This window comes from Phyllobates terribilis, unplaced genomic scaffold (assembly GCF_046119375.1).
Source record: "Phyllobates terribilis strain yellow unplaced genomic scaffold, ASM4611937v1 Scaffold_9__5_contigs__length_417890890, whole genome shotgun sequence".
Lineage (NCBI taxonomy): Eukaryota > Metazoa > Chordata > Amphibia > Anura > Dendrobatidae > Phyllobates > Phyllobates terribilis.
The window spans coordinates 198333179-198404285 of record NW_027362769.1 but is presented as its reverse complement, the minus strand read 5'-3'; positions in this window follow the sequence as shown (position 1 = coordinate 198404285).

Here is a 71107-nt window from a genome sequence, read left to right as displayed (position 1 = left end):
CTGTATCCAGCGTACAGTGTGTGTCTGTATCCAGCGTACAGTGTGCGTCTGTATCCAGTGTACAGTGTGTGTCTGTATCCAGCGTACAGTGTGCGTCTGTATCCAGAGTACAGTGTGCGTCTGTATCCAGCGTACAGTGTGTTTCTGTATCCAGCGCACAGTGTGTGTCTGTATCCAGAGTACAGTGTGTGTCTGTATCCAGCGTACAGTGTGTGTCTGTATCCAGCGTACAGTGTGTCTGTATCCAGTGTACAGTGTGTGTCTGTATCCAGCGTACAGTGTGCGTCTGTATCCAGCGTACAGTGTGCGTCTGTATCCAGCGTACAGTGTGTGTCTGTATCCAGCGTACAGTGTGCGTCTGTATCCAGCGTACAGTGTGTGTCTGTATCCAGCGTACAGTGTGTGTCTGTATCCAGCGTACAGTGTGTGTCTGTATCCAGTGTACAGTGTGTGTCTGTATCCAGCGTACAGTGTGTGTCTGTATCCAGAGTACAGTGTGAGTCTGTATCCAGCGTACAGTGTGTGTCTGTATCCAGCGTACAGTGTGTGTCTGTATCCAGTGTACAGTGTGTGTCTGTATCCAGCGTACAGTGTGCGTCTGTATCCAGAGTACAGTGTGTGTCTGAATCCAGCGTACAGTGTGTTTCTGTATCCAGCGTACAGTGTGCGTCTGTATCCAGCGTACAGTGTGTGTCTGTATCCAGAGTACAGTGTGCGTCTGTATCCAGCGTACAGTGTGTGTCTGTATCCAGAGTACAGTGTGTGTCTGTATCCAGCGTACAGTGTGTGTCTGTATCCAGCGTACAGTGTGTGTCTGTATCCAGTGTACAGTGTGTGTCTGTATCCAGCGTACAGTGTGCGTCTGTATCCAGAGTACAGTGTGTGTCTGTATCCAGCGTACAGTGTGTGTCTGTATCCAGCGTACAGTGTGTGTCTGTATCCAGCGTACAGTGTGTGTCTGTATCCAGAGTACAGTGTGTGTCTGTATCCAGCGTACAGTGTGTGTCTGTATCCAGCGTACAGTGTGCGTCTGTATCCAGCGTACAGTGTGGGTCTGTATCCAGCGTACAGTGTGTGTCTGTATCCAGTGTACAGTGTGAGTCTGTATCCAGCGTACAGTGTGTGTCTGTATCCAGCGTACAGTGTGTGTCTGTATCCAGTGTACAGTGTGTGTCTGTATCCAGCATACAGTGTGCGTCTGTATCCAGAGTACAGTGTGTGTCTGTATCCAGAGTACAGTGTGTGTCTGTATCCAGCGTACAGTGTGTGTCTGTATCCAGAGTACAGTGTGTGTCTGTATCCAGCGTACAGTGTGCGTCTGTATCCAGCGTACATTGTGCGTCTGTATCCAGCGTACAGTGTGTGTCTGTATCCAGAGTACAGTGTGAGTCTGTATCCAGCGTACAGTGTGCGCCTGTATCCAGCGTACAGTGTGCGTCTGTATCCAGCGTACAGTGTGTCTGTATCCAGTGTACAGTGTGAGTCTGTATCCAGCGTACAGTGTGTGTCTGTATCCAGCGTACAGTGTGCGTCTGTATCCAGCGTACAGTGTGTGTCTGTATCCAGCGTACAGTGTGCGTCTGTATCCAGAGTACAGTGTGTGTCTGTATCCAGAGTAGCGTGAGTCTGTATCCAGCGTACAGTGTGTGTCTGTATCCAGAGTACAGTGTGAGTCTGTATCCAGCGTACAGTGTGCGCCTGTATCCAGCGTACAGTGTGCGTCTGTATCCAGCGTACAGTGTGTCTGTATCCAGTGTACAGTGTGAGTCTGTATCCAGCGTACAGTGTGTGTCTGTATCCAGCGTACAGTGTGCGTCTGTATCCAGCGTACAATGTGTGTCTGTATCCAGCGTACAGTGTGCGTCTGTATCCAGAGTACAGTGTGTGTCTGTATCCAGCGTACAGTGTGTGTCTGTATCCAGCGTACAGTGTGCGTCTGTATCCAGCGTACAGTGTGTGTCTGTATCCAGCGTACAGTGTGTGTCTGTATCCAGTGTACAGTGTGTGACTGTATACAGCGTACAGTGTGCGTCTGTATCCAGAGTACAGTGTGAGTCTGTATCCAGCGTACAGTGTGCGTCTGTATCCAGTGTACAGTGTGCGTCTGTATCCAGCGTACAGTGTGCATCTGTATCCAGCGTACAGTGTGTGTCTGTATCCAGAGTACAGTGTGCGTCTGTATCCAGCGTACAGTGTGTGTCTGTATCCAGAGTACAGTGTGTGTCTGTATCCAGCGTACAGTGTGTGTCTGTATCCAGCGTACAGTGTGTGTCTGTATCCAGTGTACAGTGTGTGTCTGTATCCAGCGTACAGTGTGCGTCTGTATCCAGAGTACAGTGTGCGTCTGTATCCAGAGTACAGTGTGTGTCTGTATCCAGCGTACAGTGTGTGTCTGTATCCAGCGTACAGTGTGTGTCTGTATCCAGCGTACAGTGTGTGTCTGTATCCAGAGTACAGTGTGTGTCTGTATCCAGCGTACAGTGTGTGTCTGTATCCAGCGTACAGTGTGCGTCTGTATCCAGCGTACAGTGTGGGTCTGTATCCAGCGTACAGTGTGTGTCTGTATCCAGTGTACAGTGTGAGTCTGTATCCAGCGTACAGTGTGTGTCTGTATCCAGCGTACAGTGTGTGTCTGTATCCAGCGTACAGTGTGTGTCTGTATCCAGTGTACAGTGTGTGTCTGTATCCAGCATACAGTGTGCGTCTGTATCCAGAGTACAGTGTGTGTCTGTATCCAGCGTACAGTGTGTGTCTGTATCCAGAGTACAGTGTGTGTCTGTATCCAGCGTACAGTGTGCGTCTGTATCCAGCGTACATTGTGCGTCTGTATCCAGCGTACAGTGTGTGTCTGTATCCAGAGTACAGTGTGAGTCTGTATCCAGCGTACAGTGTGCGCCTGTATCCAGCGTACAGTGTGCGTCTGTATCCAGCGTACAGTGTGTCTGTATCCAGTGTACAGTGTGAGTCTGTATCCAGCGTACAGTGTGTGTCTGTATCCAGCGTACAGTGTGCGTCTGTATCCAGCGTACAGTGTGTGTCTGTATCCAGCGTACAGTGTGCGTCTGTATCCAGAGTACAGTGTGTGTCTGTATCCAGAGTAGTGTGAGTCTGTATCCAGCGTACAGTGTGTGTCTGTATCCAGAGTACAGTGTGAGTCTGTATCCAGCGTACAGTGTGCGCCTGTATCCAGCGTACAGTGTGCGTCTGTATCCAGCGTACAGTGTGTCTGTATCCAGTGTACAGTGTGAGTCTGTATCCAGCGTACAGTGTGCGTCTGTATCCAGCGTACAGTGTGTGTCTGTATCCAGCGTACAGTGTGCGTCTGTATCCAGAGTACAGTGTGTGTCTGTATCCAGCGTACAGTGTGTGTCTGTATCCAGCGTACAGTGTGCGTCTGTATCCAGCGTACAGTGTGTGTCTGTATCCAGCGTACAGTGTGTGTCTGTATCCAGTGTACAGTGTGTGACTGTATACAGCGTACAGTGTGCGTCTGTATCCAGAGTACAGTGTGAGTCTGTATCCAGTGTACATTGTGCGTCTGTATCCAGCGTACAGTGTGCGTCCGTATCCAGCGTACAGTGTGTGTCTGTATCCAGAGTACAGTGTGCGTCTGTATCCAGAGTACAGTGTGAGTCTGTATCCAGCGTACAGTGTGTGTCTGTATCCAGAGTACAGTGTATGTCTGTATCCAGCGTACAGTGTGCGTCTGTATCCAGCGTACAGTGTGTGTCTGTATCCAGAGTACAGTGTGAGTCTGTATCCAGCGTACAGTGTGAGTCTGTATCCAGCGTACAGTGTGTGTCTGTATCCAGAGTACAGTGTGTGTCTGTATCCAGCGTACAGTGTGTGTCTGTATCCAGTGTACAGTGTGTGTCTGTATCCAGCGTACAGTGTGTGTCTGTATCCAGCGTACAGTGTGTGTCTGTATCCAGCGTACAGTGTGTGTCTGTATCCAGTGTACAGTGTGTGTCTGTATACAGCGTACAGTGTGAGTCTGTATCCAGCGTACAGTGTGCGTCTGTATCCAGCGTACATTGTGCGTCTGTATCCAGAGTACAGTGTGTGTCTGTATCCAGCGTACAGTGTGTGTCTGTATCCAGCGTACAGTGTGTGTCTGTATCCAGTGTACAGTGTGTGTCTGTATCCAGCGTACAGTGTGTGTCTGTATCCAGTGTACAGTGTGTGTCTGTATCCAGAGTACAGTGTGAGTCTGTATCCAGCGTACAGTGTGTGTCTGTATCCAGCGTACAGTGTGTGTCTGTATCCAGTGTACAGTGTGTGTCTGTATCCAGCGTACAGTGTGCGTCTGTATCCAGAGTACAGTGTGTGTCTGTATCCAGCGTACAGTGTGTGTCTGTATCCAGCGTACAGTGTGCATCTGTATCCAGCGTACAGTGTGCGTCTGTATCCAGAGTACAGTGTGCGTCTGTATCCAGCGTACAGTGTGTGTCTGTATCCAGAGTACAGTGTGTGTCTGTATCCAGCGTACAGTGTGTGTCTGTATCCAGCGTACAGTGTGTGTCTGTATCCAGTGTACAGTGTGTGTCTGTATCCAGCGTACAGTGTGCGTCTGTATCCAGAGTACAGTGTGCGTCTGTATCCAGAGTACAGTGTGTGTCTGTATCCAGCGTACAGTGTGTGTCTGTATCCAGCGTACAGTGTGTGTCTGTATCCAGCGTACAGTGTGTGTCTGTATCCAGCGTACAGTGTGTGTCTGTATCCAGAGTACAGTGTGAGTCTGTATCCAGCGTACAGTGTGCGCCTGTATCCAGCGTACAGTGTGCGTCTGTATCCAGCGTACAGTGTGTCTGTATCCAGTGTACAGTGTGAGTCTGTATCCAGCGTACAGTGTGTGTCTGTATCCAGCGTACAGTGTGCGTCTGTATCCAGCGTACAGTGTGTGTCTGTATCCAGCGTACAGTGTGCGTCTGTATCCAGAGTACAGTGTGTGTCTGTATCCAGAGTAGCGTGAGTCTGTATCCAGCGTACAGTGTGTGTCTGTATCCAGAGTACAGTGTGAGTCTGTATCCAGCGTACAGTGTGCGCCTGTATCCAGCGTACAGTGTGCGTCTGTATCCAGCGTACAGTGTGTCTGTATCCAGTGTACAGTGTGAGTCTGTATCCAGCGTACAGTGTGTGTCTGTATCCAGCGTACAGTGTGCGTCTGTATCCAGCGTACAATGTGTGTCTGTATCCAGCGTACAGTGTGCGTCTGTATCCAGAGTACAGTGTGTGTCTGTATCCAGCGTACAGTGTGTGTCTGTATCCAGCGTACAGTGTGCGTCTGTATCCAGCGTACAGTGTGTGTCTGTATCCAGCGTACAGTGTGTGTCTGTATCCAGTGTACAGTGTGTGACTGTATACAGCGTACAGTGTGCGTCTGTATCCAGAGTACAGTGTGAGTCTGTATCCAGCGTACAGTGTGCGTCTGTATCCAGTGTACAGTGTGCGTCTGTATCCAGCGTACAGTGTGCATCTGTATCCAGCGTACAGTGTGTGTCTGTATCCAGAGTACAGTGTGCGTCTGTATCCAGCGTACAGTGTGTGTCTGTATCCAGAGTACAGTGTGTGTCTGTATCCAGCGTACAGTGTGTGTCTGTATCCAGCGTACAGTGTGTGTCTGTATCCAGTGTACAGTGTGTGTCTGTATCCAGCGTACAGTGTGCGTCTGTATCCAGAGTACAGTGTGCGTCTGTATCCAGCGTACAGTGTGTGTCTGTATCCAGCGTACAGTGTGTGTCTGTATCCAGCGTACAGTGTGTGTCTGTATCCAGAGTACAGTGTGTGTCTGTATCCAGCGTACAGTGTGTGTCTGTATCCAGCGTACAGTGTGCGTCTGTATCCAGCGTACAGTGTGGGTCTGTATCCAGCGTACAGTGTGTGTCTGTATCCAGTGTACAGTGTGAGTCTGTATCCAGCGTACAGTGTGTGTCTGTATCCAGCGTACAGTGTGTGTCTGTATCCAGCGTACAGTGTGTGTCTGTATCCAGTGTACAGTGTGTGTCTGTATCCAGCATACAGTGTGCGTCTGTATCCAGAGTACAGTGTGTGTCTGTATCCAGCGTACAGTATGTGTCTGTATCCAGAGTACAGTGTGTGTCTGTATCCAGCGTACAGTGTGCGTCTGTATCCAGCGTACATTGTGCGTCTGTATCCAGCGTACAGTGTGTGTCTGTATCCAGAGTACAGTGTGAGTCTGTATCCAGCGTACAGTGTGCGCCTGTATCCAGCGTACAGTGTGCGTCTGTATCCAGCGTACAGTGTGTCTGTATCCAGTGTACAGTGTGAGTCTGTATCCAGCGTACAGTGTGTGTCTGTATCCAGCGTACAGTGTGCGTCTGTATCCAGCGTACAGTGTGTGTCTGTATCCAGCGTACAGTGTGCGTCTGTATCCAGAGTACAGTGTGTGTCTGTATCCAGAGTAGTGTGAGTCTGTATCCAGCGTACAGTGTGTGTCTGTATCCAGAGTACAGTGTGAGTCTGTATCCAGCGTACAGTGTGCGCCTGTATCCAGCGTACAGTGTGCGTCTGTATCCAGCGTACAGTGTGTCTGTATCCAGTGTACAGTGTGAGTCTGTATCCAGCGTACAGTGTGCGTCTGTATCCAGCGTACAGTGTGTGTCTGTATCCAGCGTACAGTGTGCGTCTGTATCCAGAGTACAGTGTGTGTCTGTATCCAGCGTACAGTGTGTGTCTGTATCCAGCGTACAGTGTGCGTCTGTATCCAGCGTACAGTGTGTGTCTGTATCCAGCGTACAGTGTGTGTCTGTATCCAGTGTACAGTGTGTGACTGTATACAGCGTACAGTGTGCGTCTGTATCCAGAGTACAGTGTGAGTCTGTATCCAGTGTACATTGTGCGTCTGTATCCAGCGTACAGTGTGCGTCCGTATCCAGCGTACAGTGTGTGTCTGTATCCAGAGTACAGTGTGTGTCTGTATCCAGCGTACAGTGTGCGTCCGTATCCAGCGTACAGTGTGTGTCTGTATCCAGAGTACAGTGTGCGTCTGTATCCAGAGTACAGTGTGAGTCTGTATCCAGCGTACAGTGTGTGTCTGTATCCAGAGTACAGTGTATGTCTGTATCCAGCGTACAGTGTGCGTCTGTATCCAGCGTACAGTGTGTGTCTGTATCCAGAGTACAGTGTGAGTCTGTATCCAGCGTACAGTGTGAGTCTGTATCCAGCGTACAGTGTGTGTCTGTATCCAGAGTACAGTGTGTGTCTGTATCCAGCGTACAGTGTGTGTCTGTATCCAGTGTACAGTGTGTGTCTGTATCCAGCGTACAGTGTGTGTCTGTATCCAGCGTACAGTGTGTGTCTGTATCCAGCGTACAGTGTGTGTCTGTATCCAGTGTACAGTGTGTGTCTGTATACAGCGTACAGTGTGAGTCTGTATCCAGCGTACAGTGTGCGTCTGTATCCAGCGTACATTGTGCGTCTGTATCCAGAGTACAGTGTGTGTCTGTATCCAGCGTACAGTGTGTGTCTGTATCCAGCGTACAGTGTGTGTCTGTATCCAGCGTACAGTGTGTGTCTGTATCCAGTGTACAGTGTGTGTCTGTATCCAGCGTACAGTGTGTGTCTGTATCCAGTGTACAGTGTGTGTCTGTATCCAGAGTACAGTGTGAGTCTGTATCCAGCGTACAGTGTGTGTCTGTATCCAGCGTACAGTGTGTGTCTGTATCCAGTGTACAGTGTGTGTCTGTATCCAGCGTACAGTGTGCGTCTGTATCCAGAGTACAGTGTGTGTCTGTATCCAGCGTACAGTGTGTGTCTGTATCCAGCGTACAGTGTGCATCTGTATCCAGCGTACAGTGTGCGTCTGTATCCAGAGTACAGTGTGCGTCTGTATCCAGCGTACAGTGTGTGTCTGTATCCAGAGTACAGTGTGTGTCTGTATCCAGCGTACAGTGTGTGTCTGTATCCAGCGTACAGTGTGTGTCTGTATCCAGTGTACAGTGTGTGTCTGTATCCAGCGTACAGTGTGCGTCTGTATCCAGAGTACAGTGTGCGTCTGTATCCAGAGTACAGTGTGTGTCTGTATCCAGCGTACAGTGTGTGTCTGTATCCAGCGTACAGTGTGTGTCTGTATCCAGCGTACAGTGTGTGTCTGTATCCAGCGTACAGTGTGTGTCTGTATCCAGAGTACAGTGTGTGTCTGTATCCAGCGTACAGTGTGTGTCTGTATCCAGCGTACAGTGTGCGTCTGTATCCAGCGTACAGTGTGGGTCTGTATCCAGCGTACAGTGTGTGTCTGTATCCAGTGTACAGTGTGAGTCTGTATCCAGCGTACAGTGTGAGTCTGTATCCAGCGTACAGTGTGTGTCTGTATCCAGTGTACAGTGTGTGTCTGTATCCAGAGTACAGTGTGTGTCTGTATCCAGCGTACAGTGTGTGTCTGTATCCAGTGTACAGTGTGTGTCTGTATCCAGAGTACAGTGTGTGTCTGTATCCAGCGTACAGTGTGTGTCTGTATCCAGCGTACAGTGTGTGTCTGTATCCAGCGTACAGTGTGAGTCTGTATCCAGCGTACAGTGTGTGTCTGTATCCAGTGTACAGTGTGTGTCTGTATCCAGCGTACAGTGTGTGTCTGTATCCAGTGTACAGTGTGTGTCTGTATCCAGCGTACAGTGTGTGACTGTATCCAGAGTACAGTGTGTGTCTGTATCCAGCGTACAGTGTGAGTCTGTATCCAGCGTACAGTGTGTGTCTGTATCCAGTGTACAGTGTGTGTCTGTATCCAGCATACAGTGTGCGTCTGTATCCAGAGTACAGTGTGTGTCTGTATCCAGCGTACAGTGTGTGTCTGTATCCAGAGTACAGTGTGTGTCTGTATCCAGCGTACAGTGTGTGTCTGTATCCAGCGTACAGTGTGCGTCTGTATCCAGCGTACAGTGTGTGTCTGTATCCAGCGTACAGTGTGTGTCTGTATCCAGCGTACAGTGTGTGTCTGTATCCAGCGTACAGTGTGTGTCTGTATCCAGCGTACAGTGTGTGTCTGTATCCAGCGTACAGTGTGTGTCTGTATCCAGCGTACAGTGTGTGTCTGTATCCAGACTAGTGTTGAGCCACCCCCGTAGTGTTCGAGTTCGGTTCGGTTCGTCGAACACCTTCGAACACCGTTAAAACCAATGGCAGGCAAACAAAAACACATAGAAACACATAGAAAACACCTTCAAAGGTGTCCAAAAGCTGACAAACTGCTCAGAAGACACAACTAACACATGGAAAAGTGACAAGTACATATAGTCATGCGAAAAGAAAAGAGGTGGAGGAGTAAAAGGAGGGGGAGACACAGATATAGGCATGTCATGCCCTTCTAAAATCCAAAAAGTGAGAAGCCGACACGTTCAGTCCGCTCCTGCCCGTGCCACCTCCGTGTCGCCGGGTTTGTGCCAGAGCCGCGGTGAACCCTGACGGCCAGCCCCCCTCTCCCAATACTGGTGCTTGTCCGCTGGTGGGTCGAGAGAGCCCCCCTGTGGTGGAGGCAGCTCTAAGCTTTTTAATTTAAATTGTCCCTCTAATTTGAATGAATACACTTTAAATCCATTTACAAGGATCTATTGGAGGGCAAGTCTCATGCCAGCAGCCGCGTAATTCCAGCTCCAGTAGCGTCCACTAAAGCTGCTGCAGTTAAAAAGCTTTTATAAGGATCGAGCTCGGCTGTCCACCGCAAGGCATCCTACTGCCAGTCCCAGCCCCTATGCCTTGGGGTGCCTCCTGATGCTCTTCACTGAGTATCCCATGGTCCCGAAGCATTTCCTTTGAAAAAATTAAGTGTTCAAATTACAGGTGGTGTAGCTTGCTTAACAGCCGGGATAATCCGCTGACTAGCAGACACTGCTACTAGGCACAAAGTATTTCCTGGGCTAGATGCAGTTAAAAATTTGTAATTAGATACTCTCGTTGGATGCTGAGAAAGCATTCCATAGAGTCTCCTGGCACGCCATATATGATTCTCTTAAAAAGCTTGGGGTAGGGGTCTAGGGGACCCTTTTATAGCCAAAATCACGGCCCTGTATCACAATACGTCACCTAGGCTGAAGATAAATGGAACTGTAGCACCCTGAGGGCTCGGTTGCTACAGAGGTATTGCACCTCACCCAGAGGTGTGATATCTCATTCTCAGATAAGGATGGAGTGTGGATCAGGACCCGACACCTGCATGCATTACACCACATTGCCGTGGGGCAGGGCGACCAATATGCCCCTGAGATGGGCACGACAGTCCCTGTCCCTGGCTGGAGTGGGGGGAGGGAACACTGAGGAAGGGGAACCCTGGTAGTGCAGGAGCAGGGAGGAAGCAGTTCCTGGGTGCATTGAGAAGGGAGTATAAAAGGTGGGCACCATCTTAGTTCAGTGCAGAGAAGTCTGAGCAGAAGTGGCAGGGAGCAGGGGCTCTGCATGAGCTCTGCTCCGGAGGCGGGCCTAGTAACAGAGGCCCAGGCCTGCAAGAGGGAGAAGGAAGGAAGAGGAGCGGAGAAGGCTCCAGGAACGAGGAATGAAGGGATCCCAGGGGTGCGGACGGGCGAGTCGCCACCGCACGCCCGAATCCACCTGCGTGGAGGGGTCAGGCCAAAGGGGGAGACCGGTCCCCGAACTAGTGGAGGCAGGAAACGACCCTCAGCTAGAAACCGGAGGCTCTGACATTTTATGTGGCGCAGCCCCTCGCTACACCCGCTAGGAAGGCACCACATAGGGTCAGGGAAACTGGCGCCAAGTTTACCAAGAGGAGGCCCGAGGCAGCCGGACAGAAGTGTTGGTAAGAAAGGCCAGACAAAGGACACACAAAGGGGGTCCTGTGAAGCGCTCCAAAGTTATCTGGGAGTTGTCTGAGCCCCTCACCTGGTGAGCACAGTACGACGTGGGCAGTCGTTACCTGCAGACGTGGTCTGGATAATAAGAACTGTGAGTAAAGGCCCTGAACTGCATCACTGACTCCGTGTCGTTACTGCTGCTGCCCTGCACCATCACCCCCATCCTCCGCATACACTGCCCTGAGGCTATACTCCTCCCGTGGGGAGTTATGCTACGCTCTGCTGCACCCACAACACCAGCCTTAGCGGTCTGCCCTGTAGCGGCGGTTCACTCTGACCGCAATCCACGGGTGGCGTAGTCGGACATTTAAACATCAAAACCACATAAATAGTTCCGCCACTGGTTTGACCGCCCTGAGCCACGGAACCGGGTCGCCGCCACGAAGACTACAACCACCAGCATCCACCAAAAAGGGTCCGGCTCCGGGTGTCCCAAGGCCCAGGGGGTGCATCAGAACATTTTCATCACCTTTCACAATCACCAATGGGACAAGGCAGGGATGTCCTCTGTCCCCTCTCTTATACATCCTAGTGACGGAGCACCTGCTCTCATCAATTCGCCATAACCCCAATATTAGGTGGATTGAGGTGGGAGGCACCGAGTACAAGTGCTCTCTATTTGCTGATGATGTCCTAGTATATATCACTCAATCACATATATCCATCCCTGCTGTTATGGCTGAAATAGATCACTTTGTTACATGGTAAAATTTTAAAATCAATGCAGCGAAGTCTGAGGCCCTCGATGTCTCCCTCCCCAAATCCATATAGGATTCCATCCAGTCCAACTTTCCCTTTGCCTGGCCCTCACAGGGTATCAAATACTTAGGAATTCCTATTCATAGAGACCTCTCCCATCTATGTTATCTTAATTTTGGGCCCTTTATTGAACAATTCCATACAGACCACGGTTGGCAAGTTAGAACTGTAAGATTCACTACGTGAACCACTGGTGTTTTGTGGAAAAGCACATGTACACCGCGTTCCAAATTATTATGCAAAAAGTGTTTAGGAGTGATAAGGGAAGAATTTGTTTGTTTGTCAGTTAAACTCATTGATGGTGATGTGTGTCAGGGCTCTTTATATCACTGTAAGCAATTGCAGACACCTGTGCTAATTAGTTTGGCAGGTGTGTCCAATGAAAGGCAAGACTACTTAAGAAGGCTCTCTCACATTATTAAGCAGCCTACATTTTCTGCCAAAATGGGAAAGAAAAAGGATGTGTCGGCTGCTGAGAAGCAACAAATTGTGGAGTGTTTAGGTCAAGGCATGACTACAATCAACATTGTGCGATGATCAGGATGAAGTGTCTTGGCAATCAAGAAGTATGTAGCTGATTCACAGTACACACGTGTGCGTGCTGATAAGGGCAAATTGAGGACTCTTTCCTACAGGCAATTACGTCAGGTTGAAAGAGCAGTGGCAAAAAAGCCTTGTCATAGCAGCAGACAAGTTTTTGAAGCTGCTTGTGCCTCCAACGTCCCCCGAACAACAAGATGCAGGGTCCTTCAGAGGTTTGCAGCTGTGCATACGCCATCCTGTCGACCTCCTCTATCCACTTCACACAAGCAGAAACGGCTCCAGTGGGCCAAACATTACATGAAGACTGATTTCAAAACTGTTTTGTTCACGGATGAGTGCCGTGCAGCGCGCGATGGTCCAGATGGATGGAGTGGAGGATGGCTGGTTGATGGACACCCCACGCAAACACGGCTACAGCGCCAACAAGGAGGAGGTGGAGTAATGTTTTGGCCTGGAATCATGGGGAGAGAGATTGTCGGCCCCTTTAGGATCCCTGAAGGCGCTAAAGATGAACTCCATAATGTATGTGGATTTTCTCAAACAGCACTTCCTGCTATGGTTCAAGAAGAAGAACCGTGTATTTCACAGCAAGATCATTTTTCTGCATGATAATGCACCATCTCATGCTGCACATAAAACATCTGCATCTCTGGCTGATATGGGCATAAAAGGGGACAAACTTATGGTGTGACCCCCATGCTCCCCTGACCTCTACCCCATTCAGAACCTTTGGAGCATCATTAAAAGGAGTGTCTATGATGGCGGGAGGCAGTTCACATCTAAGCAACAGCTCTGGGAGGGTATTCTGTCCTCATGCAAAACAATTGAAGCAGAAACCATCCAAAACCTGACAAATTCAATGGACGAGAGAGTTCAGAAGCTCCTTTCGAACAAGGGGTCCTATGTGAAAATGTAACATCACCTAGAATAAAGTTTTGAGTTGAAAACTGTTTGATTTCAGTTTCTAACAACCTGCTAATGCTTATAATTTCAAAAATGACCATTTTTTTGGTCTTTATTAAAATGAAAAGGTTGATCGAAAAGTTTGGGGGATCTAAGAGTGTGGCAACCCAGTAGTCATGATTACTTCGAATTCTGACAATATGAGGGTCATGCTGCAGGTAGTGCAGCAAGAAGGCACTTATGTGTCTTGCGCATCTCGGAGCCCCAAAATTATTTTCCGGGCTAGATGCAGCTAAAAATTATTTTTAATTTTAAATCTGGTGAAGCTTATTATAGATGGCCTAATAGGATCAGTGCTGCACACTGCTACAAAGCCCAAATTATTTTCCAGTCAAGATACAGATAAACATGATTAGTAATTTGAAAGCTTAAAACGGTTGGTAGGGTGATTTTAACCAATCATCAAGCTTTTACTCTCCCCAGGATGACACAGGGGTAGAAAAGTCGTTTCGGATCCATGATTTGTTCATCTTTATGAACGTGAGTCTGTCTACATTATCAGTGGAGAGCCGCGTGCGCTTATCTGTCAGCACACCACCAGCAGCGCTGAACACACGTTCAGACAGAACGCTGGCTGCGGGGCATGACAAGATCTCCAAGGCGTAAGTGGCTAGCTCCGGCCATTTATCCAGATTGGAAGCCCAAAAAGAGCAAGGGTCCAGTGACACAGTCGTGGCTTCAATGTTTACTTGGAGATACTCCTGTACCATCGTCTCTAGGCGTTGACTATGTGTCAGACTTCTTGTCTCCTGTGGCCTTGCAAAGGATGGGCTAAAAAAGTGGTGAAATGATTCCGCAAAATTGATGTTACCAGCAGATACTGTGGTTCTGTTACGGTTTGAGTGCTGAACACTTGACGGTCCCACGGTTGGCAAGTTGGAACTGTGAGATTCACTACGTGCACCACTGGTATTTTGTGGAAAAGCACATGTAAGATTCTGCAACAGTCTCTGCTGATACTCCTGCATGCGTGCATCCCTTTCTATGGCAGGAATAATTTCTGCAAATTTACTTTTGTACCGGGGATCTAACAGTGTGGCAACCCAGTAGTCAGGATTATTTCTAATTCTCACAATTCGAGGGTTATGTTGCAGGTAGTGCAGCAAGAAGGCACTCATGTGTGTTGCGCATCCAGGAGCACCAAGTCCCTGCTGTGTTGGTGGCGAGGTAACAATCATGCTTCCTTCCTCTGTCCTCTCCCCCCAACCTCGCACAACAGAAATGTGATCAAGGTCTCCCTCATCTGATGAGTCTTCCATCAGTTCGTCCTCCACTTCTTCCTGGGCTCCTCCACCTTCCTCACTAGTTTGGCTGCTACCATGCGCCCTGGTAAAATCATCTCCCCTACCCTCACATGCCTGCCGCCTTGGTGCTGCCGACCGTCTGGACCTTGCAGATGTTAGCCCTTCCGCATACAACTCCTCCTCCTCTACTTCCTCCACCTCCTCTTGTGCCACCACCTGACTCCGAATTCTGTTTAACATGTGCTCCAGCATGTAAATCACCGGAATAGTCATGCTGATAATGGCATCGTCAGCACTAAACATCTTCGTCGCCATTTCAAAACTGTGCAGAAGGGTGCATAGGTCCCTGATCTGAGACCACTCCTCCAGCGTGATTTGCCCCACCTCTGAATCTCATTGGCCCAGGCTATACGTCAGAACTTATTGCACCAGGGCTTGTCGGTGCTGCCACAGTCGCTGCAACATGTGCAGAGTTGAATTCCACCGGGTAGGCACATCGCATTTTAGCCGGTGAAGTGGCAGGCCCAACGACTTCTGTAGAGATGTAAGTCGCTGAGCTGCGGGATGTGAACGGCGGAAGTGAGCACACCGACCGTGCCCTCTGCAGAAGGCCATCGAGTCTGGGATAGTGGGCTAAAAATTGCTGGACAACCAGATTCAACACGTGAGCCATACAAGGCACGTGTGTGACATTGCCCCGGCGAAGGGCCGCACCCAGGTTTGCAGCATTGTCGCACACGGCCTTCCCTGGTTTCAGGTCCAGTGGAGACAACCATTCATGAAATTGGTTCTCCAGAGCTGACCACAACTCCTCAGCTGTGTGACTCACATTTCCCAGACATTTCAATGTAAAAACCGCCTGATGACGTTGAGCCCTACTGCCAGCATAGTAAGGAGGTGTGCAGGATCCCTTCTGCGCAGTTAGAAAGCTTGTGGCATGACCAGACAGGCTTTGGGTGCAGGTGGAAGACCGAGAGGAGGTTGAGGAGGCAGAAGCAGTGGAGGAACTTTGACATAAAGAGGATTGACGCACAACTCGTGGGGACGGCAAGACTTGGACAGCAGCCCCTTGTCCTGCTGTCACCATAGTTACCCAGTGCCCAGTCAGCGACATGTAACGCCCCTGTCCATGCCTACTCATCCAAGTGTCTGTGGTGAAATGCACCCTGTCACACACAGAGTTTCTCAAAGAAGCGGTGATGTTGTGTGCGACATGCTGGTGGAGCGCAGGCACACCTTTCTTTGAGAAGTAGTGCCGACTGGGCATCTGGTACTGGGGCACTGCGACGGACATAAGGTCTCGAAAATCCTCTGTGTCCACCAGGCGGAAAGGCAGCATTTCTGTAGCCAAGAGCTTGCAGATGGTGAAATTCAACCTCTTAGCTTTCTCATGGCTAGGAGGAAATGGTCTTTTACTTGTCCACATCTGAGGGACCGAGGGCTGGCTATTGTGCTTAGACGGGGTTGATAAGGGTGTCCCCGGCAAACTGCCGGTCTGTGAGGAAGATGCAGGCGGACATGTTAGGTTGCCTTCATCCAAAGGTGGTGCTATCGATGTCGGACAGCGCTCAACACCAGCTGGTGTTACCACCTCCAAAGAAAATGATGACCTGCCAATCACGCTGGCTGTTGCGGGTAAAGAGGTGGCAGGTCTGCGCCCCAAAACAGGTGTGACTGCTGTCCCCCCAGTCACAGAGGATGAAGAGGCCGCGGATGCACAAGATATGGCAGACGGTGGTTGGCCCGGCCGGCTAGGCCGCATTGTAGCACACTGAGCTTCCCACTGCAACTTATGCTTCATGTCCATGTGCCGGTTCATGCATGAAGTACTCAAACTATGTATTTTTTGGCCTCTACTTAGCTTTTGCTGACAAATGTTACAGATAACACGAGTTGGGTCATCCTTATCGATCTGAATAAATGCCCAGGCTATGCAAGGCTTAGCACCCATGCGACCTGAAGAGCCACCACGACTTGTGGTGAGAGGCAGAGTTGTGTTTGAGGATGCAGTTGTTGACGTGCTTCCAGTACTACGTCTCTGTCCAGGAAGGCGCAACCTGACCTCGTCGTCACTAGCATCTTCCTCCACCTCCTCTGCTGACCTCATCTCTTGGCTGACTGTGGGTTGAGAGTAAGTGGGAACTCCAACCTCATCATCATCACCCTGTGTGTTATCACACCCGTCGTCCTCAGAGCCAACCTGTTCCTGCCCTGACAAAAAACTAAAGTTGTCGCTCCAATCAGGTATTTGAGTCTCATCATCGTCTTCCTCATTGTCTCCACCAACAGGAGTTACAGTTTGGGAATGAGGGTCTACATTATGGTCAGAACCTTCTGCGTCTGGTCCTGGATCCGACTCATAAAGATTCTGGGCATCAGTGCAGATCATTTCCTCGTCTGGATTCACAGAAGCGCTGGAGTCGACCTCTGATTCCCAGGCTATAGTATGAGTAAACAGCTCTGCAGACTCAACCATCTGTTCTACCTCATACTCAGACGGGCAGCTGGAGATTTGGGAGCTGTGAGGAAGCAAGTGCGATTGGGGTGACACCTTTGAGGACTGGAGTATTTGTGATGTTGAAGTTGATGTGGAGGAGAGCCTACTTAAAGGAGCAGTTGATATCCGTTGAAGCACCTGCTGTTTTTGTGCCTCATCTGGAATTTGTAGCGATTGGCGTGGCCGTAAGAAAGGGATCTTATCACATTGTCCGCTAAAAGAAGTAGACATTTTAGTTTGGCTGGAAGATGGTCTTTCTTCTGCACCTACCCCACGGACACAACCTTTTTTCCCCTTCCCAACACGCCTATTCCCCTTTCCACCAGCAGCAGGCCTTTTTCCACTCATTTTGGTGGTTAACTAATTCACAACTCTGGAGTTGTTTGCACAAAAAAACAATGGATGGGAACCGAGCAGAGCTGAGTGGCCAAACTGTGGTATTAGGCCAAAACTATTGGCTGGGTTAGATGCAGAAAAAAATTATATTCAATTTGCAACCTGATGGAGGTCAGTATAGATGGACTAATAGAACAAGTCCCACACACTGCTAGAAGCCCAAATATTTTTTCAGAGGTACTGTAGATGCAGAAAAAAATTAGCTTTAATTTGCAACCTGATGGAGGTCAGTATAGATGGACTAATAGAATGATGCTATGCCCAAAAGATTTTACTTCACTAGGTGCAGTAAAAAAATTGGTATTCTATACACAGGTGGTATATCTTGCAACACAGATAGGCTACTCCACTGACTAACACACTCTGCAATAGGCCAAAAAGGATTAGCTTTGCTAGATTCAGCCAAATGCTGTGAAAAAAACTTGCACAGCACTGGCACAGACCTGCCTGGCAAAAACTGATAGGAACTGATGTAACCTAGTCCTGAAAAGGACTCCAATTACAATTAGTCTTTACTCCCACAACCGATCTATTTAAGAGCACAGACCTGCCTGATAAAAGTCGTAGGAAATGCTGTAACCTAGTCCTTAAAAGGACTGCAATCACAACTATTCCCTACTCCCAAGCTATCTGTAGATTTGTGCGAAAATTGGCTTGAAATTAACAAGGTATAGCGCACACAGCAACAGCGGTGCCGTCTAACACGCAGCTGCAGCAGTGAGAAAATGGTGGCGACGGGGAAAATGGCTGGGTCTTATAGGGCAAGGACATGTGACATACACTGCCAATCACACATGCCCTTGCTTGTGTGAAAAAAAGCACTTCGCTCCGAGTGTGCGCTGCTGATAGGCTGACAGATTGCACCTCCCCACTGCAAATGCGGGAAAGAGAAAAAAAATGGAGATCTTCATTGTTCCTGCAGAGATCCATCCCCTGCCCCTCCCCCCACCCCGCTGTACACTCAAACTGCGGATTAACATTAATTTTCATCATTACTGAGAAAAAATCCAGTTATGATTTTGGTGCACGAACAGTTATCGAACATAACCTCGAACAGCCGAATTTTTCTCAAATTGTTCGTGTTCGCCGACCGGCTCGAACACCGCCCAAAACAGCTCGAATTTGAGATTGGCGAACAGTTCGAGTAGAACAACGCTCATCTCTAGTCTGTATCCAGCGTACAGTGTGTGTCTGTATCCAGCGTACAGTGTGTGTCTGTATCCAGAGTACAGTGTGTGTCTGTATCCAGCGTACAGTGTGTGTCTGTATCCAGCGTACAGTGTGCGTCTGTATCCAGAGTACAGTGTGTGTCTGTATCCAGCGTACAGTGTGAGTCTGTATCCAGCGTACAGTGTGTGTCTGTATCCAGCGTACAGTGTGTGTCTGTATCCAGCGTACAGTGTGTGTCTGTATCCAGAGTACAGTGTGTGTCTGTATCCAGCGTACAGTGTGTGTCTGTATCCAGCGTACAGTGTGTGTCTGTATCCAGCGTACAGTGTGTGTCTGTATCCAGCGTACAGTGTGCGTCTGTATCCAGAGTACAGTGTGTGTCTGTATCCAGAGTACAGTGTGTGTCTGTATCCAGCGTACAGTGTGAGTCTGTATCCAGAGTACAGTGTGTGTCTGTATCCAGCGTACAGTGTGTGTCTGTATCCAGCGTACAGTGTGTGTCTGTATCCAGAGTACAGTGTGTGTCTGTATCCAGCGTACAGTGTGTGTCTGTATCCAGCGTACAGTGTGTGTCTGTATCCAGAGTACAGTGTGTGTCTGTATCCAGAGTACAGTGTGTGTCTGTATCCAGAGTACAGTGTGTGTCTGTATCCAGCGTACAGTGTGAGTCTGTATCCAGCGTACAGTGTGTGTCTGTATCCAGCGTACAGTGTGTGTCTGTATCCAGCGTACAGTGTGTGTCTGTATCCAGAGTACAGTGTGTGTCTGTATCCAGCGTACAGTGTGTGTCTGTATCCAGCGTACAGTGTGTGTCTGTATCCAGCGTACAGTGTGTGTCTGTATCCAGCGTACAGTGTGTGTCTGTATCCAGCGTACAGTGTGTGTCTGTATCCAGCGTACAGTGTGTGTCTGTATCCAGTGTACAGTGTGCGCCTGTATCCAGAGTACAGTGTGCGTCTGTATCCAGAGTACAGTGTGTGTCTGTATCCAGAGTACAGTGTGTGTCTGTATCCAGCGTACAGTGTGTGTCTGTATCCAGCGTACAGTGTGTGTCTGTATCCAGCGTACAGTGTGTGTCTGTATCCAGCGTACAGTGTGTGTCTGTATCCAGTGTACAGTGTGCGCCTGTATCCAGAGTACAGTGTGCGTCTGTATCCAGAGTACAGTGTGTGTCTGTATCCAGCGTACAGTGTGTGTCTGTATCCAGAGTACAGTGTGTGTCTGTATCCAGAGTACAGTGTGTGTCTGTATCCAGCGTACAGTGTGAGTCTGTATCCAGCGTACAGTGTGTGTCTGTATCCAGCGTACAGTGTGCGTCTGTATCCAGAGTACAGTGTGAGTCTGTATCCAGTGTACAGTGTGTGTCTGTATCCAGCGTACAGTGTGAGTGTGTATCCAGCGTACAGTGTGTGTCTGTATCCAGAGTACAGTGTGTGTCTGTATCCAGAGTACAGTGTGTGTCTGTATCCAGCGTACAGTGTGTGTCTGTATCCAGTGTACAGTGTGTGTCTGTATCCAGCGTACAGTGTGCGTCTGTATCCAGAGTACAGTGTGTGTCTGTATCCAGCGTACAGTGTGTGTCTGTATCCAGCGTACAGTGTATGTCTGTATCCAGCGTACAGTGTGTGTCTGTATCCAGCGTACAGTGTGTGTCTGTATCCAGAGTACAGTGTGTGTCTGTATCCAGCGTACAGTGTGCGTCTGTATCCAGAGTACAGTGTGTGTCTGTATCCAGCGTACAGTGTGAGTCTGTATCCAGCGTACAGTGTGTGTCTGTATCCAGCGTACAGTGTGTGTCTGTATCCAGCGTACAGTGTGTGTCTGTATCCAGAGTACAGTGTGTGTCTGTATCCAGCGTACAGTGTGTGTCTGTATCCAGCGTACAGTGTGTGTCTGTATCCAGCGTACAGTGTGTGTCTGTATCCAGAGTACAGTGTGTGTCTGTATCCAGCGTACAGTGTGTGTCTGTATCCAGCGTACAGTGTGTGTCTGTATCCAGCGTACAGTGTGTGTCTGTATCCAGTGTACAGTGTGCGCCTGTATCCAGAGTACAGTGTGCGTCTGTATCCAGAGTACAGTGTGTGTCTGTATCCAGAGTACAGTGTGTGTCTGTATCCAGCGTACAGTGTGTGTCTGTATCCAGCGTACAGTGTGTGTCTGTATCCAGCGTACAGTGTGTGTCTGTATCCAGCGTACAGTGTGTGTCTGTATCCAGTGTACAGTGTGCGCCTGTATCCAGAGTACAGTGTGCGTCTGTATCCAGAGTACAGTGTGTGTCTGTATCCAGCGTACAGTGTGTGTCTGTATCCAGAGTACAGTGTGTGTCTGTATCCAGAGTACAGTGTGTGTCTGTATCCAGCGTACAGTGTGAGTCTGTATCCAGCGTACAGTGTGTGTCTGTATCCAGCGTACAGTGTGCGTCTGTATCCAGAGTACAGTGTGAGTCTGTATCCAGTGTACAGTGTGTGTCTGTATCCAGCGTACAGTGTGAGTGTGTATCCAGCGTACAGTGTGTGTCTGTATCCAGAGTACAGTGTGTGTCTGTATCCAGAGTACAGTGTGTGTCTGTATCCAGCGTACAGTGTGTGTCTGTATCCAGTGTACAGTGTGTGTCTGTATCCAGCGTACAGTGTGCGTCTGTATCCAGAGTACAGTGTGTGTCTGTATCCAGCGTACAGTGTGTGTCTGTATCCAGCGTACAGTGTGTGTCTGTATCCAGAGTACAGTGTGAGTCTGTATCCAGCGTACAGTGTGTGTCTGTATCCAGAGTACAGTGTGTGTCTGTATCCAGCGTACAGTGTGTGTCTGTATCCAGCGTACAGTGTGTGTCTGTATCCAGCGTACAGTGTGTGTCTGTATCCAGAGTACAGTGTGTGTCTGTATCCAGCGTACAGTGTGAGCCTGTATCCAGCGTACAGTGTGTGTCTGTATCCAGCGTACAGTGTGTGTCTGTATCCAGAGTACAGTGTGTGTCTGTATCCAGCGTACAGTGTGTGTCTGTATCCAGTGTACAGTGTGCGTCTGTATCCAGCGTACAGTGTGTGTCTGTATCCAGCGTACAGTGTGAGTCTGTATCCAGCGTACAGTGTGTGTCTGTATCCAGCGTACAGTGTGTGTCTGTATCCAGCGTACAGTGTGTGTCTGTATCCAGTGTACAGTGTGCGTCTGTATCCAGCGTACAGTGTGTCTGTATCCAGAGTACAGTGTGAGTCTGTATCCAGCGTACAGTGTGTGTCTGTATCCAGCGTACAGTGTGTGTCTGTATCCAGTGTACAGTGTGTGTCTGTATCCAGCGTACAGTGTGTGTCTGTATCCAGAGTACAGTGTGTGTCTGTATCCAGCGTACAGTGTGTGTCTGTATCCAGTGTACAGTGTGTGTCTGTATCCAGCGTACAGTGTGAGTCTGTATCCAGCGTACAGTGTGTGTCTGTATCCAGAGTACAGTGTGTGTCTGTATCCAGCGTACAGTGTGTGTCTGTATCCAGCGTACAGTGTGTGTCTGTATCCAGTGTACAGTGTGTGTCTGTATCCAGAGTACAGTGTGTGTCTGTATCCAGCGTACAGTGTGTGTCTGTATCCAGCGTACAGTGTGTGTCTGTATCCAGCGTACAGTGTGTGTCTGTATCCAGTGTACAGTGTGTGTCTGTATCCAGTGTACAGTGTGTGTCTGTATCCAGAGTACAGTGTGTGTCTGTATCCAGCGTACAGTGTGCGTCTGTATCCAGAGTACAGTGTGTGTCTGTATCCAGAGTACAGTGTGTGTCTGTATCCAGCGTACAGTGTGTGTCTGTATCCAGCGTACAGTGTGTGTCTGTATCCAGCGTACAGTGTGAGTCTGTATCCAGCGTACAGTGTGTGTCTGTATCCAGAGTACAGTGTGTGTCTGTATCCAGCGTACAGTGTGTGTCTGTATCCAGCGTACAGTGTGTGTCTGTATCCAGCGTACAGTGTGTGTCTGTATCCAGTGTACAGTGTGCGTCTGTATCCAGAGTACAGTGCTCGTCTGTATCCAGAGTACAGTGTGTGTCTGTATCCAGAGTACAGTGTGTGTCTGTATCCAGAGTACAGTGTGTGTCTGTATCCAGCGTACAGTGTGAGTCTGTATCCAGCGTACAGTGTGTGTCTGTATCCAGAGTACAGTGTTTGTCTGTATCCAGAGTACAGTGTGTGTCTGTATCCAGAGTACAGTGTGTGTCTGTATCCAGTGTACAGTGTGCGTCTGTATCCAGCGTACAGTGTGTGTCTGTATCCAGAGTACAGTGTGTGTCTGTATCCAGAGTACAGTGTGTGTCTGTATCCAGAGTACAGTGTGTGTCTGTATCCAGCGTACAGTGTGTGTCTGTATCCAGCGTACAGTGTGTGTCTGTATCCAGAGTACAGTGCTCGTCTGTATCCAGCGTACAGTGTGTGTCTGTATCCAGTGTACATTGTGCGTCTGTATCCAGTGTACAGTGTGTGTCTGTATCCAGCGTACAGTATGTGTCTGTATCCAGTGTACAGTGTGAGTCTGTATCCAGCGTACAGTGTGTGTCTGTATCCAGCGTACAGTGTGTGTCTGTATCCAGAGTACAGTGTGTGTCTGTATCCAGCGTACAGTGTGAGTCTGTATCCAGAGTACAGTGTGTGTCTGTATCCAGCGTACAGTGTGTGTCTGTATCCAGCGTACAGTGTGTGTCTGTATCCAGAGTACAGTGTGTGTCTGTATCCAGCGTACAGTGTGTGTCTGTATCCAGCGTACAGTGTGTGTCTGTATCCAGCGTACAGTGTGTGTCTGTATCCAGCGTACAGTGTGTGTCTGTATCCAGTGTACAGTGTGCGCCTGTATCCAGAGTACAGTGTGCGTCTGTATCCAGAGTACAGTGTGTGTCTGTATCCAGAGTACAGTGTGTGTCTGTATCCAGAGTACAGTGTGTGTCTGTATCCAGCGTACAGTGTGTGTCTGTATCCAGCGTACAGTGTGTGTCTGTATCCAGCGTACAGTGTGTGTCTGTATCCAGTGTACAGTGTGCGCCTGTATCCAGAGTACAGTGTGCGTCTGTATCCAGAGTACAGTGTGTGTCTGTATCCAGCGTACAGTGTGTGTCTGTATCCAGAGTACAGTGTGTGTCTGTATCCAGCGTACAGTGTGTGTCTGTATCCAGTGTACAGTGTGTGTCTGTATCCAGCGTACAGTGTGAGTCTGTATCCAGCGTACAGTGTGTGTCTGTATCCAGAGTACAGTGTGTGTCTGTATCCAGCGTACAGTGTGTGTCTGTATCCAGCGTACAGTGTGTGTCTGTATCCAGTGTACAGTGTGTGTCTGTATCCAGAGTACAGTGTGTGTCTGTATCCAGCGTACAGTGTGTGTCTGTATCCAGCGTACAGTGTGTGTCTGTATCCAGCGTACAGTGTGTGTCTGTATCCAGTGTACAGTGTGTGTCTGTATCCAGTGTACAGTGTGTGTCTGTATCCAGAGTACAGTGTGTGTCTGTATCCAGCGTACAGTGTGCGTCTGTATCCAGAGTACAGTGTGTGTCTGTATCCAGAGTACAGTGTGTGTCTGTATCCAGCGTACAGTGTGTGTCTGTATCCAGCGTACAGTGTGTGTCTGTATCCAGCGTACAGTGTGAGTCTGTATCCAGCGTACAGTGTGTGTCTGTATCCAGAGTACAGTGTGTGTCTGTATCCAGCGTACAGTGTGTGTCTGTATCCAGCGTACAGTGTGTGTCTCTATCCAGCGTACAGTGTGTGTCTGTATCCAGTGTACAGTGTGTGTCTGTATCCAGCGTACAGTGTGAGTCTGTATCCAGCGTACAGTGTGTGTCTGCATCCAGAGTACAGTGTGTGTCTGTATCCAGCGTACAGTGTGTGTCTGTATCCAGCGTACAGTGTGTGTCTGTATCCAGTGTACAGTGTGCGTCTGTATCCAGAGTACAGTGCTCGTCTGTATCCAGCGTACAGTGTGTGTCTGTATCCAGAGTACAGTGTTTGTCTGTATCCAGAGTACAGTGTGTGTCTGTATCCAGAGTACAGTGTGTGTCTGTATCCAGTGTACAGTGTGCGTTTGTATCCAGCGTACAGTGTGTGTCTGTATCCAGAGTACAGTGTGTGTCTGTATCCAGAGTACAGTGTGTGTCTGTATCCAGAGTACAGTGTGTGTCTGTATCCAGCGTACAGTGTGTGTCTGTATCCAGCGTACAGTGTGTGTCTGTATCCAGAGTACAGTGCTCGTCTGTATCCAGCGTACAGTGTGTGTCTGTATCCAGTGTACATTGTGCGTCTGTATCCAGTGTACAGTGTGTGTCTGTATCCAGCGTACAGTATGTGTCTGTATCCAGTGTACAGTGTGAGTCTGTATCCAGCGTACAGTGTGTGTCTGTATCCAGCGTACAGTGTGTGTCTGTATCCAGAGCACAGTGTGTGTCTGTATCCAGCGTACAGTGTGAGTCTGTATCCAGAGTACAGTGTGTGTCTGTATCCAGCGTACAGTGTGTGTCTGTATCCAGCGTACAGTGTGTGTCTGTATCCAGAGTACAGTGTGTGTCTGTATCCAGCGTACAGTGTGTGTCTGTATCCAGCGTACAGTGTGTGTCTGTATCCAGCGTACAGTGTGTGTCTGTATCCAGCGTACAGTGTGTGTCTGTATCCAGTGTACAGTGTGCGCCTGTATCCAGAGTACAGTGTGTGTCTGTATCCAGAGTACAGTGTGTGTCTGTATCCAGAGCACAGTGTGTGTCTGTATCCAGAGCACAGTGTGTGTCTGTATCCAGCGTACAGTGTGAGTCTGTATCCAGCGTACAGTGTGTGTCTGTATCCAGAGCACAGTGTGTGTCTGTATCCAGAGTACAGTGTGTGTCTGTATCCAGAGTACAGTGTGTGTCTGTATCCAGTGTACAGTGTGTGTCTGTATCCAGAGTACAGTGTGTGTCTGTATCCAGAGCACAGTGTGTGTCTGTATCCAGAGTACAGTGTGTGTCTGTATCCAGAGCACAGTGTGTGTCTGTATCCAGCGTACAGTGTGTGTCTGTATCCAGAGCACAGTGTGTGTCTGTATCCAGCGTACAGTGTGAGTCTGTATCCAGCGTACAGTGTGTGTCTGTATCCAGAGTACAGTGGGCGTCTGTATCCAGAGTACAGTGTGTGTCTGTATCCAGAGTACAGTGTGTGTCTGTATCCAGCGTACAGTGTGAGTCTGTATCCAGCGTACAGTGTGCGTCTGTATCCAGAGTACAGTGTGAGTCTGTATCCAGTGTACAGTGTGTGTCTGTATCCAGCGTACAGTGTGAGTGTGTATCCAGCGTACAGTGTGTGTCTGTATCCAGAGTACAGTGTGTGTCTGTATCCAGAGTACAGTGTGTGTCTGTATCCAGCGTACAGTGTGTGTCTGTATCCAGTGTACAGTGTGTGTCTGTATCCAGCGTACAGTGTGCGTCTGTATCCAGAGTACAGTGTGTGTCTGTATCCAGCGTACAGTGTGTGTCTGTATCCAGCGTACAGTGTGTGTCTGTATCCAGAGTACAGTGTGAGTCTGTATCCAGCGTACAGTGTGTGTCTGTATCCAGAGTACAGTGTGTGTCTGTATCCAGCGTACAGTGTGTGTCTGTATCCAGAGTACAGTGTGTGTCTGTATCCAGCGTACAGTGTGTGTCTGTATCCAGTGTACAGTGTGCGTCTGTATCCAGCGTACAGTGTGTGTCTGTATCCAGCGTACAGTGTGCGTCTGTATCCAGCGTACAGTGTGTCTGTATCCAGAGTACAGTGTGAGTCTGTATCCAGCGTACAGTGTGTGTCTGTATCCAGCGTACAGTGTGTGTCTGTATCCAGCGTACAGTGTGTGTCTGTATCCAGTGTACAGTGTGTGTCTGTATCCAGCGTACAGTGTGTGTCTGTATCCAGAGTACAGTGTGTGTCTGTATCCAGCGTACAGTGTGTGTCTGTATCCAGTGTACAGTGTGTGTCTGTATCCAGCGTACAGTGTGAGTCTGTATCCAGCGTACAGTGTGTGTCCGTATCCAGAGTACAGTGTGTGTCTGTATCCAGCGTACAGTGTGTGTCTGTATCCAGCGTACAGTGTGTGTCTGTATCCAGTGTACAGTGTGTGTCTGTATCCAGAGTACAGTGTGTGTCTGTATCCAGCGTACAGTGTGTGTCTGTATCCAGCGTACAGTGTGTGTCTGTATCCAGCGTACAGTGTGTGTCTGTATCCAGTGTACAGTGTGTGTCTGTATCCAGTGTACAGTGTGTGTCTGTATCCAGAGTACAGTGTGTGTCTGTATCCAGCGTACAGTGTGCGTCTGTATCCAGAGTACAGTGTGTGTCTGTATCCAAAGTACAGTGTGTGTCTGTATCCAGCGTACAGTGTGTGTCTGTATCCAGCGTACAGTGTGTGTCTGTATCCAGTGAACAGTGTGCGTCTGTATCCAGCGTACAGTGTGTGTCTGTATCCAGCGTACAGTGTGTGTCTGTATCCAGCGTACAGTGTGTGTCTCTATCCAGCATACAGTGTGTGTCTGTATCCAGTGTACAGTGTGTGTCTGTATCCAGCGTACAGTGTGAGTCTGTATCCAGCGTACAGTGTGTGTCTGCATCCAGAGTACAGTGTGTGTCTGTATCCAGCGTACAGTGTGTGTCTGTATCCAGCGTACAGTGTGTGTCTGTATCCAGTGTACAGTGTGCGTCTGTATCCAGAGTACAGTGCTCGTCTGTATCCAGCGTACAGTGTGTGTCTGTATCCAGAGTACAGTGTTTGTCTGTATCCAGAGTACAGTGTGTGTCTGTATCCAGAGTACAGTGTGTGTCTGTATCCAGTGTACAGTGTGCGTCTGTATCCAGCGTACAGTGTGTGTCTGTATCCAGAGTACAGTGTGTGTCTGTATCCAGAGTACAGTGTGTGTCTGTATCCAGAGTACAGTGTGTGTCTGTATCCAGCGTACAGTGTGTGTCTGTATCCAGCGTACAGTGTGTGTCTGTATCCAGAGTACAGTGCTCGTCTGTATCCAGCGTACAGTGTGTGTCTGTATCCAGCGTACAGTGTGTGTCTGTATCCAGCGTACAGTGTGTGTCTGTATCCAGCGTACAGTGTGTGTCTGTATCCAGAGTACAGTGTGTGTCTGTATCCAGCGTACAGTGTGTGTCTGTATCCAGCGTACAGTGTGTGTCTGTATCCAGCGTACAGTGTGTGTCTGTATCCAGCGTACAGTGTGTGTCTGTATCCAGTGAACAGTGTGCGTCTGTATCCAGCGTACAGTGTGTGTCTGTATCCAGAGTACAGTGTGTGTCTGTATCCAGAGTACAGTGTGTGTCTGTATCCAGAGTACAGTGTGTGTCTGTATCCAGAGTACAGTGTGTGTCTGTATCCAGCGTACAGTGTGTGTCTGTATCCAGCGTACAGTGTGTGTCTGTATCCAGCGTACAGTGTGTGTCTGTATCCAGAGTACAGTGTTTGTCTGTATCCAGAGTACAGTGTGTGTCTGTATCCAGAGTACAGTGTGTGTCTGTATCCAGAGTACAGTGTGTGTCTGTATCCAGCGTACAGTGTGTGTCTGTATCCAGCGTACAGTGTGTGTCTGTATCCAGCGTACAGTGTGTGTCTGTATCCAGCGTACAGTGTGTGTCTGTATCCAGAGTACAGTGCTCGTCTGTATCCAGCGTACAGTGTGTGTCTGTATCCAGCGTACAGTGTGTGTCTGTATCCAGCGTACAGTGTGTGTCTGTATCCAGCGTACAGTGTGTGTCTGTATCCAGAGTACAGTGTGTGTCTGTATCCAGCGTACAGTGTGTGTCTGTATCCAGCGTACAGTGTGTGTCTGTATCCAGAGTACAGTGCTCGTCTGTATCCAGCGTACAGTGTGTGTCTGTATCCAGCGTACAGTGTGTGTCTGTATCCAGCGTACAGTGTGTGTCTGTATCCAGAGTACAGTGTGTGTCTGTATCCAACGTACAGTGTGTGTCTGTATCCAGCGTACAGTGTGCGTCTGTATCCAGAGTACAGTGCTCGTCTGTATCCAGCGTACAGTGTGTGTCTGTATCCAGCGTACAGTGTGTGTCTGTATACAGCGTACAGTGTGTGTCTGTATCCAGTGTACAGTGTGTGTCTGTATCCAGCGTACAGTGTGTGTCTGTATCCAGCGTACAGTGTGTGTCTGTATCCAGCGTACAGTGTGCGTCTGTATCCAGTGTACAGTGTGCGTCTGTATCCAGCGTACAGTGTGTGTCTGTATCCAGCGTACAGTGTGTGTCTGTATCCAGCGTACAGTGTGTGTCTGTATCCAGTTTACAGTGTGGGTCTGTATCCAGCGTACAGTGTGTGTCTGTATCCAGCGTACAGTGTGCATCTGTATCCAGCGTACAGTGTGTGTCTGTATCCAGCGTACAGTGTGCGTCTGTATCCAGAGTACAGTGTGTGTCTGTATCCAGAGTACAGTGTGTGTCTGTATCCAGCGTACAGTGTGTGTCTGTATCCAGCGTACAGTGTGCGTCTGTATCCAGTGTACAGTGTGTGTCTGTATCCAGCGTACAGTGTGTGTCTGTATCCAGAGTACAGTGTGTGTCTGTATCTAGAGTACAGTGTGCGTCTGTATCCAGCGTACAGTGTGCGTCTGTATCCAGCGTACAGTGTGCGTCTGTATCCAGCGTACAGTGTGCGTCTGTATCCAGTGTACAGTGTGCGTCTGTATCCAGCGTACAGTGTGTGTCTGTATCCAGCGTACAGTGTGTGTCTGTATCCAGCGTACAGTGTGCGTCTGTATCCAGCATACAGTGTGTGTCTGTATCCAGCGTACAGTGTGCGTCTGTATCCAGCATACAGTGTGTGTCTGTATCCAGCGTACAGTATGTGTCTGTATCCAGTGTACAGTGTGAGTCTGTATCCAGCGTACAGTGTGCGTCTGTATCCAGAGTACAGTGTGTGTCTGTATCCAGAGTACAGTGTGTGTCTGTATCCAGCGTACAGTGTGAGTCTGTATCCAGAGTACAGTGTGTGTCTGTATCCAGCGTACAGTGTGTGTCTGTATCCAGCGTACAGTGTGTGTCTGTATCCAGAGTACAGTGTGTGTCTGTATCCAGCGTACAGTGTGTGTCTGTATCCAGCGTACAGTGTGTGTCTGTATCCAGAGTACAGTGTGTGTCTGTATCCAGAGTACAGTGTGTGTCTGTATCCAGAGTACAGTGTGTGTCTGTATCCAGCGTACAGTGTGAGTCTGTATCCAGCGTACAGTGTGTGTCTGTATCCAGCGTACAGTGTGTGTCTGTATCCAGAGTACAGTGTGTGTCTGTATCCAGCGTACAGTGTGAGTCTGTATCCAGCGTACAGTGTGTGTCTGTATCCAGAGTACAGTGTGTGTCTGTATCCAGAGTACAGTGTGTGTCTGTATCCAGAGTACAGTGTGTGTCTGTATCCAGCGTACAGTGTGAGTCTGTATCCAGCGTACAGTGTGAGTCTGTATCCAGCGTACAGTTTGTGTCTGTATCCAGCGTACAGTGTGAGTCTGTATCCAGCGTACAGTGTGAGTCTGTATCCAGCGTACAGTGTGTGTCTGTATCCAGAGTACAGTGTGTGTCTGTATCCAGCGTACAGTGTGTGTCTGTATCCAGTGTACAGTGTGTGTCTGTATCCAGCGTACAGTGTGAGTCTGTATCCAGCGTACAGTGTGTGTCTGTATCCAGAGTACAGTGTGTGTCTGTATCCAGAGTACAGTGTGTGTCTGTATCCAGCGTACAGTGTGCGTCTGTATCCAGAGTACAGTGTGTGTCTGTATCCAGCGTACAGTGTGTGTCTGTATCCAGCGTACAGTGTGTGTCTGTATCCAGAGTACAGTGTGAGTCTGTATCCAGCGTACAGTGTGTGTCTGTATCCAGAGTACAGTGTGTGTCTGTATCCAGCGTACAGTGTGTGTCTGTATCCAGCGTACAGTGTGTGTCTGTATCCAGTGTACAGTGTGTGTCTGTATCCAGTGTACAGTGTGTGTCTGTATCCAGAGTACAGTGTGTGTCTGTATCCAGCGTACAGTGTGCGTCTGTATCCAGAGTACAGTGTGTGTCTGTATCCAGAGTACAGTGTGTGTCTGTATCCAGCGTACAGTGTGTGTCTGTATCCAGCGTACAGTGTGTGTCTGTATCCAGCGTACAGTGTGAGTCTGTATCCAGCGTACAGTGTGTGTCTGTATCCAGAGTACAGTGTGTGTCTGTATCCAGCGTACAGTGTGTGTCTGTACCCAGCGTACAGTGTGTGTCTGTATCCAGTGTACAGTGTGTGTCTCTATCCAGCGTACAGTGTGTGTCTGTATCCAGAGTACAGTGTGTGTCTGTATCCAGAGTACAGTGTGTGTCTGTATCCAGTGTACAGTGTGTGTCTGTATCCAGTGTACAGTGTGTGTCTCTATCCAGCGTACAGTATGTGTCTGTATCCAGTGTACAGTGTGTGTCTGTATCCAAAGTACAGTGTGTGTCTGTATCCAGCGTACAGTGTGTGTCTGTATCCAGCGTACAGTGTGTGTCTGTATCCAGTGTACAGTGTGTGTCTGTATCCAGTGTACAGTGTGTGTCTGTATCCAGAGTACAGTGTGTGTCTGTATCCAGAGTACAGTGTGTGTCTGTATCCAGAGTACAGTGTGTGTCTGTATCCAGCGTACAGTGTGTGTCTGTATCCAGCGTACAGTGTGTGTCTGTATCCAGCGTACAGTGTGTGTCTGTATCCAGCGTACAGTGTGTGTCTGTATCCAGCGTACAGTGTGTGTCTGTATCCAGAGTACAGTGTGTGTCTGTATCCAGCGTACAGTGTGTGTCTGTATCCAGCGTACAGTGTGTGTCTGTATCCAGCGTACAGTGTGTGTCTGTATCCAGCGTACAGTGTGTGTCTGTATCCAGTGAACAGTGTGCGTCTGTATCCAGCGTACAGTGTGTGTCTGTATCCAGAGTACAGTGTGTGTCTGTATCCAGAGTACAGTGTGTGTCTGTATCCAGAGTACAGTGTGTGTCTGTATCCAGCGTACAGTGTGTGTCTGTATCCAGCGTACAGTGTGTGTCTGTATCCAGCGTACAGTGTGTGTCTGTATCCAGAGTACAGTGTTTGTCTGTATCCAGAGTACAGTGTGTGTCTGTATCCAGAGTACAGTGTGTGTCTGTATCCAGAGTACAGTGTGTGTCTGTATCCAGCGTACAGTGTGTGTCTGTATCCAGCGTACAGTGTGTGTCTGTATCCAGCGTACAGTGTGTGTCTGTATCCAGCGTACAGTGTGTGTCTGTATCCAGCGTACAGTGTGTGTCTGTATCCAGAGTACAGTGCTCGTCTGTATCCAGCGTACAGTGTGTGTCTGTATCCAGCGTACAGTGTGTGTCTGTATCCAGCGTACAGTGTGTGTCTGTATCCAGCGTACAGTGTGTGTCTGTATCCAGAGTACAGTGTGTGTCTGTATCCAGCGTACAGTGTGTGTCTGTATCCAGCGTACAGTGTGTGTCTGTATCCAGAGTACAGTGCTCGTCTGTATCCAGCGTACAGTGTGTGTCTGTATCCAGCGTACAGTGTGTGTCTGTATCCAGCGTACAGTGTGTGTCTGTATCCAGAGTACAGTGTGTGTCTGTATCCAACGTACAGTGTGTGTCTGTATCCAGCGTACAGTGTGCGTCTGTATCCAGAGTACAGTGCTCGTCTGTATCCAGCGTACAGTGTGTGTCTGTATCCAGCGTACAGTGTGTGTCTGTATACAGCGTACAGTGTGTGTCTGTATCCAGTGTACAGTGTGTGTCTGTATCCAGCGTACAGTGTGTGTCTGTATCCAGCGTACAGTGTGTGTCTGTATCCAGCGTACAGTGTGCGTCTGTATCCAGTGTACAGTGTGCGTCTGTATCCAGCGTACAGTGTGTGTCTGTATCCAGCGTACAGTGTGTGTCTGTATCCAGCGTACAGTGTGTGTCTGTATCCAGCTTACAGTGTGGGTCTGTATCCAGCGTACAGTGTGTGTCTGTATCCAGCGTACAGTGTGCATCTGTATCCAGCGTACAGTGTGTGTCTGTATCCAGCGTACAGTGTGCGTCTGTATCCAGAGTACAGTGTGTGTCTGTATCCAGAGTACAGTGTGTGTCTGTATCCAGCGTACAGTGTGTGTCTGTATCCAGCGTACAGTGTGCGTCTGTATCCAGTGTACAGTGTGTGTCTGTATCCAGCGTACAGTGTGTGTCTGTATCCAGAGTACAGTGTGTGTCTGTATCTAGAGTACAGTGTGCGTCTGTATCCAGCGTACAGTGTGCGTCTGTATCCAGCGTACAGTGTGCGTCTGTATCCAGCGTACAGTGTGCGTCTGTATCCAGTGTACAGTGTGCGTCTGTATCCAGCGTACAGTGTGTGTCTGTATCCAGCGTACAGTGTGTGTCTGTATCCAGCGTACAGTGTGCGTCTGTATCCAGCATACAGTGTGTGTCTGTATCCAGCGTACAGTGTGCGTCTGTATCCAGCATACAGTGTGTGTCTGTATCCAGCGTACAGTATGTGTCTGTATCCAGTGTACAGTGTGAGTCTGTATCCAGCGTACAGTGTGCGTCTGTATCCAGAGTACAGTGTGTGTCTGTATCCAGAGTACAGTGTGTGTCTGTATCCAGCGTACAGTGTGAGTCTGTATCCAGAGTACAGTGTGTGTCTGTATCCAGCGTACAGTGTGTGTCTGTATCCAGCGTACAGTGTGTGTCTGTATCCAGAGTACAGTGTGTGTCTGTATCCAGCGTACAGTGTGTGTCTGTATCCAGCGTACAGTGTGTGTCTGTATCCAGAGTACAGTGTGTGTCTGTATCCAGAGTACAGTGTGTGTCTGTATCCAGAGTACAGTGTGTGTCTGTATCCAGCGTACAGTGTGAGTCTGTATCCAGCGTACAGTGTGTGTCTGTATCCAGCGTACAGTGTGTGTCTGTATCCAGAGTACAGTGTGTGTCTGTATCCAGCGTACAGTGTGAGTCTGTATCCAGCGTACAGTGTGTGTCTGTATCCAGAGTACAGTGTGTGTCTGTATCCAGAGTACAGTGTGTGTCTGTATCCAGCGTACAGTGTGAGTCTGTATCCAGCGTACAGTGTGAGTCTGTATCCAGCGTACAGTTTGTGTCTGTATCCAGAGTACAGTGGGCGTCTGTATCCAGAGTACAGTGTGTGTCTGTATCCAGAGTACAGTGTGAGTCTGTATCCAGTGTACAGTGTGTGTCTGTATCCAGCGTACAGTGTGAGTCTGTATCCAGCGTACAGTGTGCGTCTGTATCCAGAGTACAGTGTGAGTCTGTATCCAGTGTACAGTGTGTGTCTGTATCCAGCGTACAGTGTGAGTCTGTATCCAGCGTACAGTGTGTGTCTGTATCCAGAGTACAGTGTGTGTCTGTATCCAGAGTACAGTGTGTGTCTGTATCCAGCGTACAGTGTGCGTCTGTATCCAGAGTACAGTGTGTGTCTGTATCCAGCGTACAGTGTGTGTCTGTATCCAGCGTACAGTGTGTGTCTGTATCCAGAGTACAGTGTGAGTCTGTATCCAGCGTACAGTGTGTGTCTGTATCCAGAGTACAGTGTGTGTCTGTATCCAGCGTACAGTGTGTGTCTGTATCCAGCGTACAGTGTGTGTCTGTATCCAGTGTACAGTGTGTGTCTGTATCCAGTGTACAGTGTGTGTCTGTATCCAGAGTACAGTGTGTGTCTGTATCCAGCGTACAGTGTGCGTCTGTATCCAGAGTACAGTGTGTGTCTGTATCCAGAGTACAGTGTGTGTCTGTATCCAGCGTACAGTGTGTGTCTGTATCCAGCGTACAGTGTGTGTCTGTATCCAGCGTACAGTGTGAGTCTGTATCCAGCGTACAGTGTGTGTCTGTATCCAGAGTACAGTGTGTGTCTGTATCCAGCGTACAGTGTGTGTCTGTACCCAGCGTACAGTGTGTGTCTGTATCCAGTGTACAGTGTGTGTCTCTATCCAGCGTACAGTGTGTGTCTGTATCCAGAGTACAGTGTGTGTCTGTATCCAGAGTACAGTGTGTGTCTGTATCCAGTGTACAGTGTGTGTCTGTATCCAGTGTACAGTGTGTGTCTCTATCCAGCGTACAGTGTGTGTCTGTATCCAGTGTACAGTGTGTGTCTCTATCCAGCGTACAGTATGTGTCTGTATCCAGTGTACAGTGTGTGTCTGTATCCAGAGTACAGTGTGTGTCTGTATCCAGCGTACAGTGTGTGTCTGTATCCAGCGTACAGTGTGTGTCTGTATCCAGTGTACAGTGTGTGTCTGTATCCAGTGTACAGTGTGTGTCTGTATCCAGCGTACAGTGTGCGTCTGTATCCAGAGTACAGTGTGTGTCTGTATCCAGAGTACAGTGTGTGTCTGTATCCAGCGTACAGTGTGTGTCTGTATCCAGCGTACAGTGTGTGTCTGTATCCAGCGTACAGTGTGAGTCTGTATCCAGCGTACAGTGTGTGTCTGTATCCAGAGTACAGTGTGTGTCTGTATCCAGCGTACAGTGTGTGTCTGTATCCAGCGTACAGTGTGTGTCTCTATCCAGCGTACAGTGTGTGTCTGTATCCAGTGTACAGTGTGTGTCTGTATCCAGCGTACAGTGTGAGTCTGTATCCAGCGTACAGTGTGTGTCTGCATCCAGAGTACAGTGTGTGTCTGTATCCAGCGTACAGTGTGTGTCTGTATCCAGCGTACAGTGTGTGTCTGTATCCAGTGTACAGTGTGCGTCTGTATCCAGCGTACAGTGTGTGTCTGTATCCAGAGTACAGTGTTTGTCTGTATCCAGAGTACAGTGTGTGTCTGTATCCAGAGTACAGTGTGTGTCTGTATCCAGTGTACAGTGTGCGTCTGTATCCAGCGTACAGTGTGTGTCTGTATCCAGAGTACAGTGTGTGTCTGTATCCAGTGTACAGTGTGTGTCTGTATCCAGAGTACAGTGTGTGTCTGTATCCAGAGTACAGTGTGTGTCTGTATCCAGCGTACAGTGTGTGTCTGTATCCAGAGTACAGTGTGTGTCTGTATCCAGCGTACAGTGTGTGTCTGTATCCAGCGTACAGTGTGTGTCTCTATCCAGCGTACAGTGTGTGTCTGTATCCAGTGTACAGTGTGTGTCTGTATCCAGCGTACAGTGTGAGTCTGTATCCAGCGTACAGTGTGTGTCTGCATCCAGAGTACAGTGTGTGTCTGTATCCAGCGTACAGTGTGTGTCTGTATCCAGCGTACAGTGTGTGTCTGTATCCAGTGTACAGTGTGCGTCTGTATCCAGCGTACAGTGTGTGTCTGTATCCAGAGTACAGTGTTTGTCTGTATCCAGAGTACAGTGTGTGTCTGTATCCAGAGTACAGTGTGTGTCTGTATCCAGTGTACAGTGTGCGTCTGTATCCAGCGTACAGTGTGTGTCTGTATCCAGAGTACAGTGTGTGTCTGTATCCAGCGTACAGTGTGTGTCTGTATCCAGAGTACAGTGTGTGTCTGTATCCAGTGTACAGTGTGCGTCTGTATCCAGCGTACAGTGTGTGTCTGTATCCAGAGTACAGTGTGTGTCTGTATCCAGCGTACAGTGTGTGTCTGTATCCAGCGTACAGTGTGTGTCTGTATCTAGAGTACAGTGTGTGTCTGTATCCAGAGTACAGTGTGTGTCTGTATCCAGCGTACAGTGTGTGTCTGTATCCAGCGTACAGTGTGTGTCTGTATCCAGAGTACAGTGCTCGTCTGTATCCAGCGTACAGTGTGTGTCTGTATCCAGCGTACAGTGTGTGTCTGTATCCAGCGTACAGTGTGTGTCTGTATCCAGTGTACAGTGTGCGTCTGTATCCAGCGTACAGTGTGTGTCTGTATCCAGAGTACAGTGTTTGTCTGTATCCAGAGTACAGTGTGTGTCTGTATCCAGAGTACAGTGTGTGTCTGTATCCAGTGTACAGTGTGCGTCTGTATCCAGCGTACAGTGTGTGTCTGTATCCAGCGTACAGTGTGTGTCTGTATCCAGAGTACAGTGTGTGTCTGTATCCAGAGTACAGTGTGTGTCTGTATCCAGCGTACAGTGTGTGTCTGTATCCAGAGTACAGTGTGTGTCTGTATCCAGAGTACAGTGTGTGTCTGTATCCAGCGTACAGTGTGTGTCTGTATCCAGCGTACAGTGTGTGTCTGTATCCAGCGTACAGTGTGTGTCTGTATCCAGCGTACAGTGTGTGTCTGTATCCAGAGTACAGTGCTCGTCTGTATCCAGCGTACAGTGTGTGTCTGTATCCAGCGTACAGTGTGTGTCTGTATCCAGTGTACAGTGTGTGTCTGTATCCAGAGTACAGTGTGTGTCTGTATCCAGCGTACAGTGTGTGTCTGTATCCAGCGTACAGTGTGTGTCTGTATCCAGAGTACAGTGCTCGTCTGTATCCAGCGTACAGTGTGTGTCTGTATCCAGCGTACAGTGTGTGTCTGTATCCAGCGTACAGTGTGTGTCTGTATCCAGAGTACAGTGTGTGTCTGTATCCAACGTACAGTGTGTGTCTGTATCCAGCGTACAGTGTGCGTCTGTATCCAGAGTACAGTGCTCGTCTGTATCCAGCGTACAGTGTGTGTCTGTATCCAGCGTACAGTGTGTGTCTGTATACAGCGTACAGTGTGTGTCTGTATCCAGTGTACAGTGTGTGTCTGTATCCAGCGTACAGTGTGTGTCTGTATCCAGCGTACAGTGTGCGTCTGTATCCAGTGTACAGTGTGCGTCTGTATCCAGCGTACAGTGTGTGTCTGTATCCAGCGTACAGTGTGTGTCTGTATCCAGCTTACAGTGTGGGTCTGTATCCAGCGTACAGTGTGTGTCTGTATCCAGCGTACAGTGTGCATCTGTATCCAGCGTACAGTGTGTGTCTGTATCCAGCGTACAGTGTGCGTCTGTATCCAGAGTACAGTGTGTGTCTGTATCCAGAGTACAGTGTGTGTCTGTATCCAGAGTACAGTGTGTGTCTGTATCCAGCGTACAGTGTGTGTCTGTATCCAGAGTACATTGTGTGTCTGTATCCAGAGTACAGTGTGTGTCTGTATCCAGAGTACAGTGTGTGTCTGTATCCAGAGTACAGTGTGCGTCTGTATCCAGCGTACAGTGTGCGTCTGTATCCAGCGTACAGTGTGCGTCTGTATCCAGCGTACAGTGTGTGTCTGTATCCAGCGTACAGTGTGCGTCTGTATCCAGTGTACAGTGTGCGTCTGTATCCAGCGTACAGTGTGTGTCTGTATCCAGCGTACAGTGTGTGTCTGTATCCAGCGTACAGTGTGCGTCTGTATCCAGCATACAGTGTGTGTCTGTATCCAGCGTACAGTGTGCGTCTGTATCCAGCATACAGTGTGTGTCTGTATCCAGCGTACAGTATGTGTCTTTATCCAGTGTACAGTGTGAGTCTGTATCCAGCGTACAGTGTGCGCCTGTATCCAGAGTACAGTGTGTGTCTGTATCCAGAGTACAGTGTGTGTCTGTATCCAGCGTACAGTGTGTGTCTGTATCCAGCGTACAGTGTGCGTCTGTATCCAGTGTACAGTGTGTGTCTGTATCCAGCGTACAGTGTGTGTCTGTATCCAGCGTACAGTGTGTGTCTGTATCCAGAGTACAGTGTGAGTCTGTATCCAGAGTACAGTGTGTGTCTGTATCCAGCGTACAGTGTGTGTCTGTATCCAGCGTACAGTGTGTGTCTGTATCCAGAGTACAGTGTGAGTCTGTATCCAGAGTACAGTGTGTGTCTGTATCCAGCGTACAGTGTGTGTCTGTATCCAGCGTACAGTGTGTGTCTGTATCCAGAGTACAGTGTGTGTCTGTATCCAGTGTACAGTGTGTGTCTGTATCCAGAGTACAGTGTGTGTCTGTATCCAGCGTACAGTGTGTGTCTGTATCCAGAGTACAGTGTGTGTCTGTATCCAGCGTACAGTGTGTGTCTGTATCCAGCGTACAGTGTGTGTCTGTATCCAGAGTACAGTGTGTGTCTGTATCCAGAGTACAGTGTGTGTCTGTATCCAGCGTACAGTGTGTGTCTGTATCCAGAGTACAGTGTGTGTCTGTATCCAGCGTACAGTGTGTGTCTGTATCCAGAGTACAGTGTGTGTCTGTATCCAGCGTACAGTGTGTGTCTGTATCCAGCGTACAGTGTGTGTCTGTATCCAGAGTACAGTGTGTGTCTGTATCCAGCGTACAGTGTGAGTCTGTATCCAGCGTACAGTGTGCGTCTGTATCCAGAGTACAGTGTGAGTCTGTATCCAGTGTACAGTGTGTGTCTGTATCCAGCGTACAGTGTGAGTCTGTATCCAGCGTACAGTGTGTGTCTGTATCCAGAGTACAGTGTGTGTCTGTATCCAGAGTACAGTGTGTGTCTGTATCCAGCGTACAGTGTGCGTCTGTATCCAGAGTACAGTGTGTGTCTGTATCCAGCGTACAGTGTGTGTCTGTATCCAGCGTACAGTGTGTGTCTGTATCCAGAGTACAGTGTGAGTCTGTATCCAGCGTACAGTGTGTGTCTGTATCCAGAGTACAGTGTGTGTCTGTATCCAGCGTACAGTGTGTGTCTGTATCCAGCGTACAGTGTGTGTCTGTATCCAGCGTACAGTGTGTGTCTGTATCCAGTGTACAGTGTGCGTCTGTATCCAGCGTACAGTGTGTGTCTGTATCCAGCGTACAGTGTGAGTCTGTATCCAGCGTACAGTGTGTGTCTGTATCCAGAGTACAGTGTGTGTCTGTATCCAGCGTACAGTGTGTGTCTGTATCCAGCGTACAGTGTGTGTCTGTATCCAGCGTACAGTGTGTGTCTGTATCCAGTGTACAGTGTGCGTCTGTATCCAGCGTACAGTGTGTCTGTATCCAGAGTACAGTGTGTGTCTGTATCCAGCGTACAGTGTGTGTCTGTATCCAGTGTACAGTGTGTGTCTGTATCCAGCGTACAGTGTGTGTCTGTATCCAGAGTACAGTGTGTGTCTGTATCCAGCGTACAGTGTGTGTCTGTATCCAGTGTACAGTGTGTGTCTGTATCCAGCGTACAGTGTGAGTCTGTATCCAGCGTACAGTGTGTGTCTGTATCCAGAGTACAGTGTGTGTCTGTATCCAGCGTACAGTGTGTGTCTGTATCCAGCGTACAGTGTGTGTCTGTATCCAGTGTACAGTGTGTGTCTGTATCCAGAGTACAGTGTGTGTCTGTATCCAGCGTACAGTGTGTGTCTGTATCCAGCGTACAGTGTGTGTCTGTATCCAGCGTACAGTGTGTGTCTGTATCCAGTGTACAGTGTGTGTCTGTATCCAGTGTACAGTGTGTGTCTGTATCCAGAGTACAGTGTGTGTCTGTATCCAGCGTACAGTGTGCGTCTGTATCCAGAGTACAGTGTGTGTCTGTATCCAGAGTACAGTGTGTGTCTGTATCCAGCGTACAGTGTGTGTCTGTATCCAGCGTACAGTGTGTGTCTGTATCCAGCGTACAGTGTGAGTCTGTATCCAGCGTACAGTGTGTGTCTGTATCCAGCGTACAGTGTGTGTCTGTATCCAGCGTACAGTGTGTGTCTCTATCCAGCGTACAGTGTGTGTCTGTATCCAGTGTACAGTGTGTGTCTGTATCCAGCGTACAGTGTGAGTCTGTATCCAGCGTACAGTGTGTGTCTGCATCCAGAGTACAGTGTGTGTCTGTATCCAGCGTACAGTGTGTGTCTGTATCCAGCGTACAGTGTGTGTCTGTATCCAGCGTACAGTGTGTGTCTCTATCCAGCGTACAGTGTGTGTCTGTATCCAGTGTACAGTGTGCGTCTGTATCCAGCGTACAGTGTGTGTCTGTATCCAGAGTACAGTGTTTGTCTGTATCCAGAGTACAGTGTGTGTCTGTATCCAGAGTACAGTGTGTGTCTGTATCCAGTGTACAGTGTGCGTCTGTATCCAGCGTACAGTGTGTGTCTGTATCCAGAGTACAGTGTTTGTCTGTATCCAGAGTACAGTGTGTGTCTGTATCCAGAGTACAGTGTGTGTCTGTATCCAGTGTACAGTGTGCGTCTGTATCCAGCGTACAGTGTGTGTCTGTATCCAGAGTACAGTGTGTGTCTGTATCCAGAGTACAGTGTGTGTCTGTATCCAGAGTACAGTGTGTGTCTGTATCCAGCGTACAGTGTGTGTCTGTATCCAGCGTACAGTGTGTGTCTGTATCCAGAGTACAGTGCTCGTCTGTATCCAGCGTACAGTGTGTGTCTGTATCCAGCGTACAGTGTGTGTCTGTATCCAGCGTACAGTGTGTGTCTGTATCCAGTGTACAGTGTGCGTCTGTATCCAGCGTACAGTGTGTGTCTGTATCCAGAGTACAGTGTGTGTCTGTATCCAGAGTACAGTGTGTGTCTGTATCCAGTGTACAGTGTGTGTCTGTATCCAGCGTACAGTGTGTGTCTGTATCCAGAGTACAGTGTGTGTCTGTATCCAGAGTACAGTGTGTGTCTGTATCCAGCGTACAGTGTGTGTCTGTATCCAGCGTACAGTGTGTGTCTGTATCCAGTGTACAGTGTGCGTCTGTATCCAGCGTACAGTGTGTGTCTGTATCCAGAGTACAGTGTGTGTCTGTATCCAGAGTACAGTGTGTGTCTGTATCCAGAGTACAGTGTGTGTCTGTATCCAGCGTACAGTGTGTGTCTGTATCCAGAGTACAGTGTGTGTCTGTATCCAGAGTACAGTGTGTGTCTGTATCCAGCGTACAGTGTGTGTCTGTATCCAGCGTACAGTGTGTGTCTGTATCCAGAGTACAGTGTGTGTCTGTATCCAGAGTACAGTGTGTGTCTGTATCCAGAGTACAGTGTGTGTCTGTATCCAGCGTACAGTGTGTGTCTGTATCCAGAGTACAGTGCTCGTCTGTATCCAGCGTACAGTGTGTGTCTGTATCCAGCGTACAGTGTGTGTCTGTATCCAGCGTACAGTGTGTGTCTGTATCCAGTGTACAGTGTGTGTCTGTATCCAGAGTACAGTGTGTGTCTGTATCCAGCGTACAGTGTGTGTCTGTATCCAGCGTACAGTGTGTGTCTGTATCCAGAGTACAGTGCTCGTCTGTATCCAGCGTACAGTGTGTGTCTGTATCCAGCGTACAGTGTGTGTCTGTATCCAGCGTACAGTGTGTGTCTGTATCCAGAGTACAGTGTGTGTCTGTATCCAACGTACAGTGTGTGTCTGTATCCAGCGTACAGTGTGCGTCTGTATCCAGAGTACAGTGCTCGTCTGTATCCAGCGTACAGTGTGTGTCTGTATCCAGCGTACAGTGTGTGTCTGTATACAGCGTACAGTGTGTGTCTGTATCCAGTGTACAGTGTGTGTCTGTATCCAGCGTACAGTGTGTGTCTGTATCCAGCGTACAGTGTGCGTCTGTATCCAGTGTACAGTGTGCGTCTGTATCCAGCGTACAGTGTGTGTCTGTATCCAGCGTACAGTGTGTGTCTGTATCCAGCGTACAGTGTGTGTCTGTATCCAGCTTACAGTGTGGGTCTGTATCCAGCGTACAGTGTGTGTCTGTATCCAGCGTACAGTGTGCATCTGTATCCAGCGTACAGTGTGTGTCTGTATCCAGCGTACAGTGTGCGTCTGTATCCAGAGTACAGTGTGTGTCTGTATCCAGAGTACAGTGTGTGTCTGTATCCAGAGTACAGTGTGTGTCTGTATCCAGCGTACAGTGTGTGTCTGTATCCAGCGTACAGTGTGCGCCTGTATCCAGAGTACAGTGTGCGTCTGTATCCAGCGTACAGTGTGCGTCTGTATCCAGCGTACAGTGTGCGTCTGTATCCAGCGTACAGTGTGTGTCTGTATCCAGCGTACAGTGTGCGTCTGTATCCAGTGTACAGTGTGCGTCTGTATCCAGCGTACAGTGTGTGTCTGTATCCAGCGTACAGTGTGTGTCTGTATCCAGCGTACAGTGTGCGTCTGTATCCAGCATACAGTGTGTGTCTGTATCCAGCGTACAGTGTGTGTCTGTATCCAAAGTACAGTGTGCGTCTGTATCCAGCGTACAGTGTGTGTCTGTATCCAGCGTACAGTGTGTGTCTGTATCCAGTGTACAGTGTGTGTCTGTATCCAGAGTACAGTGTGTGTCTGTATCCAGCGTACAGTGTGTGTCTGTATCCAGCATACAGTGTGTGTCTGTATCCAGAGTACAGTGTGTGTCTGTATCCAGCGTACAGTGTGCGTCTGTATCCAGCGTACAGTGTGTGTCTGTATCCAGCGTACACTGTGCGTCTGTATCCAGTGTACATTGTGCGTCTGTATCCAGCGTACAGTGTGTGTCTGTATCCAGCGTACAGTGTGTGTCTGTATCCAGCGTACAGTGTGGGTCTGTATCCAGCATACAGTGTGTGTCTGTATCCAGCGTACAGTGTGCGTCTGTATCCAGCGTACAGTGTGTGTCTGTATCCAGCGTACAGTGTGTGTCTGTATCCAGAGTACAGTGTGCGTCTGTATCCAGCGTACAGTGTGTGTCTGTATCCAGCGTACAGTGTGAGTCTGTATCCAGTGTACAGTGTGCGTCTGTATCCAGCGTACAGTGTGTGTCTGTATCCAGCGTACAGTGTGTGTCTGTATCCAGTGTACAGTGTGCGTCTGTATCCAGTGTACAGTGTGCGTCTGTATCCAGCGTACAGTGTGTGTCTGTATCCAGCGTACAGTGTGAGTCTGTATCCAGTGTACAGTGTGCGTCTGTATCCAGCGTACAGTGTGTGTCTGTATCCAGCGTACAGTGTGCGTCTGTATCCAGAGTACAGTGTGTGTCTGTATCCAGCGTACAGTGTGCGTCTGTATCCAGTGTACATTGTGCGTCTGTATCCAGTGTACAGTGTGTGTCTGTATCCAGCGTACAGTGTGTGTCTGTATCCAGAGTACAGTGTGTGTCTGTATCCAGCGTACAGTGTGCGTCTGTATCCAGCGTACAGTGTGTGTCTGTATCCAGAGTACAGTGTGCGTCTGTATCCAGTGTACAGTGTGCGTCTGTATCCAGCGTACAGTGTGTGTCTGTATCCAGCGTACAGTGTGCGTCTGTATCCAGTGTACAGTGTGCGTCTGTATCCAGCGTACAGTGTGTGTCTGTATCCAGCGTACAGTGTGCGTCTGTATAAAGTGTACATTGTGCGTCTGTATCCAGCGTACAGTGTGTGTCTGTATCCAGCGTACAGTGTGTGTCTGTATCCAGCGTACAGTGTGGGTCTGTATCCAGCATACAGTGTGTGTCTGTATCCAGCGTACAGTGTGCGTCTGTATCCAGCGTACAGTGTGTGTCTGTATCCAGCGTACAGTGTGTGTCTGTATCCAGAGTACAGTGTGCGTCTGTATCCAGCGTACAGTGTGTGTCTGTATCCAGAGTACAGTGTGCGTCTGTATCTAGCGTACAGTGTGGGTCTGTATCCAGCGTACAGTGTGCGTCTGTATCCAGTGTACAGTGTGTGTCTGTATCCAGAGTACAGTGTGTGTCTGTATCCAGCGTACAGTGTGCGTCTGTATCCAGAGTACAGTGTGTGTCTCTATCCAGAGTACAGTGTGTGTCTGTATCCAGCGTACAGTGTGTGTCTGTATCCAGAGTACAGTGTGTGTCTGTATCCAGCGTACAGTGTGTGTCTGTATCCAGAGTACAGTGTGCGTCTGTATCCAGCGTACAGTGTGTGTCTGTATCCAGAGTACAGTGTGCGTCTGTATCCAGCGTACAGTGTGTGTCTGTATCCAGCGTACAGTGTGTGTCTGTATCCAGTGTACAGTGTGCGTCTGTATCCAGCGTACAGTGTGTGTCTGTATCCAGAGTACAGTGTGAGTCTGTATCCAGCGTACAGTGTGCGTCTGTATCCAGCGTACAGTGTGTGTCTGTATCCAGCGTACAGTGTGTGTCTGTATCCAGTGTACAGTGTGTGTCTGTATCCAGAGTACAGTGTGTGTCTGTATCCAGCGTACAGTGTGTGTCTGTATCCAGCGTACAGTGTGCGTCTGTATCCAGAGTACAGTGTGAGTCTGTATCCAGAGTACAGTGTGTGTCTGTATCCAGCGTACAGTGTGTCTGTATCCAGAGTACAGTGTGAGTCTGTATCCAGAGTACAGTGTGTGTCTGTATCCAGCGTACAGTGTGTGTCTGTATCCAGAGTACAGTGTGTGTCTGTATCCAGAGTACAGTGTATGTCTGTATCCAGCGTACAGTGTGTGTCTGTATCCAGCGTACAGTGTGTGTCTGTATCCAGAGTACAGTGTGTGTCTGTATCCAGCGTACAGTGTGAGTCTGTATCCAGAGTACAGTGTGTGTCTGTATCCAGCGTACAGTGTGTGTCTGTATCCAGAGTACAGTGTGCGTCTGTATCCAGCGTACAGTGTGTGTCTGTATCCAGCGTACAGTGTGAGTCTGTATCCAGTGTACAGTGTGTGTCTGTATCCAGCATACAGTTTGTGTCTGTATCCAGAGTACAGTGTGTGTCTGTATCCAGAGTACAGTGTATGTCTGTATCCAGCGTACAGTGTGAGTCTGTATCCAGAGTACAGTGTGTGTCTGTATCCAGAGTACAGTGTGTGTCTGTATCCAGAGTACAGTGTGTGTCTGTATCCAGAGTACAGTGTGAGTCTGTATCCAGCGTACAGTGTGTCTGTATCCAGCGTACAGTGTGTGTCTGTATCCAGAGTACAGTGTGTGTCTGTATCCAGAGTACAGTGTGAGTCTGTATCCAGCGTACAGTGTATGTCTGTATCCAGAGTACAGTGTGTGTCTGTATCCAGCGTACAGTGTGTGTCTGTATCCAGCGTACAGTGTGTGTCTGTATCCAGCGTACAGTGTGTGTCTGTATCCAGAGTACAGTGTGTGTCTGTATCCAGAGTACAGTATGTGTCTGTATCCAGAGTACAGTGTGAGTCTGTATCCAGCGTACAGTGTGTCTGTATCCAGCATACAGTGTGTGTCTGTATCCAGCATACAGTGTGTGTCTGTATCCAGAGTACAGTGTGTGTCTGTATCCAGAGTACAGTGTGTGTCTGTATCCAGAGTACAGTGTGTGTCTGTATCCAGCGTACAGTGTGAGTCTGTATCCAGCGTACAGTGTGCGTCTGTATCCAGCGTACAGTGTGTCTGTATCCAGAGTACAGTATGTGTCTGTATCCAGAGTACAGTGTGTGTCTGTATCCAGCGTACAGTGTGTCTGTATCCAGCATACAGTGTGTGTCTGTATCCAGCATACAGTGTGTGTCTGTATCCAGAGTACAGTGTGTGTCTGTATCCAGAGTACAGTATGTTTCTGTATCCAGAGTACAGTGTGTGTCTGTATCCAGAGTACAGTGTGTGTCTGTATCCAGCGTACAGTGTGTCTGTATCCAGCGTACAGTGTGTGTCTGTATCCAGAGTACAGTGTGTGTCTGTATCCAGAGTACAGTGTGTGTCTGTATCCAGAGTACAGTGTGTGTCTGTATCCAGCGTACAGTGTGTCTGTATCCAGCGTACAGTGTGTGTCTGTATCCAGAGTACAGTGTGTGTCTGTATCCAGAGTACAGTGTATGTCTGTATCCAGCGTACAGTGTGTCTGTATCCAGAGTACAGTGTGTGTCTGTATCCAGAGTACAGTGTGTGTCTGTATCCAGCGTACAGTGTGTGTCTGTATCCAGAGTACAGTGTGTGTCTGTATCCAGCGTACAGTGTGTCTGTATCCAGCATACAGTGTGTGTCTGTATCCAGAGTACAGTTTGTGTCTGTATCCAGAGTACAGTGTGTGTCTGTATCCAGAGTACAGTGTGTGTCTGTATCCAGCGTACAGTGTGTGTCTGTATCCAGAGTACAGTGTGAGTCTGTATCCAGCGTACAGTGTGTGTCTGTATCCAGCGTACAGTGTATGTCTGTATCCAGCGTACAGTGTGAGTCTGTATCCAGAGTACAGTGTGCGTCTGTATCCAGAGTACAGTGTGTGTCTGTATCCAGAGTACAGTGTGTGTCTGTATCCAGCGTACAGTGTGTGTCTGTATCCAGAGTACAGTGTGAGTCTGTATCCAGCGTACAGTGTGTCTGTATCCAGCGTACAGTGTGTGTCTGTATCCAGAGTACAGTGTGTGTCTGTATCCAGAGTACAGTGTATGTCTGTATCCAGCGTACAGTGTGTCTGTATCCAGAGTACAGTATGTGTCTGTATCCAGAGTACAGTGTGAGTCTGTATCCAGCGTACACTGTGTCTGTATCCAGCATACAGTGTGTGTCTGTATCCAGCATACAGTGTGTGTCTGTATCCAGAGTACAGTGTGTGTCTGTATCCAGAGTACAGTGTGTGTCTGTATCCAGAGTACAGTGTGTGTCTGTATCCAGCGTACAGTGTGAGTCTGTATCCAGCGTACAGTGTGCGTCTGTATCCAGCGTACAGTGTGTCTGTATCCAGCGTACAGTGTGTGTCTGTATCCAGCGTACAGTGTGTCTGTATCCAGCATACAGTGTGTGTCTGTATCCAGCATACAGTGTGTGTCTGTATCCAGAGTACAGTGTGTGTCTGTATCCAGAGTACAGTGTGTGTCTGTATCCAGCGTACAGTGTGTGTCTGTATCCAGAGTACAGTGTGTGTCTGTATCCAGAGTACAGTGTGTGTCTGTATCCAGAGTACAGTGTGTGTCTGTATCCAGCGTACAGTGTGTCTGTATCCAGCGTACAGTGTGTGTCTGTATCCAGCGTACAGTGTGCGTCTGTATCCAGCGTACAGTGTGTCTGTATCCAGCGTACAGTGTGTGTCTGTATCCAGAGTACAGTGTGTGTCTGTATCCAGCGTACAGTGTGTCTGTATCCAGCGTACAGTGTGTGTCTGTATCCAGAGTACAGTGTGTGTCTGTATCCAGCGTACAGTGTGTGTCTGTATCCAGAGTACAGTATGTTTCTGTATCCAGCGTACAGTGTGTGTCTGTATCCAGAGTACAGTGTGTGTCTGTATCCAGCATACAGTGTGTGTCTGTATCCAGAGTACAGTGTGTGTCTGTATCCAGCGTACAGTGTGTCTGTATCCAGCGTACAGTGTGTGTCTGTATCCAGAGTACAGTGTGTGTCTGTATCCAGAGTACAGTGTGTGTCTGTATCCAGCGTACAGTGTGTCTGTATCCAGAGTACAGTATGTTTCTGTATCCAGCGTACAGTGTGTGTCTGTATCCAGAGTACAGTATGTTTCTGTATCCAGCGTACAGTGTGTGTCTGTATCCAGAGTACAGTGTGTGTCTGTATCCAGCGTACAGTGTGTCTGTATCCAGAGTACAGTATGTTTCTGTATCCAGCGTACAGTGTGTGTCTGTATCCAGAGTACAGTGTGTGTCTGTATCCAGCGTACAGTGTGTCTGTATCCAGAGTACAGTATGTTTCTGTAACCAGCGTACAGTGTGTGTCTGTATCCAGAGTACAGTGTGTGTCTGTATCCAGCGTACAGTGTGTCTGTATCCAGCGTACAGTGTGTGTCTGTATCCAGAGTACAGTGTGTGTCTGTATCCAGCGTACAGTGTGTCTGTATCCAGAGTACAGTATGTTTCTGTATCCAGCGTACAGTGTGTGTCTGTATCCAGAGTACAGTATGTTTCTGTATCCAGCGTACAGTGTGTGTCTGTATCCAGAGTACAGTATGTTTCTGTATCCAGCGTACAGTGTGTGTCTGTATCCAGAGTACAGTATGTTTCTGTATCCAGCGTACAGTGTGCGTCTGTATCCAGAGTACAGTTTGTGTCTGTATCCAGCGTACAGTGTGCGTCTGTATCCAGCGTACAGTGTGTATCTGTATCCAGCGTACAGTGTGTGTCTGTATCCAGCGTACAGTGTGTGTCTGTATCCAGCGTACAGTGTGTGTCTGTATCCAGAGTACAGTGTGTGTCTGTATCCAGCGTACAGTGTGTCTGTATCCAGCGTACAGTGTGTGTCTGTATCCAGAGTACAGTGTGTGTCTGTATCCAGAGTACAGTGTATGTCTGTATCCAGCGTACAGTGTGTCTGTATCCAGAGTACAGTGTGTGTCTGTATCCAGAGTACAGTGTGTGTCTGTATCCAGCGTACAGTGTGTCTGTATCCAGAGTACAGTGTGTGTCTATATCCAGCGTACAGTGTGTGTCTGTATCCAGCGTACAGTGTGTGTCTGTATCCAGCGTACAGTGTGCGTCTGTATCCAGCGTACAGTGTGTGTCTGTATCCAGCGTACAGTGTGTGTCTGTATCCAGCGTACAGTGTGTGTCTATATCCAGCGTACAGTGTGCGTCTGTATCCAGCATACAGTGTGTGTCTGTATCCAGCATACAGTGTGTGTCTGTATCCAGAGTACAGTGTGTGTCTGTATCCAGCGTACAGTGTGTGTCTGTATCCAGCGTACAGTGTGTGTCTGTATCCAGCATACAGTGTTTGTCTGTATCCAGAGTACAGTGTGTGTCTGTATCCAGAGTACAGTGTGTGTCTGTATCCAGAGTACAGTGTGTGTCTGTATCCAGCGTACAGTGTGTGTCTGTATCCAGCGTACAGTGTGTGTCTGTATCCAGCGTACAGTGTGTGTCTGTATCCAGCGTACAATGTGTGTCTGTATCCAGCGTACAGTGTGTGTCTGTATCCAGCGTACAGTGTGTGTCTGTATCCAGCATACAGTGTTTGTCTGTATCCAGAGTACAGTGTGTGTCTGTATCCAGTGTACAGTGTGCGTCTGTATCCAGCGTACAGTGTGCGTCTGTATCCAGCGTACAGTGTGTATCTGTATCCAGCGTACAGTGTGTGTCTGTATCCAGCGTACAGTGTGTGTCTGTATCCAGAGTACAGTGTGTGTCTGTATCCAGCGTACAGTGTGTGTCTGTATCCAGCGTACAGTGTGTGTCTGTATCCAGCGTACAGTGTGCGTCTGTATCCAGCGTACAGTGTGTGTCTGTATCCAGCGTACAGTGTGTGTCTGTATCCAGAGTACAGTGTGCGTCTGTATCCAGCGTACAGTGTGTGTCTGTATCCAGCGTACAGTGTGTGTCTGTATCCAGTGTACAGTGTGTGTTTGTATCCAGAGTACAGTGTGCGTCTGTATCCAGCGTACAGTGTGTGTCTGTATCCAGCGTACAGTGTGCGTCTGTATCCAGTGTACAGTGTGTGTCTGTATCCAGCGTACAGAGTGCGTCTGTATCCAGCGTACAGTGTGTGTCTGTATCCAGCGTACAGTGTGTGTCTGTATCCAGAGTACAGTGTGTGTCTGTATCCAGCGTACAGTGTGCGCCTGTATCCAGAGTACAGTGTGTGTCTTTATCCAGAGTACAGTGTGCGTCTGTATCCAGAGTACAGTGTGTGTCTGTATCCAGCGTACAGTGTGTGTCTGTATCCAGAGTACAGTGTGTGTCTGTATCCAGCGTACAGTGTGCGCCTGTATCCAGAGTACAGTGTGAGTCTGTATCCAGCGTACAGTGTGCGCCTGTATCCAGAGTACAGTGTGTGTCTGTATCCAGCGTACAGTGTGCGTCTGTATCCAGCGTACAGTGTGTGTCTGTATCCAGCGTACAGTGTGAGTCTGTATCCAGTGTACAGTGTGCGTCTGTATCCAGCGTACAGTGTGTGTCTGTATCCAGCGTACAGTGTGTGTCTGTATCCAGAGTACAGTGTGTGTCTGTATCCAGAGTACAGTGTGTGTCTGTATCCAGCGTACAGTGTGCGCCTGTATCCAGAGTACAGTGTGTGTCTGTATCCAGCGTACAGCGTGTGTCTGTATCCAGCGTACAGTGTGCGTCTGTATCCAGCGTACAGTGTGCGTCTGCATCCAGCGTACAGTGTGTGTCTGTATCCAGCGTACAGTGTGCGTCTGTATCCAGTGTACAGTGTGCGCCTGTATCCAGCGTACAGTGTGTGTCTGTATCCAGCGTACAGTGTGTGTCTGTATACAGCGTACAGTGTGCGTCTGTATCCAGTGTACAGTGTGCGTCTGTATCCAGTGTACAGTGTGTGTCTGTATCCAGAGTACAGTGTGCGTCTGTATCCAGTGTACAGTGTGTGTCTGTATCCAGCGTACAGTGTGTGTCTGTATCCAGCGTACAGTGTGTGTCTGTATCCAGCGTACAGTGTGTGTCTGTATCCAGCGTACAGTGTGTGTCTGTATCCAGAGTACAGTGTGTGTCTGTATCCAGCGTACAGTGTGTGTCTGTATCCAGCGTACAGTGTGTGTCTGTATCCAGAGTACAGTGTGTGTCTGTATCCAGCGTACAGTGTGCGTCTGTATCCAGCGTACAGTATGTGTCTGTATCCAGCGTACAGTGTGTGTCTGTATCCAGTGTACAGTGTGTGTCTGTATCCAGAGTACAGTGTGCGTCTGTATCCAGTGTACAGTGTGCGCCTGTATCCAGCGTACAGTGTGTGTCTGTATCCAGCGTACAGTGTGTGTCTGTATCCAGAGTACAGTGTGTGTCTGTATCCAGCGTACAGTGTGCGTCTGTATCCAGAGTACAGTGTGTGTCTGTATCCAGCGTACAGTGTGTGTCTGTATCCAGCGTACAGTGTGTGTCTGTATCCAGTGTACAGTGTGTGTCTGTATCTAGCATGCAGTGTGCGTCTGTATCCAGCGTACAGTGTGTGTCTGTATCCAGCGTACAGTGTGTGTCTGTATCCAGCGTACAGTGTGTGTCTGTATCCAGAGTACAGTGTGTGTCTGTATCCAGCGTACAGTGTGTGTCTGTATCCAGCGTACAGTGTGTGTCTGTATCCAGCGTACAGTGTGTGTCTGTATCCAGAGTACAGTGTGTGTCTGTATCCAGCGTACAGTGTGTGTCTGTATCCAGCGTACAGTGTGTGTCTGTATCTAGCATGCAGTGTGTGTCTGTATCCAGCGTACAGTGTGTGTCTGTATCCAGCGTACAGTGTGTGTCTGTATCCAGCGTACAGTGTGTGTCTGTATCCAGAGTACAGTGTGTGTCTGTATCCAGCGTACAGTGTGTGTCTGTATCCAGCGTACAGTGTGTGTCTGTATCCAGCGTACAGTGTGCGTCTGTATCCAGCGTACAGTGTGTGTCTGTATCCAGCGTACAGTGTATGTCTGTATCCAGCGTACAGTGTGTGTCTGTATCCAGCGTACAGTGTGAGTCTGTATCCAGAGTACAGTGTGCGTCTGTATCCAGAGTCCAGTGTGAGTCTGTATCCAGCATACAGTGTGCGTCTGTATCCAGCGTACAGTGTGAGTCTGTATCCAGCGTACAGTGTGTGTCTTTATCCAGCGTACAGTGTGTGTCTGTATCCAGCGTACAGTGTGTGTCTGTATCCAGCGTACAGTGTATGTCTGTAACCAGCGTACAGTGTGTGTCTGTATCCAGTGTACAGTGTGTGTCTGTATCCAGTGTACAGTGTGCGTCTGTATCCAGCGTACAGTGTGTGTCTGTATCCAGAGCACAGTGTGTGTCTGTATCCAGCGTACAGTGTGTGTCTGTATCCAGCGTACAGTGTATGTCTGTATCCAGCGTACAGTGTGTGTCTGTATCCAGCGTACAGTGTATGTCTGTATCCAGCGTACAGTGTATGTCTGTATCCAGCGTACAGTGTGTGTCTGTATCCAGCGTACAGTGTGTGTCTGTATCCAGCGCACAGTGTGTGTCTGTATCCAGCGTACAGTGTGAGTCTGTATCCAGAGCACAGTGTGTGTCTGTATCCAGCGTACAGTGTGTGTCTGTATCCAGCGTACCGTGTGTGTCTGTATCCAGAGCACAGTGTGTGTCTGTATCCAGCGTACAGTGTGAGTCTGTATCCAGAGCACAGTGTGTGTCTGTATCCAGTGTACAGTGTGTGTCTGTATAAAGAGTACAGTGTGTGTCTGTATCCAGAGTACAGTGTGTGTCTGTATCCAGAGTACAGTGTGCGTCTGTATCCAGCGTACAGTATGTGTCTGTATCCAGCGTACAGTGTGCGTCTGTATCCAGAGTACAGTGTGTGTCTGTATCCAGAGTACAGTGTGTGTCTGTATCCAGCGTACAGTGTGTGTCTGTATCCAGCGTACAGTGTGTGTCTGTATCCAGAGCACAGTGTGTGTCTGTATCCAGCGTACAGTGTGCGTCTGTATCCAGATTACAGTGTATGTCTGTATCCAGCGTACAGTGTGTGTCTGTATCCAGCGTACAGTGTGTGTCTGTATCCAGAGTACAGTGTGTGTCTGTATCCAGAGTACAGTGTGTGTCTGTATCCAGAGTACAGTGTGTGTCTGTATCCAGCGTACAGTGTGAGTCTGTATCCAGCATACAGTGTGTGTCTGTATCCAGAGTACAGTGTGAGTCTGTATCCAGTGTACAGTGTGCGTCTGTATCCAGCGTACAGTGTGAGTCTGTATCCAGAGTACAGTGTGTGTCTGTATCCAGCGTACAGTGTGCGTCTGTATCCAGAGTACAGTGTGCGTCTGTATCCAGAGTACAGTGTGTGTCTGTATCCAGCGTACAGTATGTGTCTGTATCCAGCGTACAGTGTGCGTCTGTATCCAGAGTACAGTGTGCGTCTGTATCCAGCGTACAGTGTGCGTCTGTATCCAGAGTACAGTGTGCGTCTGTATCCAGAGTACAGTGTGCGTCTGTATCCAGCGTACAGTGTGCGTCTGTATCCAGAGTACAGTGTGCGTCTGTATCCAGCGTACAGTGTGCGTCTGTATCCAGAGTACAGTGTGCGTCTGTATCCAGCGTACAGTGTGTGTCTGTATCCAGAGTACAGTGTGTGTCTGTATCCAGCGTACAGTGTGTGTCTGTATCCAGCGTACAGTGTGTGTCTGTATCCAGAGTACAGTGTGAGTCTGTATCCAGCGTACAGTGTGCGTCTGTATCCAACGTACAGTGTGCGTCTGTATCCAGCGTACAGTGTGAGTCTGTATCCAGAGTACAGTGTGTGTCTGTATCCAGAGTACAGTGTGTGTCTGTATCCAGAGTACAGTGTGTGTCTGTATCTAGCGTACAGTGTGGGTCTGTATCCAGCGTACAGTGTGTGTCTGTATCCAGCGTACAGTGTGTGTCTGTATCCAGCGTAGAGTGTGAGTCTGTATCCAGCGTACAGTGTGAGTCTGTATCCAGCGTACAGTGTGAGTCTGTATCCAGCGTACAGTGTGTGTCTGTATCCAGCGTACAGTGTGTGTCTGTATCCAGCGTACAGTGTGTGTCTGTATCCAGCGTACAGTGTGAGTCTGTATCCAGCGTACAGTGTGTGTCTGTATCCAGCGTACAGTGTGTGTCTGTATCCAGCGTACAGTGTGTGTCTGTATCCAGAGTACAGTGTGCGTCTGTATCCAGCGTACAGTGTGTGTCTGTATCCAGAGTACAGTGTGAGTCTGTATCCAGAGTACAGTGTGTGTCTGTATCCAGTGTACAGTGTGTGTCTGTATCCAGAGTACAGTGTTCGTCTGTATCCAGCGTACAGTGTGTGTCTGTATCCAGCGTACAGTGTGTGTCTGTATCCAGCGTACAGTGTGTGTCTGTATCCAGAGTACAGTGTGAGTCTGTATCCAGAGTACAGTGTGTGTCTGTATCCAGCGTACAGTGTGCGTCTGTGTCCAGCGTACAGTGTGTGTCTGTATCCAGCGTACAGTGTGCGTCTGTATCCAGCGTACAGTGTGTGTCTGTATCCAGCGTACAGTGTGTGTCTGTATCCAGCGTACAGTGTGTGTCTGTATCCAGCGTACAGTGTGAGTCTGTATCCAGAGTACAGTGTGTGTCTGTATCCAGCGTACAGTGTGTGTCTGTATCCAGAGTACAGTGTGAGTCTGTATCCAGCGTACAGTGTGAGTCTGTATCCAGAGTACAGTGTGTGTCTGTATCCAGCGTACAGTGTGTGTCTGTATCCAGAGTACAGTGTGTGTCTGTATCCAGCGTACAGTGTGGGTCTGTATCCAGCGTACAGTGTGTGTCTGTATCCAGCGTACAGTGTGAGTCTGTATCCAGAGTACAGTGTGAGTCTGTATCCAGCGTACAGTGTGAGTCTGTATCCAGAGTACAGTGTGAGTCTGTATCCAGAGTACAGTGTGAGTCTGTATCCAGTGTACAGTGTGCGTCTGTATCCAGCGTACAGCGTGCGTCTGTATCCAGCGTACAGTGTGTGTCTCTATCCAGCGTACAGTGTGTGTCTGTATCCAGTGTACAGTGTGCGTCTGTATCCAGCGTACAGTGTGTGTCTCTATCCAGCGTACAGTGTGAGTCTGTATCCAGCGTACAGTGTGTGTCTGTATCCAGCGTACAGTGTGTGTCTGTATCCAGAGTACAGTGTGAGTCTGTATCCAGAGTACAGTGTGAGTCTGTATCCAGAGTACAGTGTGTGTCTGTATCCAGCGTACAGTGTGTGTCTGTATCCAGAGTACAGTGTGAGTCTGTATCCAGCGTACAGTGTGAGTCTGTATCCAGAGTACAGTGTGTGTCTGTATCCAGCGTACAGTGTGTGTCTGTATCCAGAGTACAGTGTGTGTCTGTATCCAGCGTACAGTGTGTGTCTGTATCCAGCGTACAGTGTGTGTCTGTATCCAGCGTACAGTGTGAGTCTGTATCCAGAGTACAGTGTGTGTCTGTATCCAGCGTACAGTGTGTGTCTGTATCCAGCGTACAGTGTGTGTCTGTATCCAGAGTACAGTGTGAGTCTGTATCCAGAGTACAGTGTGAGTCTGTATCCAGAGTACAGTGTGTGTCTGTATCCAGTGTACAGTGTGTGTCTGTATCCAGCGTACAGTGTGGGTCTGTATCCAGCGTACAGTGTGTGTCTGTATCCAGTGTACAGTGTGCGCCTGTATCCAGCGTACAGTGTGTGTCTGTATCCAGCGTACAGTGTGTGTCTGTATACAGCGTACAGTGTGCGTCTGTATCCAGTGTACAGTGTGCGTCTGTATCCAGTGTACAGTGTGTGTCTGTATCCAGAGTACAGTGTGCGTCTGTATCCAGTGTACAGTGTGCGCCTGTATCCAGCGTACAGTGTGTGTCTGTATCCAGCGTACAGTGTGTGTCTGTATCCAGCGTACAGTGTGTGTCTGTATCCAGCGTACAGTGTGTGTCTGTATCCAGCGTACAGTGTGTGTCTGTATCCAGAGTACAGTGTGTGTCTGTATCCAGCGTACAGTGTGTGTCTGTATCCAGCGTACAGTGTGTGTCTGTATCCAGAGTACAGTGTGTGTCTGTATCCAGCGTACAGTGTGCGTCTGTATCCAGCGTACAGTATGTGTCTGTATCCAGCGTACAGTGTGTGTCTGTATCCAGTGTACAGTGTGTGTCTGTATCCAGAGTACAGTGTGCGTCTGTATCCAGTGTACAGTGTGCGCCTGTATCCAGCGTACAGTGTGTGTCTGTATCCAGCGTACAGTGTGTGTCTGTATCCAGAGTACAGTGTGTGTCTGTATCCAGCGTACAGTGTGCGTCTGTATCCAGAGTACAGTGTGTGTCTGTATCCAGCGTACAGTGTGTGTCTGTATCCAGCGTACAGTGTGTGTCTGTATCCAGTGTACAGTGTGTGTCTGTATCTAGCATGCAGTGTGCGTCTGTATCCAGCGTACAGTGTGTGTCTGTATCCAGCGTACAGTGTGTGTCTGTATCCAGCGTACAGTGTGTGTCTGTATCCAGAGTACAGTGTGTGTCTGTATCCAGCGTACAGTGTGTGTCTGTATCCAGCGTACAGTGTGTGTCTGTATCCAGAGTACAGTGTGTGTCTGTATCCAGAGTACAGTGTGTGTCTGTATCCAGCGTACAGTGTGTGTCTGTATCCAGCGTACAGTGTGTGTCTGTATCTAGCATGCAGTGTGTGTCTGTATCCAGCGTACAGTGTGTGTCTGTATCCAGCGTACAGTGTGTGTCTGTATCCAGCGTACAGTGTGTGTCTGTATCCAGAGTACAGTGTGTGTCTGTATCCAGCGTACAGTGTGTGTCTGTATCCAGCGTACAGTGTGTGTCTGTATCCAGCGTACAGTGTGCGTCTGTATCCAGCGTACAGTGTGTGTCTGTATCCAGCGTACAGTGTATGTCTGTATCCAGCGTACAGTGTGTGTCTGTATCCAGCGTACAGTGTGAGTCTGTATCCAGAGTACAGTGTGCGTCTGTATCCAGAGTCCAGTGTGAGTCTGTATCCAGCGTACAGTGTGCGTCTGTATCCAGCGTACAGTGTGAGTCTGTATCCAGCGTACAGTGTGTGTCTTTATCCAGCGTACAGTGTGTGTCTGTATCCAGCGTACAGTGTGTGTCTGTATCCAGCGTACAGTGTGTGTCTGTATCCAGCGTACAGTGTATGTCTGTAACCAGCGTACAGTGTGTGTCTGTATCCAGTGTACAGTGTGTGTCTGTATCCAGTGTACAGTGTGCGTCTGTATCCAGCGTACAGTGTGTGTCTGTATCCAGAGCACAGTGTGTGTCTGTATCCAGCGTACAGTGTGTGTCTGTATCCAGCGTACAGTGTATGTCTGTATCCAGCGTACAGTGTGTGTCTGTATCCAGCGTACAGTGTATGTCTGTATCCAGCGTACAGTGTATGTCTGTATCCAGCGTACAGTGTGTGTCTGTATCCAGCGTACAGTGTGTGTCTGTATCCAGCGCACAGTGTGTGTCTGTATCCAGCGTACAGTGTGAGTCTGTATCCAGAGTACAGTGTGTGTCTGTATCCAGAGTACAGTGTGTGTCTGTATCCAGAGTACAGTGTGTGTCTGTATCCAGAGTACAGTGTGTGTCTGTATCCAGAGTACAGTGTGTGTCTGTATCCAGAGTACAGTGTGCGTCTGTATCCAGCGTACAGTATGTGTCTGTATCCAGCGTACAGTGTGCGTCTGTATCCAGATTACAGTGTATGTCTGTATCCAGCGTACAGTGTGTGTCTGTATCCAGCGTACAGTGTGTGTCTGTATCCAGAGTACAGTGTGTGTCTGTATCCAGAGTACAGTGTGTGTCTGTATCCAGCGTACAGTGTGTGTCTGTATCCAGAGTACAGTGTGAGTCTGTATCCAGCATACAGTGTGTGTCTGTATCCAGAGTACAGTGTGAGTCTGTATCCAGTGTACAGTGTGCGTCTGTATCCAGCGTACAGTGTGAGTCTGTATCCAGAGTACAGTGTGTGTCTGTATCCAGCGTACAGTGTGCGTCTGTATCCAGAGTACAGTGTGCGTCTGTATCCAGAGTACAGTGTGTGTCTGTATCCAGCGTACAGTATGTGTCTGTATCCAGCGTACAGTGTGCGTCTGTATCCAGAGTACAGTGTGCGTCTGTATCCAGAGTACAGTGTGCGTCTGTATCCAGCGTACAGTGTGCGTCTGTATCCAGAGTACAGTGTGCGTCTGTATCCAGCGTACAGTGTGCGTCTGTATCCAGAGTACAGTGTGCGTCTGTATCCAGCGTACAGTGTGTGTCTGTATCCAGAGTACAGTGTGTGTCTGTATCCAGCGTACAGTGTGTGTCTGTATCCAGCGTACAGTGTGTGTCTGTATCCAGAGTACAGTGTGAGTCTGTATCCAGCGTACAGTGTGCGTCTGTATCCAACGTACAGTGTGCGTCTGTATCCAGCGTACAGTGTGAGTCTGTATCCAGAGTACAGTGTGTGTCTGTATCCAGAGTACAGTGTGTGTCTGTATCCAGAGTACAGTGTGTGTCTGTATCTAGCGTACAGTGTGGGTCTGTATCCAGCGTACAGTGTGTGTCTGTATCCAGCGTACAGTGTGTGTCTGTATCCAGCGTACAGTGTGAGTCTGTATCCAGCGTACAGTGTGTGTCTGTATCCAGCGTACAGTGTGAGTCTGTATCCAGCGTACAGTGTGAGTCTGTATCCAGCGTACAGTGTGTGTCTGTATCCAGCGTACAGTGTGTGTCTGTATCCAGCGTACAGTGTGAGTCTGTATCCAGCGTACAGTGTGTGTCTGTATCCAGCGTACAGTGTGTGTCTGTATCCAGCGTACAGTGTGTGTCTGTATCCAGCGTACAGTGTGTGTCTGTATCCAGCGTACAGTGTGAGTCTGTATCCAGAGTACAGTGTGTGTCTGTATCCAGTGTACAGTGTGTGTCTGTATCCAGAGTACAGTGTTCGTCTGTATCCAGCGTACAGTGTGTGTCTGTATCCAGCGTACAGTGTGTGTCTGTATCCAGCGTACAGTGTGTGTCTGTATCCAGAGTACAGTGTGAGTCTGTATCCAGAGTACAGTGTGAGTCTGTATCCAGCGTACAGTGTGAGTCTGTATCCAGAGTACAGTGTGTGTCTGTATCCAGCGTACAGTGTGCGTCTGTATCCAGCGTACAGTGTGTGTCTGTATCCAGCGTACAGTGTGTGTCTGTATCCAGCGTACAGTGTGTGTCTGTATCCAGCGTACAGTGTGAGTCTGTATCCAGAGTACAGTGTGTGTCTGTATCCAGCGTACAGTGTGTGTCTTTATCCAGAGTACAGTGTGAGTCTGTATCCAGCGTACAGTGTGAGTCTGTATCCAGAGTACAGTGTGTGTCTGTATCCAGCGTACAGTGTGTGTCTGTATCCAGAGTACAGTGTGTGTCTGTATCCAGCGTACAGTGTGTGTCTGTATCCAGAGCACAGTGTGCGTCTGTATCCAGCGTACAGTGTGGGTCTGTATCCAGCGTACAGTGTGTGTCTGTATCCAGCGTACAGTGTGAGTCTGTATCCAGAGTACAGTGTGAGTCTGTATCCAGCGTACAGTGTGCGTCTGTATCCAGCGTACAGCGTGCGTCTGTATCCAGCGTACAGTGTGTGTCTCTATCCAGCGTACAGTGTGTGTCTGTATCCAGCGTACAGTGTGTGTCTGTATCCAGCATACAGTGTGTGTCTGTATCCAGAGTACAGTGTGTGTCTGTATCCAGCGTACAGTGTGTGTCTGTATCCAGAGTACAGTGTGAGTCTGTATCCAGAGTACAGTGTGAGTCTGTATCCAGAGTACAGTGTGTGTCTGTATCCAGCGTACAGTGTGTGTCTGTATCCAGAGTACAGTGTGAGTCTGTATCCAGCGTACAGTGTGAGTCTGTATCCAGAGTACAGTGTGTGTCTGTATCCAGCGTACAGTGTGTGTCTGTATCCAGAGTACAGTGTGTGTCTGTATCCAGCGTACAGTGTGTGTCTGTATCCAGAGCACAGTGTGTGTCTGTATCCAGCGTACAGTGTGGGTCTGTATCCAGCGTACAGTGTGTGTCTGTATCCAGCGTACAGTGTGAGTCTGTATCCAGAGTACAGTGTGAGTCTGTATCCAGCGTACAGTGTGCGTCTGTATCCAGCGTACAGCGTGCGTCTGTATCCAGCGTACAGTGTGTGTCTCTATCCAGCGTACAGTGTGTGTCTGTATCCAGTGTACAGTGTGCGTCTGTATCCAGCGTACAGTGTGTGTCTCTATCCAGCGTACAGTGTGAGTCTGTATCCAGAGTACAGTGTGTGTCTGTATCCAGCGTACAGTGTGTGTCTGTATCCAGCATACAGTGTGTGTCTGTATCCAGAGTACAGTGTGTGTCTGTATCCAGCGTACAGTGTGCGTCTGTATCCAGCGTACAGTGTGTGTCTGTATCCAGCGTACAGTGTGTGTCTGTATCCAGCGTACAGTGTGCGTCTGTATCCAGCGTACAGTGTGTGTCTGTATCCAGCGTACAGTGTGAGTCTGTATCCAGAGTACAGTGTGTGTCTGTATCCAGCGTACAGTGTGTGTCTGTATCCAGCGTACAGTGTGTGTCTGTATCCAGCGTACAGTGTGCTTCTGTATCCAGCGTACAGTGTGCGTCTGTATCCAGCGTACAGTGTGCGTCTGTATCCAGCGTACAGTGTGTGTCTGTATCCAGAGTACAGTGTGTGTCTGTATCCAGCGTACAGTGTGTGTCTGTATCCAGAGTACAGTATGTGTCTGTATCCAGCGTACAGTGTGAGTCTGTATCCAGCGTACAGTGTGTGTCTGTATCCAGCGTACAGTGTGTGTCTGTATCCAGAGTACAGTATGTGTCTGTATCCAGCGTACAGTGTGAGTCTGTATCCAGCGTACAGTGTGCGTCTGTATCCAGCGTACAGTGTGTGTCTCTATCCAGCGTACAGTTCCCTTCACAAGGGAAAATAAGAGAATCACCGGCGACTCCCTGAAGCAGATTGAGAGTTTCTAAACACCCAGACCAGGGTGTGACAATCAGAGCAAGAGGGAGACTGCCGCTGGGTCCAAAAGTAAGAAGGATTAAGAAGGTGTCTGCAATGCCAAACGCAGAGACCTTCTGCAGCCAAATGCAGAGCGTCTGTCTGTTACATCTGACACACCCGTGACATACACACAGCGCTTTTTTGCTTTCTTGCTACACACAGCACTTTCTTTCTACACACAGCACTTTCTTGCTTCCCTGCTACACAGCACTTTCTTGTTACACCTCTCTTGCTATACACAGCGCTTTATTGCTCTTTCTACACACAGCACTTTATTGCTCTCTTTCTACATACAGCGCTTTCTTGTTGTCTTGCTTTCCTGCTACGCACAGCACATTCTTTCAACACCTGTTTTGCTGCACACAGCGCTTTCTTGCTTCCCTGCTACACACAGCGCTTTTTTGCTTCCCTGCTACACACAGCGCTTTTTTGCTTCCCTGTTACACACAGCACTTTCTTGTTACACCTTTATTTCTAAACACATCGCTTTCTTGTTTTCTTGCTTTCCTGATACACACAGCACTTTCTTGCTACACACAGTGCTTTCTTGCTTCCCTGCTACACACAGCACTTTTTTGCTTTTCTTGTTACACACAGCATTTTCTTGCTTCCCTGCTACACACAGTGCTTTCTTGCTTCCCTGCTACAAGCAGCACTTTTTTGCTTTTCTTGCTACACACAGCGCTTTCTTTCTTTCTTGCTACACACAGTATTATCTTACTTCCCTGCTACACACAGCTCTTTCTTGCTTCCCTGCTACACACAGCACTTTTTTGTTTTTCTTGCTACACACAGCACTTTCTTGCTTCCCTGCTACAAGCAGCACTTTTTTGCTTTTCTTGCTACACACAGCGCTTTCTTTCTTTCTTGCTACACACAGTATTATCTTACTTCCCTGCTACACACAGCGCTTTCTTGCTTCCTTGTTACACACAGCATTTTTTCGCTTTTCTTGCTACACACAGCGCTTTCTTTCTTGCTACACACAGCATTTTCTTTCTTCTCTGCTACACACAGTGCTTTCTTGCTTCCCTGTTACACAGCACTTTTTTTGCTTTCTTGCTACACATAGCGCTTTCTTGTTTCATACAGCACTTTCTTTCTACACCTCTCTTGCTACATATAGTGCTTTTTTGCTTCTCGGCTACACACAGCACTTTATTGCTTCCCTGGTAGACACAGCGTTTTTTTGCTACACAGAGCGCTTTATTGTTTCCTTGCTACACACAGTGCTGTTTTGCTTTCTACCTAATGTGGCACCCTGCTATTACAGGTACCACAGGACCCAAAAGGGTGCATGGACGGACTTCTCCACCAGAGGCCCCCATTACATAACAGACACCTCCACCCTTCCACCTCATACCACAAGAGGGAGCCCTGTTAGGGATACACTGTGTGCAGAATTATTAGGCAAGTTGTATTTTAGAGGATTATTTTTATTATTGATGAACAACTATGTTCTCAATCAACCCAAAAGACTCATAAATATCCAAGCTTAATATTTTTGGAAGTTGGAGTGGGGTGTTTTTAGATTTGGCTATCTTAGGAGGATATCTGTTTGTGCAGGTAACTATTACTGTGCAGAATTATTAGGCAACTTAATAAAAACCAAATATAATCCCATCTCACTTGTTTACTTTCACCAGGTAAACCAATATCAGTGCACAAAATTTAGAAATAAACATTTCTGACATGCAAAAACAAAAACCAAAAAAATTAGTGATGAATATAGCCACCTTTCGTTATGATGACCCTCAGCAGCCTCCATCCATAGATTCTGTCAGTTGCTTGATCTGTTTTCGATCAACATTGCGTGCAGCAGCCACCACAGCCTCCCAGATAGTGTTCCGAGAGGTGTACTGTTTTCCCTCCCTGTAGATCTCACCACAGCCTCCCAGATAGTGTTCCCAGAGATGTACTGTTTTCCCTCCCTGTAGATCTCACATTTTATGATGGACCACAGGTTCTCTATGGGGTTCAGATCAGGTGAACAAGGGGGCCATGTCATTATTTTTTCTTCTTTTAGACCTTTACTGGCCAGCCACGCTGTGGAGTAGTTGGATGCATGTGATGGAGCATTGTCCAGCATGAAAATCATGTTTTTCTTGAACGATACCGACTTCTTCCTGTACCACTGCTTGAAGAAGTTGTCTTCCAGAAACTGGCAGTAGGTCTGGGAGTTGAGCTTCACTCCATCCTCAACCCGAAAAGGTCTCACAAGTTCATCTTTGATGATACCAGCCCATACCAGTACCCCACCTCCACCTTGCTGGCGTCTGAGTCGGAGTGGAGCTCTCTGCCCTTTACTGATCCAGCCTCTGGCCCATCCATCTGGCCCATCAAGAGTCACTCTCATTTCATCAGTCCATAAAACCTTTGAAAAATCAGTCTTTCTATTTCTTGGCTCATGCTTGACGTTATATCTTATGTTTCTTGTTCAGAGGTGGTGGTTTTTCAGCCTTCCTTACCTTGGCCATGTCCCTGAGTATCGCACACCTTGTGCTTTTTGATACTCCAGTAATGTTGCAGCTCTGAAATATGGTAAAACTGGTGGTGAATGGCATCTTGGCAGCTTCACGCTTGATTTTCCTCAATTCATGTGCAGTTATTTTGCACCTTTTTTGGCCAGCACGCTTCTTGCGACCCTGTTGTCTATTTGCCATGAAACGCTTGATTGTTCGGTGATCATGCTTCAAAAGTTTGGAAATTTCCAGACTGCTGCATCCCTCTGCAAGACATCTCACAATTTTGGACTTTTCAGAGCCGTCAAATCTCTCTTCTGACCCATTTTGCCAAAGGAAAGGAAGTTGCCTAATAATTAAGCCCACCTTATATAGGGTGTTGATGTCATTAGTCAGCACCCCTCCTCATTACAGAGAGGCACATCACCAGATTTACTTCATTGGTAGTTGGCTCTCAAGCCTATGCAGCTTGGAGTAGGATGACATGTATAAAAAGTATCATGTGATCAAAATACGCATTTGCCTAATAATTCTGTACACAGTGTATATATAGCTTCTCCATATAGTTTCTCCCCCCTCCCCAGGTTCTCTATTTAACTTCTACTCCCCCTTGCCAGGTTCTCCATACAGCTTCTCCCCCCTCCCTTGGTTCTCCATACAGCTTCTCCCCCCTCCCCAGGATCTCCATATATCTTCTCTCCCCCTCTCCAGGTTCTCCATATAGCTTCTCCCTCCCCTGGTTCTCCATACAGATTCCCCCCTTCCTCAGCTTCTCCATACAAGTTTTCCATATAGCTTCTCACCCCTCCCCAGGATCCCCATATAGCTTCTCCCCCCCTCCTCAGGTTCTCCATACTGCTTCTGCCCCCCTTCACAGGTTCTCCATATAGCTCTCCCCCTCCTCAGGTTCTCCATATACAGTGCTGGCCAATAGTATTGGCACCCCTGCAATTCTGTCAGATAATACTCAGTTTCTTCCTGAAAATGATTGCAATCACAAATTCTTTGGTCTTATTATCTTCATTTAATTTGTCTTCAATGAAAAAACACAAAAGAGAATGAAGCAAAAATCAAATCATCGATCATTTCACACAAAACTCCAAAAAAGGGCCGGACAAAAGTATTGGCACCCTCAGCCTAATACTTGGTTGCACAACCTTTATCCAAAATAACTGCGAACAACCGCTTCGGTAACCATCAATGAGTTTCTTACAATGCTCTGCTGGAATTGTAGTCCATTCTTCTTTGTAAACTGCTCCAGGTCCCTGATATTTGAAGGGTGCCTTCTCCAAACTGCCATTTTGAGATCTCTAGACAGGTGTTCTATGGGATTCAGGTCTGGACTCATTGCTGGCCACCTTAGAAGTCTCCAGTGCTTTCTCTCAAACCATTTTATAGTGCTTTTGGAAGTGTGTTTTGGGTCATTGTCTTGCTGGAAGACCCATGACCTCTGAGGGAGACCCAGCTTTCTCACACTGGGCCCTACATTATGCTGCAAAATTTGTTGGTAGTCTTCAGACTTCATAATGCCATGCACACAGTCAAGCAGTCCAGTGCCAGAGGCAGCAAATCAACCCCAAAACATCAGGGAACCTCCACCATGTTTGACTGTAGGGACCGTGTTCTTTTCTTTGAATGCCTCTTTTTTTTTCCTGTACACTCTATGTTGATGCTTTTTCCCAAAAAGCTCTACTTTTGTCTCATCTGACCAGAGAACATTCTTCCAAAACGTTTTAGGCTTTCTCAGGTAAGTTTTGGCAAACTCTAGCCTGCCTTTTTTATGTCTCGGGGTAAGAAGTGGGGTCTTCCTGAGTATCCTACCATACAGTCCCTTTTCATTCAGACGCCGACGGATAGTACGGGTTGACACTGTTGTACCCTCGGACTGCAGGGCAGCTTGAATTTGTTTGGATGTTAGTCGAGGTTCTTTATCCACCATCTGCACAATCTTGCGTTGAAATCTCTCGTCAATTTTTCTTTTCCGTCCACATCTAGGGAGGTTAGCCACAGTGCCATGGACTTGAAACTTCTTGATGACACTGCGCACGGAAGACACAGGAACATTCAGGTCTTTGGAGATGGACTTGTAGCCTTGAGATTGCTCATGCTTCCTCACAATTTGGTTTCTCAAGTTCTCAGACAGTTCTTTGGTCTTCTTTCTTTTCTCCATGCTCAATGTGGTACACACAAGGACACAGGACAGAGGTTGAGTCAACGTTAATCCATGTTAACTGGCTGCAAGTGTGATTTAGTTATTGCCAACACCTGTTAGGTGCCACAGGTAAGTTACAGGTGCTGTTAATTACACCAATTAGAGAAGCATCACATGATTTTTCAAACAGTGCCAATACTTTTGTCCACCCCCTTTTTTAGGTTTGGTGTGGAATTATATCCAATTTGGCTTTAGGACAATTCTTTTTGTGTTTTTTTCATTGAAGACAAATTAAATGAAGAGAATAATACCAAAGAATTTGTGATTTGCAATCATTTTCAGGAAGAAACTGAGTATTATCTGACAGAATTGCAGGGGTGCCAATACTTTTGGCCAGCACTGTAGATTTTACCCCCATCCCCACATTCTCCGTAGAGCATCTTCCCCTCCAGAGGGTCTCCATAAAGCTTCTGCCCCCCTCCCCAAGTTCTCCATATAGATTCCCTCCACTCCCCAGGATCTTTATAAAGCTTCTCCCTTCCCTTGTTCTCCATAAAGCTCCGCCCCACCCCAGGTTCTCCATTCAGTTTTTCCATACAACTTCTGTCCTCCTCCCCAGGTTTTCCATATAGCTTCTCAACCCCTCCCCAGGTTCCCCATACAGCTTCTGCCCCCTCCCCAAGTTCTCCATATAGATCCACCCTCTCAAGGTTCTCCATATAACTTCTTCCCCCCGCCCCAGGTTCTCCTTATAGCTTCTCACCCCTCTCTAGGTTCTCCATATAGCTTTCTACCCCCTTCCCCAGGTTCTATATATAGCTTCTTCATATAGTTTTCCCCACTTCCCCAGGTGCTCCATGAAGCTTCTTCATATAGCTTACCCCCCCTCCTCATGTTCTTCATTTATCTTCTCCTTCCCCTCCCAAGGTTCTCCATGCAGCTTCTCCCCCCTCTCTAGGTTCTTCATAGAGCATCTCCCTCCTTCCCAGGTTCTTCATAAAGCTTCTGCCTCCCCCTCCCCAGGTTCTCAATATAGATTCCCTCCACTCCCCAGGATCTTTATAAAGCTTCTCCCTTCCCTTGTTCTCCATACAGTTCCCCCCTCCCCAGGCTCTCCATTCAATTTTTCCATACAGCTTCTCTCCTCCTCCCCAGTTTCTCCATACAGCTTCTATCCCCCCCTTCCTAGGCTCTCCATACAGATTCTGCCCCCTTCCCAGGTTCTCCATATAGCTTCTCGACCATTCCCCAGGTTTTCCATATAGCTTCTCCATATAGCTTCTCCCCCCTCCCCATGTTCTCCATGTAGCTTCTTCCCCCTTCCGACGTTCTCCCTAAAGCTTCTCTCCCCCACCCAGGTGCTCCATACAGGTTCTGCCCCCCCTTCCCCAGGTTCTCCATATAGATTCTTCCACCTCCCAAGGTTCTCCATATAGCTTCTCCCCCCTCCCAAGGCTCTCCACACAGCTTCTGCCCCCCTCCCCAGGTTCTCCACACAGTTTTTCCCTGCCTCCCCAGGTTCTACATATAGCTTTCCCCCCCTCCCCAGGTTCTCCATATAGCTTCACCCCTCTCCCCAGGTTCTCCATAAAGCCTCTCCTTCTCTCCCCAGGTTCTTCATTTAGCTTCTCCCCACCCCTTTCCAGATTCTCCATATAGCTTTTCCCACCTCTCCAGTTTCTCTATTTCGATCCCCTCCTCCCCAGGTTCTCCATGTAGCTTCTCCATTATAGCTCCCCCCCTCCCCAGGTTCTCCATACATCTTCTCCTTCTCCTCCCCAGGTTTTCAATACAGCTTCACCCCCTCCAAAGGTTCTTCATACAGCTTCTCCCCTCCTTCCTAGCTTATCCCCCTCCCCAGGTTCTCCATATAGCTTCCTCCCTCCCCAGGTTCTCCATATAGCTTTCCCTCCCTTCCTGGGTTCTCCATATAGCTTCCCCCCCTTCCCAGGTTCTCCATATAGCGTCTCTCCTCTCCCCAAGTTCTCCATAAAGCTTCTCCCACCTTCCCCAGATTCACCATATCGCTTTTCCATATAGCTTTTCTACTCCCCAGGTTCCCCATATAGCTTCTCCCCCTCCCCAGGTTCTCCATATAGGTTCTCCATATAACTTATCCCCCATCTCCAGGTTCTCCATACAGCTTCCCCCTCTCCCAAGATTCTCTAAACAGCTTCTAACCCCCCTTCCCAGGCTCTCCATACAGATTCTGCCACCTCCCCAGGTTCTCCATACAGCTTCTCCACCGTTCCTCGGGTTCTCCATATAGCTTATCCCCCCTCCCCAGGTTCTCCATAGTTTCTCCCCCCCACCCAGGTTCTTCATACAGGTTCTGCCCCCCCTTCCCAGGTTCTCCATATAGCTTCTTTGCCCCTCACCAGTTTCACCATATAGCTTCTACCCCCTCCCAAGGTTCTCCACACAGCTTCTGCCCCCCTCCCCATGTTCTCCATATAGCTTTTCCCCCTCCCCAGGTTCTCCATATAGCTTCTGCCCCCTATCCCCAGGTTCCCCATATTGCTTTTCCCCCCTCCCGAGGTTCTCCATATAACTTCACCCCCCTCCCCAGGTACTCCATAAAGCCTCTCCTTCTCTCCCCAGGTTATCCATTTAGCTTCTCCCCACCCCTTTTCAGGTTCTCCATATACAGTGGTGGCCAAAAGTATTGGCACCCCTGCAATTCTGTCAGATAATACTCAGTTTCTTCCTGAAAATGATTGCAATCACAAATTCTTTGATATTATCTTCATTTAATTTGTCTTCAATAAAAAAACAGAAAAAGAATTGTCCTAAAGCCAAATTGGATACAATTCCACACCAAACCTAAAAAAGGGGGTGGACAAAAGTATTGGCACTGTTTGAAAAATCATGTGATGCTTCTCTAATTGGTGTAATTAACAGCACCTGTAACTTACCTATGGCACCTAACAGGTGTTGGCAATAACTAAATCACACTTGCAGCCAGTTAACATGGATTAAAGTTGACTCAACCTCTGTCCTGTGTCCTTGTGTGTACCACATTGAGCATGGAGAAAAGAAAGAAGACCAAAGAACTGTCTGAGGACTTGAGAAACCAAATTGTGAGGAAGCATGAGCAATCTCAAGGCTACAAGTCCATCTCCAAAGACCTGAATGTTCCTGTGTCTTCCGTGCGCAGTGTCATCAAGAAGTGTAAAGCCCATGGCACTGTGGCTAACCTCCCTAGATGTGGACGGAAAAGAAACATTGACGAGAGATTTCAACGCAAGATTGTGCGGATGGTGGATAAAGAACCTCGACTAACATCCAAACAAGTTCAAGCTGCCCTGCAGTCCGAGGGTACAACAGTGTCAACCCATACTATCCGTCGTCGTCTGAATGAAAAGGGACTGTATGGTAGGATACCCAGGAAGACCCCACTTCTTACCCCGAGACATAAAAAAGCCAGGCTGGAGTTTGCCAAAACTTACCTGAGAAAGCCTAAAACGTTTTGGAAGAATGTTCTCTGGTCAGATGAGACAAAAGTAGAGCTTTTTGGGAAAAAGCATCAACATAGAGTGTACAGGAAAAAAAAGAGGCATTCAAAGAAAAGAACACGGTCCCTACAGTCAAACATGGTGGAGGTTCCCTGATGTTTTGGGGTTGCTTTGCTGCCTCTGGCACTGGACTGCTTGACCGTGTGCATGGCATTATGAAGTCTGAAGACTACCAACAAATTTTGCAGCATAATGTAGGGCCCAGTGTGAGAAAGCTGGGTCTCCCTCAGAGGTCATGGGTCTTCCAGCAGGACAATGACCCAAAACACACTTCCAAAAGCACTATAAAATGGTTTGAGAGAAAGCACTGGAGACTTCTAAGGTGGCCAGCAATGAGTCCAGACCTGAATCCCATAGAACACCTGTGGAGAGATCGCAAAATGGCAGTTTGGAGAAGGCACCCTTCAAATATCAGGGACCTGGAGCAGTTTGCCAAAGAAGAATGGTCTACAATTCCAGCAGAGCATTGTAAGAAACTCATTGATGGTTACCGGAAGCGGTTGTTCGCAGTTATTTTGGCTAAAGGTTGTGCAACCAAGTATTAGGCTGAGGGTGCCAATACTTTTGTCTGACCCATTTTTGGAGTTTTGTGTGAAATGATCAATGATTTGATTTTTGCTTCATTCTCTTTTGTGTTTTTTCCTTGCAAGCAAATTAAATGAAGATAATAATACCAAAGAATTTGTGATTGCAATCATTTTCAGGAAGAAACTGAGTATTATCTGACAGAACTGCAGGGGTGCCAATACTTTTGGCCACCACTGTAGCTTCTCCCACCTTCCCAGTTTCTCCATTTTGCTCCCCTCCTCCCCAGGTTCTCCATATAGCTTCCCCTCCTCCCCAAGTTCTCCATATAGCTTCACCCCTCCCAGGTTCTTCATAAAGCTTCTCCCACCTTCCCCAGATTCACCATATAGCTTCTCTATATAGCTTTTCTACCCCCCAGGTTCCCCATATAGCTTCTCCCACCTCCTCAGTTTCTCCATATAGGTTCTCTCTATAGCTTCTTCCCTTTTTCCTTGTTTTCCATGTAGCTTCTCCATATAGCTTATCCCCCCTCTCCAGGTTCTCCTTACAGCCTCCCATTCTCCCAAGATTCTCCATACAGCTTCTGCCCCCCCCCTTCCCAGGCTCTCCATACAGATTCTACCCCCTCACCAGGTTCTCCATATAACTTTTCCACCCTTCCCCAGGTTCTCCATATAGCTTCTCACCCCCTCCCCATGTTCGCCATATAGTCTCTTCCCCCCACCCAGGTTCTTCATACAGGTTCTACCCCCCCTCCCCAGGTTCTCCATGTAGCTTCCTCCCCCCTCCCCAGTTTCTCCATATAGCTTCCCCCCTCTCAAGGTTCTCCACACAGCTTCTGCCCCCCTCCCTATGTTCTCCATATAGCTTCCCCCCCTCTCCAGGTTCTCCATATAGCTTCTGACCCCCTCCCCAGGTTCTCCATATAGCTTCCCCCCCTCCCCAGGTTCTCCATAAAGCCTCTCTTATTCTCCCCAGGTTATCTAATTAGCTCCTCCCCACCCCTTTTCAGGTTCTCCATATAGCTTCTCCCCCCTCCCCAGTTTCTCCATTTCACTCCCCTCTTCCTCAGGTTCCCAATATAGCTTCCCCCCTCCCCAGGTTCTCCATATAGCTTCTCCATATAGCTTCTCCCCCCTCCCCATGTTCTCCATATAGCTTCTTCCCCCTCCCCAGGTTCTCCATACGGTTTCTCCCCCCCACCCAGGTTCTTCATACAGGTTCTGCCCCCCTCCACAGGTTCTCCATATAGCTTCTTCCCCCCTCCCTAGTTTCTCCATATAGCTTATCCCCCCTCCCAAGGATCACCACACAGCTCCAGCCCCCCTCCACATGTTCTCCATATAGTTTTTCCCCCTCCCCAGGATCTCCATATAGCTTCTGCTTCCCTCCCCAGGTTCTACATATAGCTTTGCCCCCCTCCTCAAGTTCTCCATATAGCTTCAGCCCCCTCCCCAGGCTTACCATAAAGCCTCTCCATCTCTCTCTTCAGGTTATCCATTTAGCTTCTCCCCACCCATTTCCAGGTTCTCCATATAGCTTCTCCCCCCTTCCCAGTTTTATCATTTTGCTTCCCCCCCTCCCCAGGTTCTCCATGTAGCTTCTCCATATAGCCCCCACCCCCAGGTTCTCCATACATCTTGTCCTTCCCCTCCCTAGGTTTTCAATACAGCTTCACCCCCTCCAAAGGATCTTCATACAGCTTCTCCCCTCCTTACCAGCTTCTCCATACAGCTTCTCCCCCCTCCCTAGGTTCTCCATATAGCTTCTCACCCCCTCCCCAGGCTCTCCATATAGCTTTCCCCCCTTCCCAGGTTCTCCATATAGCTTCTCTCCCCTCCCCAGGCTCTCCATAAAGCTTCTCCCACCTTCCCCAGATTCACCATATAGCTTCTCCATGTAGCTTTTCTACCCCCCTGGTTCCCCATACAGCTTATCCCACCCTCCCCAGGTTTTCCATATAGGTTCTCCATATAGCTTCTCCCCTTTTTCCATGTTTTCCAAGTAGCTTCTCCTTATATCTTATCCCCCATTTCCAGGTTCTCCATACAGCTTCCCCTTCTCGTAAGATTCTCCATACAGCTTCTGTCCCCCCCTTCTCAGGC